The following is a 72,089-nucleotide window of genomic DNA, read 5'->3' as shown; positions in this document are numbered from 1 at the left end:
AGGATTGAAAATTAGGACAACAATGAGCTACCAGCACACACCTATTAGAATGGCTAACATCCAAAACACAACACCAAATGCTAATGAGGGTGTGGAAGAAATAGGGACTCTCATTTATTGCTGGTGGAGCTGCAAAATGGCACAGCCACTTTGGAAGACAGTTTGGCAGTTTCTTATAAAACTAAACATATTCTTACCATACCATCCAGCAATCATACTCCTTGGTGTATTGAAAACTAATGTTCATACAAAACCTGCACACAGGGGTGCCTGGATGGCTCAGTCGGTTTAGCATCTGCCTTCCGCTCAGGTCATGATCTCAGGGTCCTGGGATCGAGCCCCACGTCAGGCTCCCTGCTTCGTGGTGAGCCTGCTTCTCCCTCTCCTCCCTGCTTGTGCTCTCTGTCGCTCTCTCTGTCTCTCACTCTCAAATAAATAAATAAAAAATCTTAAAAAAAAAACCCCATACAGATGTTTTTTAGCAACTTTATTCATAACTGCCACAACTTGGAAGCAGCCAAGATATGGGTAAATAAACTATGGTACATCCAGACAAGGAAATATCATTCAGTTCTAAAAAGAAATGAACTCTCAAGCCACCAAAAGACACATAGGAAACTTAAATTTATATTACTAAGTGAAATAAACCAATTTGAAAAGGTTATATACTGTTTGATTCCAACTAAATGACATTGTGGAAAAGGCAAAGCTATGGAGATGGTATAACGATCAGTTGTTGCCAGGGGTTTGGGGGAGAATAGGAAAGATGAATAGGCAGGGCACAGGAAATTTTTAGGGTAGTGAAACTATTTTGTATGATATTACAACAGTGGATACAAGTCATTATACCTTTATCAAAACTCACAAGACTGTACAACACCAAGAATGAACTCTACTGCAAACTGTGGACTTTGAGTGACATGATGTATCAATATAGGTTCACCAGTTATACCAAATATATCACTATTCTGTGGGATGTCCATAGTGAGGAAGGTTGTGTTTAAGCGGGGAAACAAACTGTAAATGGAAACTCTGTACTTTCTGCTCAGTTTTGCTGTCAATCTAAAACTTCTCTAAAAAATAAAGTTTATTAATGAAAAAAAAAAAAAGGCTTCCAAGAAGGGAAAATGACTTGCATTTGGAAAGAATCAAAGTATACAACAAAGGCTAACAATCCACTAGTTGCTGGTCCTCTTAAATATTTAACAAATAACCAGTAGAGTTTCCAGTTGTCTTTTGTTACCCAATACAAAAACCAAATCCACACCAAAACCACATGTGTGCACGCACACATGCACATACACACATGCACCCTTTTATTATGAATTGATAGACTACCACTCCAGTGGTTTAAAAAATCACTTTTGTCAGAACCCATAACTCTATGGTCAACTAATCTTTGACAAAGTGGGAAAGAATATCCAGTAGGAAAAAGATAGTCTCTTCAACAAATGGTGTTGGGAAAACTGGACAGCAACATGCAAAAGAATGAAACTGGACAACTTTCTTATTCCATACATGCAAAAAAATTCAAAATGGATGAAAGACCTAAATGTGAGACAGGAAACCATCAAAATCTGAGAGGAGAACACAGGCAGTAACCTCTTTGACACTGGCCATAGCAACTTCTTACTAGATATGATTCCTGAGGCAAGAGAAACAAAAGCAAGAATAAACTATTGGGACTTCATCAAGACAAAAAGCTTCTGCACAGCAAAGGCAACCTATGGAATGGGAGAAGATATTTGCAAATGACATATCTGATAAAGTGTTAGTATCCAAAATATATAAAGAACTTATCAAACTCAAGGCCCCAAAACCAAATAATCCAGTTAAGAAATGGGCAGAAGACATGCATAGACATTTTTCCAAAGAAGACATACAGATGGCTAACAGACACATAGAAAGATGCTCAACATCACTCATCATTAGGGAAATGCAAATTAAAACCACAATGAGATACCACCTCACACCTGTCAGAATGGCTAAAATTAACAACACAGGAAACAACAGATGTTGGTGAGGATGCGGAGAAAGGGGAACCCTCTTACACTGTTGGTGGGAATGTGAACTGGTGCAGCCACTCTGAAACACAGAATGGATATTCCGCATAAAGTTAAAAATAGAACTACAATCCAGAAATTGCACTACTAGGTATTTACCCAAAGGATATAAAAATACTGATTCAAAGGGAAACATGCACCCTGATGTTTATAGCAGCATTATCAACAATAGCCAAATTATGGAAAGAGCCCAAATGTCCATCATCTGGTGAATGGATAAAGAAGATGTGGTATACATAAATATATATAATGGAATATTATAAATATATATAAATATATAATGGAATATTACTCAGCCATCAAAAAGAATGAAATCTTGCCATTTGCAATGACATGGATAGAGCTAGAGGGTATTATGCCAAATGAAATAAGTCAGTCAGAGAAAGACAAATACCATATGATTTCACTCATACATGGAATTTAAGAAACAAAACAATGAACATAGGGGAGAAAAAAAGAGAGGCAAACCAGAAAACAGACTCTTAATTATAGAGAACAAACTGAGGGTTGCTGGAGGGGAGGTGGGCTGGGGGGATGGGTTAAATAGGTGATGGGGATTAAGGTGGGCACTTGTTTTGATGAGCACACAGTGTTGTATAGAAGTATTGAATCACTAAGTTGTATACCTGAAACTAATATTACACCTTATGTTAACTAACTGGATTTTTTTAAAGCAGGTTCCACATCCAGCATGGAGCCCAATGCCGAGCTTGAACTCATGACCCTGAGATTGAGACCATAGCTGAATTCAAGAGTTAGACATGTAACCAACTGAGCTACCCAGGCACCCCTAACTAAATGGAATTTAAATAAAAACTTGAAAGAGAAAAAAAAATCACTTTTGCCAGAAATCAAGAGAAACCTTGTACTTCCTCCTTTGGTTTGACACTGGGCTCTAGAGACCATAATTTAATTATAATATAATTTATAAAACAGCCCATTTGACAGATAAGTAGTCTCATGTGTTATGAAGTCAATCAAATCATTGTTGAAAAGGTTAAGATAAAAGATTAAAAATGTCCAAAATACACTAGGATTTAAAAAAATCAGGTTCCTTCTTCAAATTATTTTAATAATACTTTTATAGACCTGTTCCTTCTAATTACAGAGTGATATATTGCACCCACTACCTGTGTTTTCAGGGTCATTCCAGTGCACTTTATAAGTACGTGAAATTATATCAGATGCTAAATGCCTGAAGCATGAGGTTCTTTGGGTTCTTATTCTTAATTATTGTGCTGAATTTCATATTTGGGTCTAGATTTCATATGAATAAGTTATTCTCCAAATACATAATTTAAGACAATTAATATTCAGTCTTACTTTAATACAGACTGGAATCTAAGCCAAATTTATCTATGAATTAGACTGTTAAGTAGAAATGCCATTTTATTTATTTATTTATTTATTTATTTATTTATTTATTTTTTTATTAATAATGATTTTTTATTATATTATGTTAGTCACCATACAGTACATCCCCGGTTTTCGATGCAAGGCTCGATGATTCATTAGTTGTGTATAACACCCAGTGCACCATGCAATACGTGCCCTCCTTACTACCCATCACCGGTCTATCCCATTCCCCCACCCCCCTCCCCTCTGTAGCCCTCAGTTTGTTTCTCATAGTCCATAGTCTCTCATGTTTCATTCCCCCTTCTGATTACCCCCCCTTTCTTTATCCCTTTCTTCCCCTACTGATCATTCTAGTTCTTATGTTCCATAGATGAGAGAAATCATATGATAGTTGTCTTTCTCTGCTTGACTTATTTCACTAAGCATTATCTCCTCCAGTGCCGTCCATGCTGTAGCAAATGTTGAGAACTCATTCTTTCTGATTGCTGAGTAATATTCCATTGTATATATGGACCACAACTTCTTAATCCAGTCATCTGTTGCAGGGCATCTCGGCTCCTTCCACGATTTAGCTATTGTGGACATTGCTGCTATGAACATTGGGGTGCATATGGCCCTTCTCTTCACTACGTCTGTATCTTTGTGGTAAACACCCAGTAGTGCAATGGCTGGATCATAGGGTAGCTCAATTTTTAACTTTTTAAGGGACCTCCACACTGTTTTCCAGAGTGGCTGTACCAACTTGCATTCCCACCAACAATGTAGGAGGGATCCCCTTTCTCCACATCCTCTCCAACAATTGTTGTTTCTTGCCTTGTCTATTTTTGCCATTCTAACTGGTGTAAGGTGGTATCTCAGTGTGGTTTTGATTTGAATTTCCTTGATGGCTAACGATTTTGAACATTTTTTCATTTTAAACCCCTAAAACTGTAGTCAACCAACATCCATGTTATTCTGCCATGAACAGATATTTAGGATCAATCCCCCCAAAGCCAATTACTATGTTCTTTGATGTTCTGGTTCCTGGAATTATAGGCAACCAAATGCCTTCTGATTTTCGTTTGCTCTTGACCCTTTGTATCCTGGAACTGACAAATCACAGAGTAACTTCAGATTCTGAAAAAGTCATATCCTTGAGTCATTTTCCATTGAGGCTATTGCACTATTTACAGAGTGCTATCCTGCCTCTCTGCCCTATCCAATTCTGTTCATGATGTAGCCATGCTCTACCTTCTAGTCTAGGCTTATTTCCATATTTTTTGTTTAGATTAGATTATAATCTTCTTGAGAATAGGGAACATTTTTTACAAAAAATTTCATGGCATTTAGTTAAATAATTTTGCTCCTAGTGGATGCTGAGTTATGAGGTAAGTGATCCATGTTCTGGACAAGAGTCGTGCATCTACTATAAATAGAGAATAAGTGAGTACAGAAAGATCAGGGCTATCTACAGTCACAAAGAAGAGGGTGTTACATATTGACTCAATAGGTAATGCTGGAGTCAAAGTTTGTTGGCTGTTTTTAAAACTCATAAATGACTTGATCAAAGTGGATTCTGGTATAAATTGTAAAATTTATAGAATTTATATTAAAAGACTAATCTAGGGGCGCCTGGGTGGCACAGTGGTTAAGCGTCTGCCTTCGGCTCAGGGCGTGATCCCGGCGTTCTGGGATCGAGCCCCACATCGGGCTCCTCCGCTAGGAGCCTGCTTCTTCCTCTCCCACTCCCCCTGCTTGTGTTCCCTCTCTCGCTGGCTGTCTCTGTCTCTGTCAAATAAATTAATAAAATCTTTAAAAAAAAAAGACTAATCTGGTGTAAGTTGTAAGAAGAAGATATTAGTACTGGAATTACATGTTTTGTCTGCAAGTAATGCAAGTAAGTACAAGAAAGATTCACCCCAAAAGATTTAAAAGAATAGAATTCCAGGGTTAGATAGTTTACTTTCTCATTAATGATAAAGGGGTCACTTCAACAAGACATAACAACCTTAAATGTATATGCATTTAATAATAGAGTCTCAAAATGCATGAAACAAAAAATGACAGAACTGATTATTTAACCTGATAAAGAATTACCTTAAAATAAGATCTGCAATTAACCTACTTAATAGTGAAAGACTGAATACTTCCCCCTAAGATCAGGAAGGAGAGGATGTCTGTTGCCACCATCCATAACCATCACCATACACCACCCATATTCAACATTGTATCTAGCCAGCACAATAAATCAAGAAAAAGGACTTAGAGGCATTTTGGAAAGGTAAATTTGGATTAGAAAGGTCTTTATTCACAGATGACAGGTTTATGTAGAAAATCTCAAAGAATATTCAAAATTCTGTCAGAACTGATGATTGAGTTTAGCAAGGTTGCAAGATATTTATAAATTTATTATATAAAATATTTCGTTTATATATTAACAATGAATAATTGGAAATTGAATTTTAAAAGCAATAATACAACTTACGGTGGTATTGAAAACATACGATTCATAGTATAAGAGTAGAAGTCTTAATTTTGATGAAATCAAATTTATCATTTTTCTTTTTAGGTATTGTGTTTTGTGCAGATCAGTACCTCCTGTGTAGGATCAGCATATTAAAAACTAGAAATCTATATTAGTGACATATGTCCATGGATTGGAAGACTAATTGTTAGAATTTGAAATCTTCCCTGAATTATCTATAGATTAAAGTAAGTCAAGCAGAGAAAGACAATTGTCATATGGTTTCACTCATATGTGGAACATTAGCAATAGCATGGAGGACCATAGGGGAAGGGATGGAAATCTGAAGGGGGAGAAATCAGAGAGAGAGACGAACCGTGAGAGACTATGGACCCCGGGAAACAAACTGAGGATTTCAGAGGGGACGGGGTTGGGGGAGGGTGTAACAGGGTGATGGGTATTAAGGAGGGCATGTGTTGTGATGAGCACTGGGTGTTATACGTAACTAATGAATCATTGAACACTACATCAAAAACTAATGATGTACTATACAGTGGCTAACAACATAATAAAAAAAAAGAATTCAATTACAAAAAAAAACGCAATTCCAATCAAAATCCTGGCGAGATTTTTAAAATAAAAATTGACAAGCTCATTCTAAAATTTATTTAGATAAACAGGAACTTGAATGAAAAAAACAATCTTGAAATGAACAACAAATTTGGAGGGCTCAAGTGATCTGATTTCCAAACTTACTATAAAGCTACACATATCAAAACAGTGTAGTATTCTAAAGTGATACAGATATGTAGAGATAGAGATAGATACATAGATCAATAGAGCAGAGCAGAAAGCCCATAAATAGATTCACACAAATACACTGAACTACTGTTTGACAAGGTTTTAAAGGCAACACAATAGAGAAAGGATTGGCTTTTTAGCAAGTGGTGCTGGGACAACTGGATATACATATGGAAGAAAATGAACCTGTGCCCCATGTATAAAACTAATTCAAATGGGCTTCTAGTTCTAAATATAAACCTAACACAATAAATCTTTAAGAAGAAAACATAGAAGAATATTTTGTGGCCCTTGGTTAAGCAAAGATTTCTTTTTTGTTTTTAAAAAAGATTTTATTTATTTGACAGAGAGAGACACAGTGAGAGAGTGAACACAAGCAGAGGGAAAGGGAGAAGCAGGCTTCCCACTGAGTAAGGAGCCCAACGTGGGGCTCGATCCCAGGACCCTGGGATCATGATCTGAGCTGAAGGCAGATGCTTAACGAATGAGCCACCCAGGTGCCCCCAAAGATTTCTTATATGCCACACCAAAACACAATACCTAAAAAGAAAAATGATAAATTTGATTTCATCAAAATTAAGACTTCTCTTCAAAAAACACTCTTAAGAGAATGAAAAGATAGGCCACAGACAGAAAATATTTGCAAATCACATATATGATAAAGGTTTTGTAGCTAGAATATATTAAGAACTCTCATAACTCAATAATGAGAAAGTAAACAGCTCAAAGAAATTTTAAAATGGGCAAAATATTGGAGTAAACACTTCAACAAAGAAAATATATGAATGGTAATTAAGCACAGGAAAAGATGCTCAACATCATTAGTGATTAGCAAATTAAAACCACAATGAGATACCACCATACCCCTATTAGAACAAATTAAAAAATAAGAAAAAATATGAGACCACCAAGTGCTGGCAAAGATGAGAACTCCAATACATTGCTGGTCAACTGTAAAACGTTATCAGCCACTTAAGTAAAAAAGTTTGTTAATTTTTTTAAAAAGTTAGGCACATACTATATAACTCAGCAAGCGCACTCCAAGGTATTCACCCAAGTAAAATGAAAACCTATATTCACACAAAGCCTTTATGCACAATTTTATAGCAGCTTCCAAGAACTGGAAACAAACCAAATACCTCTCAACTGGTGGTTGGATTGATAAATTTTGGTACATCCATACAATGAAATACCATTCAGCAATAAAAAAGAAGGCACTAAGGATATATTAAACAATAAGGAAGACTCTCAAAATCACTATGGTAAGTTAGGAAAGCTAGAAAACTAAAGCCAACATAATGTATGTTTCTATTTTCTTGGCATACTAGAAAAGGCAAAGTTCAGGAGAAAACATCAGATCAGATCAGTGGTTGCCTGAAGCCAGGGTTAATAATGGGGATTAACTGCAAATCAGCAAAAGGGATCCTTTGGGGTAATGGAAATGCTCTATAACTGAATTTTGGTATTGTTACACAACTCTGTAAACTTATTGGAAAACATTCAACTATATACTTACGATAGGTGAATTTTATGAAGCTGTTTTTAAAAAGGCACCATAAGGGGTACCTGGGTGGCTCAGATGGTTAAGCATCTGCCTTCGACTCAAGTCATGATTTCCAGGTCCTGGGATGGAGCCCCATGGTGGGCTCCCAGCTCAGCGGGGGGTCTGCTTCTCCCTCTCCCTCTGCCCTCTGCCTCTCTCTCTGCTTGTGCTCTCTCTGTCTCTGTCTCTCTCTCTCTCAAATGAATAAATAAAGTCTTTAAAAAAAAGTCACCATAAAAGGAGACATTTGCTGTTTAGCTGTCTTGGTTCTGAATCGTCCACCTTGGTTGAGGTTCAGGCCTTTACACGAGTGTCCTTTGTTGCTAGTTTCTGTCCTTATTCATTTCTGAAGGGAAGATTCCACCTTCACTCATTATGAGTGAAATATTTGGGTTTCAGGCTCTTGGTGAATACTCAGTAATGAGAAATAATTCTTCTCAGGAGACTTCTGATAATCAGCCCCCTGCTAGAACCCCTGCAGGATTTATGTTTAAGGAATATGGCCCTTCTTGCTGGAAATTGTTTTTGTCCTGTTGGACTCACATTACCCAGGATGATTTAAAATTTCATTGGCCAAGATGGGGCCCTTTTGATATCCCAAAATTCATTTACTTGTACGCACAGGGTTATAAAAGCAAACAAAATGAGTGGAAATCTTATTTTAATTTTAATTTAAAGTGGAAACCTGGAGGGCTCAGAAAGAAACACTGAAAAGGTTGCTGCCCTGAGTTGCTAACTCAGACCTTTCTGAGAGACTGTCAAAATTAGAAAAATTGGCTAAAGCCTCTCCTATCCCGTTCGTTGGAGTACTCAAACTGTACAAATGTTTGGGGTTTCTATCAACCTATGACTGTTTTTCAATCTCTCCCCATCTCATTCCAGTTGGGACCCATTCAGGGACACCTTCAGTTCCTTCTCATCCCTTCAGCTCCTATTCATTTATTGGGTCAAGATTTTCTTGAAGCCCATTGGGCACACAATTCCTTTTCCTAAAAAGGGGAAATATTTTTGAATATTGAACCTCCAAACCCACACCTTCAAGAAAATCTTGACATCTTGATATCTATTCCCTTTCTTTCTCTAAAACATGCTAACCCAGAATGCCTCTTTGATTCTATTCCTGAAACTCTTTGGTCAAAAAAATGCCTCTGATATTGGGGGCATTCATTCTGTACCACCCATTAAAATCCAGATTGATGAAAGAAAGCTTTTACCAAATGTCAAACAATATCCTTTAAACATTGAGGCAATCCAAGGATTCAAACCTGCCACTGAAGATTATTTACAAAGAAATTAATTGCCCCCTGTACTAATCCCTGTAATCCCCTCATCCTCCCATCCACAAGGCATGTGGAAGAGGATGGAGATTAGTACAGGACCTTAGAGCAATTAATAAGATTGTATTTTCTAAACAAGATGAAATACTACAACATAAATCACTAAATATAGGTTTATCCACGTTTGGCTTTTAATTATATAGAAGCTAAGGATATTTGGGTCTATTAGTAAACATGTTTTATGCCACACTGAGAAATCATGTATTTCTAAAAATTATAAAATGTATTCATAAATATGCTAGTCCACAATTGCTTATTTCTTAGTTTTCACTGGGAATTAAAGATTCTAATGTTAAGAATTCTAACTAATATATATATATATATATATATATATATATATATATATATATATATAAACTAAAAATAATAAGGATGAAAGAAAATGACTGTGTATGAAAAGTACACAAGAAAATTGAATGTGTGTTTTTGGTAAAAGAAGGCGTGTGGGATGGAAACGCATTTTGTTGAGGGAAAGTGAAAGGGATTTTGTTCTAAAGTAAAGCTGGTTATTTTGGAAAGGGAAAGAACAAGTGATAAAGTAAAATGGACATAAAATTTTAGAAAGTTTGTGGAAAAGGAATTTTATGTTGCATGGTCAAAGCTGGCTAAGATTGAGTGGATTTATTTATAGATTTTTAAAAATGAATTCAGCAGTGTACTGATACAAGACTAGAGTTTGGTTTTCCCTCTGTTAAAACAACAAAATTTTCTTAGATTATCAGTCTGTTCTGAATGAGAAATTATAAAAAAAGTTTCTTTGTCATTAATGTAATCTGGGTGGGAAACAATGAGTCTGTGTTTTGTCTTTATCACATCTTTGATGACTTAAAAAAATTGAGTCTCCTCTATTAAAAAAAAAAAGCTAAGGCTTTTGCAACTATGTAATCTTCTATATTTGTCCTTGAAATCTTTTTGTCATTTTGGTTTTAAGTAGATAATTAAGTCTTATTTCATAATTTTCTGTGATCCTATTTAGCCAAGTGTCCAAACTTTTTGATATTTTTGACAAACATCCCCAAATCAAATTATAAAGGAAGTCTTTTGACCTGGAAGAAACTTTGGGATATTTTTTCAGAGGGTCCCTGGAACATTTCAAAGCATTAATTAAGCTAATTAGGCTTATTTGATATGTTAAATTACACGGGAAGCATTGCCAAATAAGAAGTAATACTAAATCTTCTTTATGTATATTTACACGGGCATATGTTAATGTAAGTGTTCAAAAATTTTCTAAAATTCCTAAAATTCTGATATAAGTTTGACGATGATCTGTTCTCCTTGTAGCAGAAAGCCCAATACACCTAGCTCCTGCTTCCTTTGATCCACAGCTGATAAAAGGGGATATACTTCAATTTTGCAAAAGCCTAATAAAATCCATAGAGAATAATTATACTTTGGTAGAACAGTCTTTCCACGGTGTGCTCCCAGGAGACAAAGACATCAAACATCACAGCCTTCAACCCCAAGACATGGTTTATTAGAAAAGACACAGTCACAAAGACTCCCTTCAGCTTCACTGGAAGGGACCAGACCAGTTATTGCTAACCGATCCCTGCACTACTAAATTAGAAGGCATTGACTCATGGATTCATGTTTCTCATTTTGAAGAAAGGCTCCAACATCCAACTGAACTACTAAACCAACCAGAGCCCTCAAACTGACTACATCCTGGAAAAAGCAGCAGACATCTGAGTTGACTGCCTTCAGGACCAGGCCAGTACAATAACTCTTTCATAACTGACAAAATTTTAATGGAAACTCCTAAACTCACTGAGATCTTTGGACTATGTTTTATCTGTGTAGGAATTCTTAAAATTCTTGCTGTTTTACACTCAGTAGGACTCCTTCACTGGTGGCAACCAAAATCTCAAAGGTTTCTGTATCCCTATTGTTGTTCCCTCCCTGCCTTTGTTTTCCAACATTACAAAGTTTTTAATCCTGTTAGTTTTTCACCGTGCTCCTATCACCTCCAGTACCTGGAAGGATAATGTTACTGTTCAGATGTCTCAATCCCTAGCTTTATCTGGGAATCTATCATCATTCCTCTACTGAAAGTTTTGCAAAAAATAATGACCCAGTAATTATGTCTATCTCTAACTTTTCCAAATATTCCCAACTTTACTGTAACTTTGGATAAGAAGCTTTCTGCTATATCCTACCAAATCGAAGTTTTCAGCCCCCAAACTCCTACTCCATGCTTTCTCTTGGTACCCTATACCCTATCCACCTTTCTTTTTTTTTTCTAGTGCAAGACCATTAGACTCTTGGAAGGTGGATTTCTAGGCTCTTACTTGTATCTGCAATGCAAATGCATGGACCCATCTTTTCCTGGTAAGAATTCACCACTTGGTAAGACTTTCTTATCCAACCCTATTCCCTTGGCCACTCCTCCTCAAGCTTGCTAACTTAATAAAACTTTTTATCCCTGGCTTGAGTTTGGCCTCCTCTTCATTGTCTGTTAATGAATCCAAAAATACTTTCAACATGTCTTGGCAGTTCATGTTTTTTGGGTTATTTAATATCTTCTTTCACTATTCTTTTTTTTCTTAAAGATTTTATTTATTTATTTGAGAGAGAGAGCATGAGAGCACAAGTAAAAGGGGGAGGGGCAGAGGGAGAGGGATAAGCAGACTCCTCGCTGAGCAGGAAGCCTGGCACGGAGCTCCATCCCAGGACCCTGGGATCATGACCTGAGCTGAGGGCAGACACTTAACCGACTGAGCCACCCAGGCACCCCCTTTCACTATTCTTAAAACAGCTACAGCCACTACTCCTAAATCTCACCTGAGAGAAAAAGGGGCTTTATCAAAAATATGTGATTACCCTGATAAGGACCCTCCCAGATATGAGGACAACAGCTGTGGCTACAGCCAAGGTTGTGAACTTCCCGCTGTATATTCTGGAGATCAGTTAAGTCCTTTAGAATCGTAGGTTCTGGCTTGGAGGAGACACAGCCAACTCAGAAGTTATGGTAAGAATTTTGACCAGAACTGTTAACAGAACAGTTCTTTCCATAGCCAGAGCCGTCAGGTCCCAACAAAGTCCTTTAGATTCTTTAACCCAGGTAGTCCTTGACGACAGGATTGCTTTAGATTATTTACTTGCAGCCCAAGGAGGAGTTTATGCCATCGTTAATACCTCTTACTGTACTTGGATAAACACCTCACAGCAAGTAGAAATAGGAACCACTAAGTTATTCAAACTAGCCAAATCCTTAAAGAGACATTCAAGTTTTACCCCAGCATGGTTTAACTTTAAGTTTTCTGATGTTTTTATCTGGCTTATTATTTTAATTTATGCCCTATATGTTATTTTCAAATTGCTTATGTTGCATATTTCCCATTGCTATACTACTACTCAAAATGTCATAGCGATAGTTGCTCACAGACTCAAAACCGTTCACCAGATCTACTCTTTAACTAAAAGAAATGAGAACTTAATTGATATCGAGACCTTATTTTCTCAAACCTCCTTACTGAAATGTAAGACTCTCACCTAACATGCTTGTTGAATCTATCAAATATCAACCAACTATGAAATTCCCCATTCAAAGGATATGATAGACCTGGAGCAGGCTGTCAACCACTCTGTCAACAAAATGGGACTGCATAATCATGAAATTGATCATTGGTGCTTCCCTGCCAGAAAGACCTCCATCAAAAGGGGGAAATGTGGAAGAAGATTCCAAAATGGAGTAAGCATTGCTAAAAAAGTCACTCAAAGTAGAGTCAGAAGGATACTGCAGAAGTAGGGTCTATGTATATCTCCTGTTTCAATTCTCAGAACACCATGAACTTTTGACTTCTGTCAACTGCAGCTCTACCATCTCCTGAAATACATCTTTGTACATTGAACTGAAACAGAGATAATGTAACACTTGTTAGGTGAATAACCAATCATGTATAGACTGTCAGTTTAAATTCTGCCAACACCAATCATAATTGTTTCAAAACAACTTATGTATCCTTGTGGTTTTTGCCTTTCCTGCTCACAACTGGGTGCACACTTTGATTTTGGTCCACTCTGTCTCCCAATCCCTAAAACCCCAAATAAATGCTTTTGGTTGCTCTACAGCCTTGTCATCTTCTTGGTTGACACTTTCTTCCTCTCTCTCAATTGCTCTGTCTCTGTTTCTGTCTCTCTCTCTCTCTCTCTCTCTCTCTCTCTCCACACACACACACACACACACACACACACACATCTTACACATATACACAAATGACAAAGATTCAGCCAGACCTCAGATTGCTCTTATTAAATAAATAAAAAGAGACAATCAAGTAGAAATGGGCTGAAAAGTTGAAAAGGCAGCTCAAAAAAAGGTCAATAAAGCACATAAACAAATAAAAATAGGCACATATAAAAATCCTCAACATGATTAATCATGAGAGAAATAAAAACAAAACCACAATGAGATACCACCATACTACCACCATGTGGATACCAGAATGACTCAAAATAAATCACAACACAAAGTGGTAACAAAGATGTGGAGTAACTAGAACTCTCATGCATGCTAGTATAAATGTGAAGTGGTACAACCACATTGGAAAACTCCGGCAGTATCTGCCAATGTACTCATATCCTATGACTCAGCAATTTCAATTTCACTCCAATATATATATATATATATATATATATATATATATATATATATATACACTCTATATATACGTGTGTGTGTGTGTGTGTGTGTGTTTACTGAAACACATGGTCAAGAATGTTCATATTAGCACTTATTTGTAGTATCTAAAGACTGGAAACAACCCAAATGTTCATAAATAATGAAATAGCTGAATAAATGATGGTATATTATTAAAACAACAAATTACACTGAAATGAAAATTAATGAGCCGCTGTCATAAGTACCAACATAGATGAATCTCGCAAACATACATTTAATGGAAAGAAATCAAACACTAAAGAGAACATACTGCATAACTCTATGTAAAATTCTAAATCAGACAAAACTAATCAAAAAGAAGTTAAGCTAAGAGGTGCTGAGGTGGCCGTGATCCTGGTAGTGGCTAAGTCCTGGAGCGACATTGTGTGGCTGTGGCTATAGGGGAAGTCTTTCCAGTTGGGCATGGAATGTTTAAGAAGTGATTGAAGAAAACACACTGACAAAGTGCATACGACTTGTTATTATTCCAGTTCTACTGAGATATTATCTCAGTTCTAACTTCGCTGAAGGAAGCTTTACTTTGGGATCAGAGCAAACATAAAAACTAAAAATTCAAGACAGAAATCGTCTCCGCCAGTCAAGAAATCCTCAGAAGTAGTTTGCTGTGGATATAGAAGATGAAGAAAACAGAAATGTTAGTAGATGCTGTTGTGCTTGTTCTGGATAAATTCGATGATCTGACTGACAATTTCTCCTCCCCTCACACATGCTGAAGAGTTCTTGCTGGCATTGTCATGACAACAGGCACAGATGTTAGAGATGCCAAGGTGATAAGTGTTTCTACAGGAACAAAATGTATTAGTGGCAAATACATGAGTGATTGTGGCCTTGCATTAAATGACTGCCACGCAGAAAGAATATCTCAAAGATCCTTGCTTAGATTTCTTTATACACAACTTGAGCTTCACTTAAATAACAAAGATGATCAAAAAAGATTCATCTTTCAGAAATTGAGTGAGAAGGGTTTAAACTGAAGGAGAATGTTCAGTTTCATCAGTATATCAGCACCTCTCCCTGTGGAGATGGCAGAATTTTTTCACTACATGAAACAAACCATCAGACTTGCTCAGTGGTAAGTATCTTTGGAGTGTGGTTACTTAGTCTCTTTCAGAGAACTTTATTTTTCAATGTTCAAGTACTTAGGCATAAAAACAACATGTGGAAACTACTCTGTGGCGAGCACAGGGAAAGTCAAAGCCATTCTAAAAGGATGAAAGGCAATGATTTTGGGCCTCTCAGACCTTGCCTCTAAGGTCTTTTAAGTAAATCCCTCTGTAAGATTAACCTTTTCTTTTTTAAATCAATTGGAAACCTTGCTATTCATAGAGGAAATTACAGCCTGGACGTGGCACCTCTGTGTTCTCTTTCACTCATGCATATGTATTCAGGTCCTGTCTCAGCGGCACATACTCATAGATGCCATGAAAATTATGTAAGCATTAGGTTTTTTTGAGATTAGCATTGGGCTGGAACTTGCTGAACATTCATCCTTTCATAAAGCCACCTAGGGTATGTCCTCACAATGATAAACTGCCACCCACAGAGCCAGCGCCTCCGCCAGTGCTGCCAGAGCCTGCCCGGGGCTCCTTGGATGTCATACCCAGGCTCGTTCTTGGGACATCTGACGGATATAATTGAAATGAACCTATGGCAGGTAGATGGCGTTTCAGTGCTGTCTTGCACCTACCCTTAATGCCCTTTATTACTTAAAAAAAAAATTAAAGTAGCTAACAGGAAAGTGGCCAAGAACTTTTGAATTCAAGGGTCCTAACATCTAAGCTCACTCCCTCTTTTTTTTAAAAGGACACAGTTCAGGTATTTTTGTCCTTTTGAAAATATTGTTTTACTGACTGTTTTAAAGCACACAACTAAAGTCATAACCTTAAACTAAAATGTGTGGGGTTTTTTTGGGGTGTTGTGTTGTTTTGTTTTTTGGGGTCTGCTTTGTTTGGTAGTGCTTGGCTACCTGGCGACTAGCACATCTTTAATTTGAGAAAAAGGAGGAGGGGTTTTTTTTATTTGAAAGCATGTGTATGAGAGGACATAAATTAAGCAGGGAGGAGGGAAACAGTTTTCTCAGATCAAATTTTACAGCTCCCTAACCTTAGCCCTTATTTTTAAAGAAAAACAAAATAGACTGATAAAACTTGGTGGGTAAGTTGAAATTCTGGCGTCAATGTCTGTGGAGCTTTCAATGGTAGTTATGATATACAATGTAGGTGTTTTGTTGTAAAAAAAAAAACCTGTTAGTAAGAAGATACCTTTAGGGAGGAAAGGAAGGTAGTAACTGGGAGGAGGTACCAGCAGTACTTGTTCTAGTAGTTTCTGATCTGAGGGGTAGTTACGGGATAATTTTACTACGGGAAAAAATCATCAAGGCACACAATTATGGTATGTGTTCTTTTCTGTATGTATGCCATTTTTTTCAATTAACCAGTTTTATTTAAAATAGAGTAACAGTTCAACAATTAAAACAATTATTTCCACCATTTTCTTTCCCCCAATTAGTCTGAGCTCCTCATAAATATTTATAGTAACTGGCCTCAAATATTCTAAGTATTCTTCCAATGCTTAAGGCAAAAATTTATGTAGACTTTTTTGCAACATCAAAACACAAGACTTTCGTGTATTATTCCATCCCTTTTCACTTTTGAGTAGATTCAGCTTCTTGGTTTAAGAGAGGCTTTATTTCAACAAAGCAAGCTTCAAAGTCATCAAGAGTCTGTCTCTGACCCTTCCATTTGACATCATATAATAGCAACATTAAGTACTGTGACTGATCTTCATCAAGAAATTCTTAGTATTGGCAGCAATACTGGCTTGGGCTGGAGTGTAGTTTACAGTCTTGGAATGCTTTCTCGGATGTCCTCCAACTCCCTTCAGTAACTCTGGCACAAATCTCCTCCGCAAAATGGAACCAAGGAACTCAAACAACACTGTGCTTTGCTTTCAGATAGAAACAAAAGAGTCTGTTGGATAGAGAATCCAACAGACTCAGGAAATCCGCCTCTGGCTAACCTTTGCATGCATAACTCGCTGGCTGCAGTGTAGGCACTGTGTCTTTGCATCTTTACTCTTTATCCACCTGAATCACAAACAGCCCTGAAATTAACCTGTGTCACGTGTACTCAGCAAGCGAGAAGCACATGGGGGGGCTCCTGGGGCATTTCTTTTTGTGCTTCTTGCTGACATCTGCCAGAACAGAAAAAAAAGGTACAGTCTCTTCAAAATAAATACACTCACAGTTTTTTGTCATATCTGCAGAGTGTTTGTTTAATTAGGAATCCCTGTGCTTAGGATTTTAGCATGCTATAGAAGAAAATACTTGATAACTGCACTTTGATTTTTAAAAACTTGTTGAATAAATATATGACTAAAAAAAACAGCTACAGCCATGAAATGTGTCTCAAAGTCTCTCCTAAAACTCCAAGATTGTAAAAAGGAAATCAAGCAATTTGTTGGGGGGGGAGGGAGGTTGCACAGTTAATGGTAAGGACAGTTTGAGGAGCATGGCTGGTAAGTTATAAAATGCTTCCTCCACTGCTACCTCTTTCTGTCTCTGATGTTAGATTAGTCTTCATTTCTTTTTAAAGATTTTATTTATTTATTTGAGAGAGAGAGAGAGAACGCATATGTGCAGGGGGAAAGGCAGAGGGAGAAGCAGGCTCCCTGCCGAGCAGGGAGCCCTACACGGGCTTGATCCCAGGACACTGGGATCATGACCTGACCTGAGGGCAGATGCTTAACTGACTGAGCCACTCGGGTGCCCCAATTCTTCATTTAACAAATGTTCACTGAATGCTTATATACAATTGGGCCTTGTGCTAGGTGTTGAGGCACTGTTCTTTTTTTTTTTTTTTAAGATTTTATTTATTTATTCGACAGAGATAGAGACAGCCAGCGAGAGAGGGAACACAAGCAGGGGGAGTGGGAGAGGAAGAAGCAGGCTCATAGCGGAGGACCTGATGTGGGGCTCGATCCCATAATGCCAGGATCACGCCCTGAGCTGAAGGCAGGTGCTTAACCGCTGTGCCACCCAGGCGCCCCTTGAGGCACTGTTCTATGCACTGGGAATTCAGCACTAAACAATATAGGCAAAAAGCCCTGACGTGTGGAGCTTATCTCCTACTGGGCATATAGACAACCAGACGTAGACAATAATAAAAGAGTAAATATGTAAAATAGATAGGATGTCAGATGGGGAATAAGTACTACGAAGAGTAAAAAAAAATAGGGCAAGAATGTTAAGGAGTGCCAAGGGGCCTATTTTAAATAGTGTGGTCATGGATGGCATCACTGAAAAAGTAACATCTGAGCAGACAGATGAAGGAAGCAAAGGAGAAAGCCACGGAGCTACCTGTCAGCAGGGAGCCATATGGCTGGAGAGCTTCTTAGTCCAAGAGAGCAGTGAGCACAGAAATCCTAATGCAAGGAAGCCAGTGGTGTTGGAAGGAAAGGTGATCATTTGGCAGGACTACTGTAACAAAGTACCACAAGCTAGGTGGCTTAAAAGAAATTTACTCTCTCAGAGCTCTGGAGGCCAGAAGTCCAGAATCAAGGTGCTGGTGGTGCCACTCCCTGTAGAGTCTCCAAAGGGGGATCTATTCCTTGCTCTTCCAGCTCCTTGGGACTCCATTCCTTGCCATGTGGCCACATCGCTCTGACCTCTGCCTTCTACTTTTTGTGACTTCTCTGTATGTCTCTGTGCCTCTCCCCTATAAGGAACCCTGCGATTATACTGGGCCCATTGGGATAATCCAGGATATGCTCCTCTTCTCAAGATCCTTAACTTAATCACAACTTTGGCCATACAAGGTACCATTCACAGGTACCTTCTGGGGATTTGACATGGGTATCTTTAGGGGAGGTTGTTTTTTCCCTTTTTTTTCCCTTAGGGAGGACATTTTCAGCCTACCACTGAAGGGAACGAGGGAAAAAGCAGGCATGAGGTCAGAGACAACAGCCAGCAAACAGGTCATGGAGGGACTGTGGGCCATCACCAACCCTTGGGCTATTTCTCTGAATAAAATGGGAAGTCCATTGACATTATCCAACCTATTCTACATTTTTTACTGCTTAGGAAAACCCTTTCAAAGTAATATCTGTATAGTTGTGATAAGGTTGTGATCCTTTCTTGGTCACCTGATGGATCTCACTGATCCACACTGTGAAGACGGGACTGTCCATACCTCACACTGAAGCCTTAGAGGTGTTTTAAAGTCAGAAAGCAAATTCAGAGACAAAACCTGCCCGTGGCCACTGAACATGCCCAGCTCTTACAAGTTTTCAAAAGAAAATTCAGGGACAGTGCCATTGGCAGCAGGAAGGGCAAGCGAGCCTAAAAAGAGCCCCCTGACAAAAGGAGGAGGAGGAGAAGTGGGCACCACAAAGAACACCCATAATGCAGATAAAAATCTCACCTTGTCCCTCTCACCTCCACTCCATCACCCTCATCTCTGTCCACATTGATACATCTACACTGGGCCTGGATTCCTGTCTGGTCAGAAACATCCTTACCAGCCAGGCTAAGAAGCTTCGGCTTCACCCTAAGGACAATGGGACACCACTGAAGGGTTTATAACTAAGACTCAGTGTGGTTTCATTTCAGAAACATCACAGAGGCCATAGTTTTGGATGGACAGGGGTGGATGGAGAGAATTGGGAGTGCAGAGAAGGACAGCCAGTGCTGCAGGATTCTAGGTGCACACGGTGGCAGATACTGAGGCGGGGCGGGGTGCAGAGGATGAAAGAAATCTTAACACTCATCACTCTCATAACTAACAGTGTTGAAAGAAACAACACTATAGTACCAGCGTCACACTATATGATCTATGTTGTAGAAGACAGACCACGTGGATCAACACATGTTTTCACACGTAAAGTCATTGTTCCTGACAGATGGGAGCACTAATACATTGGGGTCCACGTGTGTCGATGTCTCTAGGAAGACAGCTGCGCTGTATGTACCACACGGACTACTGCCCGAAAAGCTGTGAGTAACGTAGAGGTTTCAGGCTATGCTCACAATCCACCTCTCCTTAAATGACTGCTGCTCTTTTTGCTTTGATAATCAAGTCCAGATTCAAAAGAACATTTTCCAACTAACTACATCATTTTCTCTCCAAGAAAATCTCGAGAGAAAAAATGACCATTGAAGACATTGATAGAGTGGCCATAATCTTAGACTGTCCAGGACAGTCCAGGTTTACAGCTATGGAAATGGCATAATTACTAATAATAATCTTAAAAATGACCTGGCTCAGATGAATACTTACATGATCACTCCCAACGATCAAGATACAGAAAAGAAAAGAACCCTCCTTAAACCTGAAGGAGGCATTTTGCAGTTTCATGGCTATAACAGAAGCATGAACAGTCTTACAGAGATCACATTGTCGCCTGATGGTCCTGTGTCCTAGATTAGAGAAAACTCGCCTGATTTCACAGAGGAAAATGCTGATGAATACAACCAGTGTGCCTATTCTAATGTCTCCAAGTACTACTAATTTTGTTCATATTTAGCAATACAATGATTTCGGTGAAGCTTAGGCTTAGGTCTGGAATGAGCCCGAGTAGGGCAAATAGCAGGAGAAAGTCAGGACTAATGTACAAAGGCCCTCTGTTTTGAGACGGAAGAAAAGGAGTGAACTCGAGGTAGGATCGAGCTGCCAGACAATGGTATACTCTCATCAGAGAGTGAGGCAAGAACAAGTAGTCAAAATTCCATAAATGTTACATCCCCATAAATGGGGCCAGCTACAGAATTTGTGGGGCCAGTCCTAAATGAAAATGCAGGGCACCTTGTTCACAAATTACAAAAATTTCAGCATGGCGACAGCAACACATAATAGCGCGTGGGACCACTCTAAGTGCCATGCCCTGCGCAACTACAGAAGTACCCACAAAGTGGGCCCTGCTCCTCGCATGCTTGGCTGGCCCGGATCTCAGCAGATTTTCCCTCAGAGCCCCTCCCCACTCCACCACTCTTCCACCCCCCATTCCCAAACTCACATGAATCTGTAATAAAACTAACCGGCATCTTTGGGCCACTTCGCTCTTTACATAGCACTCTCCCGTATTCCGTAGTCAGTTTCAGCTGCTTCTAAGGAATACCTGAGACTGGGTGCCAGCATGTCTAGAGTCTGTTGAGAGCCCTCTCCTGGCTTGCAGATGACAGCCTCCTTGCTGTATCCTCACAAGGCAGACACAGAGCTCTGTTCTCTTCATCCCTTTACAAAGGCACAATCCCATTACCGGCGCTCTCCCCCATGACTTTGTCCAAAGCCGATTACTTCCCAAAGGCCAAATACCTCCAAACACCATCTCTTCAGGGATTAGGGCTTCAACTTTTGATTTTGGGGGGTGGGGTGGGGAGACACAAACACTCAGTTCACAGGGATACACGACCCTCAGTGAGTTTCAAACTGGGTTACCTAGAAATGTCTCGGAGGCCACTGAGGGCAATGAGTGAAAGATCGACTGGGTGGGCTCGAGAGCCCCACTTTAATTTGTTTTATTGTGTGAGTTTCCGTGTAAGCTCTCCTCTTCGAAAAGATAAAAGGCTGTACTCCAAAAGAAAGTTTAGAAGCCGCTGTGTTGTTCAGTTGGAGATAAGCAGGGAAAATCGTATTCTTCCTAATTCTTGGGTGAGAAGAATAGATTCACATGTATTAAGTGCCTATTATATTCCATATACCGTGTGAAATGTTTTCACACGTTCCAGCATTTAATTCTTACAACTCCACAAGGTATGTGTAATTATCTGCTTTTAATAAATGAGAACACTGTAGGGCAGATAAGTTAACAGATAAATCCAGTTACTACATGGCAGAGCTGAGATTTGAACCCTGGCCTGTTAACAAAGCACATGTTCTCTCCATAACACCATTCGGCTCCCCTTCAGGTGAGCCAACGATCTGCTCCCTGGCAGACACCTGGCTCTGTCATCTACTGGGTGGTTTCTGGTTAGACTCTTGGCCACCAGCCCATCTCTGTACCTCAGGGAACCAAGCGAAAGCCAGGAAGTGACTGACTGGAGAAGACAGAAGCCAGGAGCCCAGGAGTCTGGACTTGCTGTCTTTGAGGCGGAAATAAGCCTTGGGCAGGGAGGCCTGAGTAATGACCCTGAAGGTGTTGCACTGTTTGTCCTTTGAGAACTGGACACTGCGTCGTCTCGGAGCAGTGCAGTGACTCCCAACAATCGCTTCTGCAAATGCAATTTTCAGCATCAAAGAGTCTTAACACGTTTTAGAGATATAGTGTCAAATTAGTTCTATGTAATGACTGTAATGTCTATCAGATGAATGAATCCTGAGGAGTCTCTCATAATGAATAGTATTTATTCCATGCTGTAATGTTGCTGAACACTCCCGTACCGTAGGCAGAGTGTGGAACGTAAGTATAAAGCTCTGTAGTTGCTTTGGAAAAAAAATAGTATGTAAACAGTAAGACACATAGACAAGATGCAGACATTGTAATAAAGAGCTGTGATCTAGTAAGATCAAAGGGAATATTTTGTGTCAACAAGAATGAAGAAGCTGATTCCCACTGGCAGCAGAGGCTGTGCTAAGGCTGGTGGTTTTCAAATAAATAGTATAATCAGAACTCCCGCTGCGAGTATGCACATTTTTCTCACACAGAATAGAGATAAATTGTTTTTGTGAAGCTTCCTTAGATTAAACAGTCAGGATTAAATTGAAAGTAATGTGATCTTATCTTGAGAGGAAGGTATTGGTATTTTTGACGTAGTCACATGCATTTGTAACAGGATGCAATCACAACTGGTTCAGAGAGCCAGTCGTGGTGTTTCTCGCATCTTCTAATGTCACAGAAATAAAAAAAGACTTGTACCCTTCCCATCCTCTCAGTCCTCTTTTCAAATGAAAAGAATGTGGGGATGAAAGCACAGCTTCCTTCCCATTAGTGCCAACAACTGCACTTCTCTCTTTTCAAATCTGCCTCTTAGGAATTCTAGTTTTAATAAGTGCTTGGGCACCAAGCATTTTCACTGAAAGAAAAGCTGTAATTTTTACCAGAAGTGCAACTTTCAAGCTGAATTTAATCTAGTTGGAAGGCAACAGAGAAGAACTTAATATACTATATTACCCTATGCAAATTATAGTTGTTGGGCAATAATTAGGTGTTATATAGCTTCTGTTCATAGCGCAGCTTTTATATACAGACTACTTGAGAGTTGGAAGTCTATTTCTTATTAGACAGACAGTCTATGGCAAGCTAAATAGGACCAGAAAGTTTAAAGGTCCCTACTTCAAATGACAGTGAGAATTGAGTTTTCTGTTTAATACTAGCAAAGCTACCTGTAGAAGCTGCCAAGCTGTACCCACTTGGCTGGCTCTATGGTGCCGAAAAAGAGGCAACAGTATTGTCCTTAAGGCTCCCATCTCCTCGCCTCTCCCTGAATACAGCCCTATTGTCGGTTCCATGGAAGCAGCCTTAGTTTCCTCATCTGGAAATTGGGTTCAACACCTGACTGACAGGCCTCCTGAAAATTAGGTCAAATCATGATGCAAAGTGCTTAGCACTCTATAAATAGTAGGTCCTGGTGTTGTTGTTGTTGTTGTTGTTGTTGTTAAGAAGAAGAGAGGGGAAATGTCACAGTATAACAAGTAACAGTATTAGCTGCAGGCATGTTTCCATAATAGCAAAACCAGAAAGGACACAATGTCAGAACTACAAAGAAGCCGAAAGATTAAAGACCAATTCTCGACATACTGATTGAGCAGCTGTGGAACTCTGACCTTCTGAAAACAGCATCCTCTGGCATTATTCCACTATGACAACACAGGCTCACGAAGGCTCCTCTAACGTTTGAAAATCACTGTATTATAAGGCTAAGTTGATCGGCATGTTAATATCACCATCCCTTTTATTTTCTGTGGTACACATTAGCAGATCTTTACCTAATTTCTCTTTCTTTAATGGGGAACTTCACCTTCTTTCATGACATTCTTGTTTTGCCACTTGACACGTAAGTGCTTTTACCGAAAGCAAAGTACAATTTACAGCATAGAACATTTCTAAATTATAGGTTGTGTGAAACTCGGGTCGCCATTTTAGAAACGCAAACTTCAGAACCAAAGAGAAATAGCTGAAAACAACAGCAGTCAGTGACACAGATGCCAAACAATTGGAGGTGACATTTAGATCTAATTTTAATTGTCTTTTCTTGAATAAACGATCTTTTCCACTAAATCTCTGTAACTCTGCACTCAGCTGTTATCCTGCAAATCTGCCCCACGTTCCTCAGAACACACTTCTTTAGATCAGAACCGAGAGGGGCGCCTGGGTGGCACAGCGGTTAAGCGTCTGCCTTCGGCTCAGGACGTGATCCCGGCATTCTGGGATCGAGCCCCACATCAGGCTCCTCTGCTGGGAGCCTGCTTCTTCCTCTCCCACTCCCCCTGCTTGTTTCCCTCTCTCGCTGGCTGTCTCTATCTCTGTCGAGTAAATAAAATCAAATCTTTAAAAAAAAAAAAAAAAAAAAAAAGAACCGAGGTAGACCTGCCTTCTCGCAGGAAGCCGTGCTATCATTTTGGAGCAGATACCAGAGACGAAGGGCAGAGTGCTCTGCCGAACACTCTACCCAATGTTCTCTTCTGCTCATTCCCATGGTGTCCAATGACTATCAGCAAAGACCAAGGTGGCCTATTACTTAGAAAAGAAATGGAAAGACTTGGTAACAGAGGGAGTGTTTGCTTTCCTTCCTCCTCCTGCTGTTGGAGAACAAAACTGGGAAGAGAAAGGCAGCTCTGGTTGGTAAAGGGCTTCCAAGGGAATCAACCTTGGTAAAATCTAAATCAGATCATCTGGAGCCCCTACTTAAAACTTTCCAGTACCTTCTCATGAAATACACAGTCCTTCCAAACGACTGCTATGTCCTGCTTATGATCTGTGTACTGCTGACCTCTTGAAACTCATCTCTCATTCTCCCCATTGCTCACTCTGCTCCTGTTTCACTGTCCTTCTTCCTATCTCTCAAGCAAGCTCAAGCTCATTCCCATTTGAGGGCATTTGCACTTGATGGCCACTCTGTGGAAGGCTCTTCTTCCAGAACTTCATGTGACTGGCTCCTTATTATTCAGATCCAGCTCCAATGTCACCTCCTCAGAGATAACTTCCATGACCAGAAATAAAATAGCCGTTAGACTACAATATCATCTCCCTGTTTTACTCTCTGTCTGGCATTAATTACTTCGTGACATTTATTTGCTTGCATGTCGGTTTCTTCCATCTAGAACGTAAGCTTTGTGAGATCAAGGACTTCACAGGTCCTATTTACCACTGTATTCTCAGGGCCCAGAAGAGTACCTGGCAAGCTTAGTGGATAGTCAATTATAGTTGTCTATTAAGGAACTAGAGTATGAATTTCTAAACTGTAGCTTTAGGTATCAGATGAATTGTGTTCTTTGTTCAAGTTAGAAGGCATCTCAAAGCATAGGGATAAATATATTTGCTTACACCGAATATGATGCAAGAGTAGAAAATATGACCTGATAAACTTCTGAAACCAGTTACTAAAGGGAATACAAGGCAATATTTTGAAAAATGAACATGGGGGATATTAGAGATTAATATAAGAAAAAAATCCTGAAGGGATTTAGGGCTTCAGATGTGTATATGCCAACATGGCAAGCAGAGATAATAAACAGGGTAAACGTGAGTTTATAAAAATAATGTGGTGAAGATGGTCTCATAAATAATATGTTTAGGTGGGATGAGAATTAAGATTAGAATCCAGTGATGAAAAGGTCTTCCCTACATGCGTGATGTTTTGTACTACTTGCCAGGAGAGCATTCATGAAAAGGAAAAATGAGAGAAGTGACACGAGTGGGGAAAAATTACTATTAGTCATATGTGAAATTATTTCAGTATTATGTACATATCCTTCTCTACCCAAACAGGTCTGGCAGCACAATCCAGGGGCAGTTGGTTCTTGGCCAGTGCCAGTGCTAGGGTTTCAACCTGGGGCAGGGGCATCCATAGCCCCTGGGGTTGGCAGAGGAAACAGGTAAGCAGAGGGACTAGTGAGTGCGGATGAGTACACTGGTGAGTGGGCACACACCTCTTCCAACATGGACAGTGTTCCTGCTGCCTGTTCCTGTGTTCTCAGGAGCCCTAGCTTCTGGCTCGCTTAATGTAGTCATATATAAAGCCGGCTTGGGAAACAACTAGGGCAAGCTCTTTTATCTATGCTTGATATATTTCTTTTAAAATACATTTTAAAGGGGAGAGATTAGGGGCACCTCGGCGGCTCAGTCGGTTAAGTGTCTGCCTTTGGCTCAGGTCATGGTCCTGGGGTCCTGGGATCAAGCCCCACATTGGGCTCCCTGCTCAGTAGGGAGAGTCTGCTTCTCCCTCTCCCTCTGGAGCTTCCTCTGCTCCTGCTCTTTCTCTCTCTCAAATGGATAGATAAAATCTTTTTAAAAATCCATGAAAGGGGGGGAGATTATAAAGAAAATTACTAAATAAGTATAATATTTATGGATAATGGGAAGATTGTAAATATAGCTGAAGTGGTAATTTAAGAAATGTTATTGGGGGGGGGCACCTGGGTGGCTCAGTCAGTTAAGCATCTTACTCTTGGTTTCAACTCAGGTCATGATCTCAGGGTCCTGGGATCGAGCCCTGCATCACACTCCCTGCTCAATGGAGAGTCTGCTTCCCCTCTCTCTCTCCCTCTGTCCCTCTCCCCACTCGCACACTTTGTCTCTCTCTCTAAACTAAATAAATAAATCTTTAAAAAAATAAAAAAATAAAAAATGTGATTGTGAGGGTTTCCCCCCATTTGACTTTCCGAGTGTAAGAATCAGATCTGCTACCACAGTCTTACAATTTTCCCTCACAGGTGTTTTACCTAATACATTTTTTGCACGTCTAATCCTGCCTTGGCACCTCATTCTTGGAGGACATGAACTAAAGCTCAGACATTAAATATAAAGATATAAATATGTTAAAACTGAAAGAATATATATATATATCATACAAAAAACAAATCAAAAGAAACTATGCAAAGAACTATCTCTTTTTATCTGTAATAGCATTTATTATTCTGAAGTCTATTTCTCTGTTATTAATATAGGCACTTTGGTTTTCTTATGATTTGTTTTTGTATGGTACATATATTTCTATTCTTTCAATTTTAACATATTCATAACTTTATATTTAATGGATGGAGCTAGAGAGTATTATGCTAAGTGAAATAAGTCAGAGAAAGACAAATACCATATGACTCCACTCATATGTGGAATTTAAGAAACAAAACATATAAGCAAAGGGGAAAAAAAAGAAAGAGAGAGAGAGGCGAACCAAGAAACAGATTCTTAACTATAGAGAACAAACTTATGGTTACCAGAGGGGAGGTGGGAGTGGGGATGGGTGAAATAGGTGATGGGGATTAAGTAGTACACTTGTAATAAGCACCAGGTGTGTATGGGAGAGATGAATCACCATACTATACACCAAAACTAATATTACACTGTATGTTAACTAACTGAAATTTGAATAAAAACTTTAAAAAAGGAGATAGCTCTTGATGATACTGATTTATTGAAATGGCATAAAATTCAAAATGTTTATATGCCTCAAAGTAGATTAAGCAAAAACTGACAGAACTTAAAACCGAAACAGACAAATCCACAATGATAGTTGCAGATGTCACCACTCTCACTTCACTAATTGATAGAAGAGAAAGACACAAAATCAGTAAAGATACGGAAGACTGGAAAAACACCATCAACCAACTTGACGTAATGGACATATGTAGAACATTCCACCACCAAGAAAGAACATGGATTTATTTCAAAGGCACATTGCAACATTAAACTAGATAGACCATAAACAAGACTCAATATATTTTAAAGAATAATATCATAGACCGTATGCTGTGTTACCCCACAGGACTGCATAAAAAAATCAATAGGAAAAAGATCTAGAAAATCCCCAAGTATTTGGAAATTAACTCTGACCACAAAGAAAACTGTAGGCTCATATGGCTACACTGGTGAATTCTACCAAACGTTTAAGGAAGAAACCATGCCAATTCAACATTTGCTCTCCAAAAAAAAAAAAAAAAAAAGCACGAACCACTCTCTAATTCTATGAGGGCAACATTACCTGAATATGAAAACCATACAAAGACATTGCAGCCAAAGAAAACTAGACAAATATCCCTCATGAATATAGATACAAAAACCTCAACAAAATTTTAGCAAAGGTAATTCTGCAACATTAAAAAAATCACATCATGATCAAGTGGGATTTATTTCAAGAATTTAAGGTTGTTTTGTATTTGAAAATTAATTGGTTGGTAGGAGAAGGAAGGGAAGAATGAAGGGGGCGTAGACAGAAGGGGGAATGAAGCATGAGAGACTATGGACTCTGGGAAACAAACTGAGGGCTTCAGAGGGGAGGGGAGTGGGGGATTGGGATAGGCTGGTGATGGGTATTAAGGAGGACATGTATTGCATGGAGCACTGGGTGTTATATGCAAATAACGAATCATGGAACTTTACATCAAAAACTAAGGATGTACTGTATGGTGACTAACATAACATAATAAATTATTATTATTAAAAAAAGAAAATTAATTGGTGTAGTTTTCCATGTTAATAGGCAAAAATGCCATTGACAGATGAATGGATAAAGAAGATGTGGTGTGTATATATATACACACATTTTCTACACACACACACACACACACACACACACACAGGAATATTACTCAGCCATAAAAAAAGAGATCTTGTCGGGCACCTGGGTGGCTCATTTGGTTAAGCGTCTGCCTTAGGTTCAGGTCATGATCTCAGGGTCCTGGGATTGAGCCTCACATTGGGCTCCCTGCTGAGTGGGGAATGGGCTTCTTCCTCTCCCTCTACCCCTCCCTACCCCTTGCTCTCTCTCTCTCTTTCAAATAAATAAATAAATAAATAAATATCTTTAAAAAAAGAGAGAGTGATCTTGCCATTTACAATGATGTGGATGGAACTAGAAGGTATTATGCTAAATAAGTCCATCAGAGAAAGACAATTATCATATGATCTCACTCATATGTGGAATTTAAGAAACAAAACAGAGGATCATAAAGGAAGGGAGGGAAAAATAAAGTGAGAATAAATCAGAGAGGAAGACAAGCCATAAGAGACTCTTAACTCCAGGAAACAAACAGGGTTGCTGGAGGGGAGGTGGCCGGAGGGATGGGGTAACTGGGCGATGGACATTAAGGAGGGCAAGTGAAGTAATGAGCACTGGGTGTTATAAGCAACTGATGAATCACTAAACTATGCCTCTGAAACCAATAAACACTATATGTTAATTAACTGAATTTAAATTTAAAAAACAGGCAAAAACGATAATTTCAACAGATACAAAAAAGCATTTGACAAAAGTTAACAGCCATCCATTTCAAAAACTCACAGTACACTGGAAATGGAATGGAAAGGAAAGAAAATGCCATAATCTGACAAAGAACACCTAGTGAATCTTACAGCTAATAGCATACTCAAAACGACTGAATGCTTTCCTCCTAAAACAGACAGTGCATTAAGGCAAAAAAAGTGGCATACAGATTGGTAAGGAGATATAAAACTGTCTTCATTCATAGGTAACATGATCATGTATGTAGAAAATTGTATGGAATCTACCACAAAAAAGCTCCCAGAACAAATAAGCAAGGATAGCAAAGTTGGAAAATGCGAGGTCCATATATATAAAAACAAATTGTATTTCTATATAGTAGCAAGAGAAAATTAGAAATTGAAATGCAAGTATTAGTTAGAAGGGCATCAAAAATATGAACTACTTTTGAATAAATTTAAGAACATACGTTCAAAACCTGTTTACTAAACCCCACAAAACACAGCTAAGAGAAATTAAAGAAGACCTAACTAAAAGAAGCTGTATAACAGGTTCATGGTTTGGAAGACTAAATGTTAGGATGTCCATTCTTTCCTAATTTATCTATAGATTCAATAAATCTCAGTTGAAATTCCAGAAGGCATTTTGAAGAAATTGACAAGCTATTTATGAAATTCATATGAAAAATGAAAGGACCTACAGTAGCTAAAATTTTTTAAAAACAACAAAGTTGGAGCATTTACACTGATTATAGGGCTGGTTATCAGTATAGAGAACATTTATGCAAATACAGATCTAAATTATTTTTTTAAAGATTTTATTTATTTGATAGAGAAAGAGTGAGAGTGAGAGAGAGAGAGAGCATGAGGGGGGTGAGGGGCAGAAGAAGGAGACTCCCCGCTGAGCAGGGAGCCTGATACAGGGCTCTATCCCAGGTCATGACCTTAGCTGAAGGCAGATGCTTAACCGACTGAGCAACCCAGGTGTCCCAAGATCTGAATCATATAGATCAGTGGAACAAAATGAAAGAGACAGTCTTTTCAATAAATGGTGCTAGAAAAATGGACTATATGCAAAAAAAAAAAAAAAAAAGAATTTAGGGCCACTATTAATCATTTCCACTAGTGGAATCTATCAATCATTTGGAATGAATTTTTATATATCATCATCTACGGAAAGCTAACACCTAATGTCGTTAATGATGAAAGATTGAAGACTTTCTCCTTAAGACTGGAAACAAATTAAGTATATCTTCTCTCCCCCCTTGTAACCACAAATTTGCTGGCCATTCTAGCTAATAAATAAGGTAAGAAAAAAAGTCATTCAAATAGGCAAGGAATAAGTAAAACTCTATTTGATGATAACATGATCATATACAAAGAAAATGCCAATAAATCCAAAAGAATACTAGAAGTAATGATGAAATTTAGCAAGGTTGTAGTATCCAAGGACAATATAAAAACTTATTTGATTTGCACATTCTAGCAATGGAAGATTAGAAAAAAATTTAAATTTACTATTTATAACAGCATTACAAATAGGAAATATTTAAAAATAAGTTTACAAACATGGATGTAAGAACTATGCACTGGCAAATATAATACATGCCTGAGAGAAATAAAATAGACTTCAGTAAATGGAGAGGTATGTCATGCTCATAGATGAAAAGATTGAATATTGTTAAGATGTCCATTCTCCCCAAACTGATCTATGGATTCAATGCAGTTCCAAGATGGCAAAAGGCTTATTTTGTAGAAATTGACAAGTTGATTTTTAAATTTTTATTGGAAATGCAAAGGGCTTAGTAGAGTCAAAAAGTTATGAAAGAGAAGAGCAAAGTGTGAGGACTTACAATACTTGATTTCAAGAGACTGTGGTATTCTAGGGAGACATATAAATAATTTGAAAGGAATAGAGAGTCCAAAAATGGACCCACACCTACATGATAATTAATTTTTTAATGAATTTATTTATTTTTATTTAAATTCAGTTAACATATGATGTATTATTGGTTTCAGAGGTAGAGGTCAGTGATTCACCAGTCTTATATAATACCCAGTGCTCTTTGCATCACATGCCCTCCTTAATGTCCATCACCCAGTTACCCCATCCCCTCACTCCTCTCCCCTCCAGCAACCCTCAGTTTGTTTCCTATGCTTCAAAGTCTCTTACAGTTTGTCTCCCTCTCTGATTTCATCTTGTTTTATTTTTTCCTCTCTTCCCCTATGATTCTGTTTTTTCTTAAATTCTACATATGAGTGAGATCATACAATTGTCTTTCTCTGATTGACTTATTTCGCTTAGCATAACACCCTCTAGTTCCATCCACATCATTGAAAATGGCAAGATTTCATTTTTTTGATGCCTGAGTAGTATTCCATTGTATATAGATACCACATCTTCATTATCCATTCTTCTGTCAATGGACATCTGGGCTCCTTCTATAGTTCGGCAATTGTGGACATCGCTGCTATAAACATTAGGGTGCAGGTGCCCGTTTGGATGACTACATTTGTATCTTTGGGGTAAATACCCAATAGTGCAATTGCTGGGTCATGGGGTAGCTCTATTTTCAACCTTTTGAGGAACCTCCATATTGTCTTCCAGAGTGGCTGCACCAGCATGCATTTCTACCAACTGTGTAAGAGGTTTCCCCTTTCTCTGCATCCTCGCCAATATCTATTGTTTCCTGAGTGGTGAATTTTAGCCATTCCGACTGGTGTGAGGTGGTATCTTGTTGTGGTTTTGATTTGCATTTCCCTGACGCCAAGTGATGTGGAACATTTTTTCACGTCTCTGTTGGCCATTTGTATGTCTTCTTTGGAGAAATGTCTGTTCATGTCTTCTGCCCATTTCTTGATTGGATTGTTTGTTCTTTGGGTGTTGAGTTTGAAAAGTTCTTTATAGATTTTGGATACTAGTCCTTTATCTGATATGTCATTTGCAAATATCTTCTCCCATTCTGTCAGTTGTCTTTTGGTTTTGTCAACTGTCTCCTTTGCTGTGCAAAAGCTTTTTAACCTGATGAAGTCCCAGTAGTTCATTTTTGCTTTTGTTTCCCTTGCCTTTAGAGACGTGTCTAGCAAGAAGTTGCTGCAGCCAAGGTCGAAGAGGTTGCTGCCTGTGTTCTCCTCTAGGATTTTGATGAATTCCTGTCTCACATTCAGGTTTTTCATCCATTTTGAGTTTATCTTTGTGTATAGTATAAGAAAGTGGTCCAGTTTCATTCTTCTGCATGTGGCTGCCCAGTTTTCCCAACACCATTTGTTGAAGAGACTGTCTTTATTCCATTGGATATTCTTTCCTGCTTTGTCAAAGATTAGTTGACCACAGAGTTGAGGGTCCATTTCTGGGTTCTCTATTCTCTTCCATTGATCTATGTGTCTATTTTTGTGCCAGTACCATACTGTCTTGATGATTACAGCTTTGTAATAGAGGTTGAAGTCAGGCATTGTGATGCCACCATCTTTGATTTTCTTTTTCAACATTACTTTGGCTATTTGGAGTCTTTTCTGGTTCCATACAAATTTTTGGATTATTTGTTTCAGCTCTGTGAAAAAAGTTGATGGTATTTTGATAGGGATTGTATTGAATGTAGAGATTGTTCTAGGCAGCATAGACATTTTAACACTATTTGTTCTTCCAATCCATGAGCATGGAATGTTTTTCCATTTCTTTGTGTCTTCCTTAATTTCTTTCATGACTGTTCTATAGTTTTCTGAATATAGATCCTTTGCCTCTTTGGTAAGGTTTATTCCCAGGTATCTTATGGTTTTTGATGCAATTGTAAATGGGATTGACTCCTTAATTTCTCTTTCTTCTGTCTCATTGTTAGTGTATAGACATGCAACTGACTTCTGTGCGTTGATTTTTCTATCCTGCCACTTTGCTGAATTGCTGTATGAGTTCTAGAGATTTTGGGGTGGAGTCTCTTGGGTTTTCCACATAGAATACCATGTCATCTACAAAGAGTGAAAGTTTGACTTCTTCTTGGCCAATTTGGATGTCTTTTATTTCTTTTTGTTATCTCATTGCTGAGGCTAGGACTTCTAGTACTATGTTGAACAGCAGTGGTGATAGTGGACATTCCTGCCATGTTCCTTACCTTAGGGGAAAAGCTCTCAGTTTTTCCCCATTGAGAATGATATTTGCTGTGGGCTTTTTGTATATGGCTTTATGATATTGAGGTATGTTTTCACTATCCCTATGCTGTGAAGAGTTTTAATCAAGAAAGGATGCTGTACTTTGTCAAATGTTTTTTCTGTATCTATTGAGAGGATCATATGGTTCTTGTCCTTTCTTTTATTTATGTAGTGTATCACATTGATTGATTGATTTGCAGGTGTTAAACCATGCTTGCAGCCCAGGAATAAATCCCACTTGGTCGTGGTGAATAACCATTTCAATGTACTGCTGGATCCTATTGGCTAGGATTTTGGTGAGAATATTTGCATTCATGTTCATCAGGATATTGGTCTGTAATTCTCCTTTTTGGTGGGGTCTTTGTCTGGTTTTGGGATCAAGGTAATGCTGGCCTCATAGGAAGAGTTTGGAAGTTTTCCTTCCAATTCTATTTTTTGAAACAGCTTCAGAAGAATAGGTGTTAATTCTTCTTTAAATGTTTGGTAGAATTCTCCTGGGAAGCCTGGCCCTGGACTCTTGTTTGTTGGAAGATTTTTGATTAGTGCTTCCATTTCCTTGCTGGTTATGGGTCTGTTCAGGTTTTCTATTTCTTCCTGACTCAGTTTTGGTAGTTTATATGTCTCTAGGAATGCATCCATTTCTTCCAGACTGCCTAATTATTTGGCCTATAGTTGCCCCTACTATGTTCTTATAATTGTTTGTATTTCTTCAGTGTTGGTTGTGGTCTCTCCTCTTTCATTCATGATTTTATTCTTTTGGGTCCTTTCTCTTTTCTTTTTGATAAGTCTGGCTTTGGGTTTATTGATCTTATTAATTCTTTCAAAGAGCAGTTCCTAGTTTCGTTGATCTGTTCTACTCTTCTTTTGATTTCTATTTCATTGATTTCTGCTCTAATCTTTATTATTTCTCTTCTCCTGCTTGAATTAGGCTTTATTTACTGTTCTTTCTCTAGATCCTTTAGGTGTAAGGTTAGCTTGTGTGTTTGAGACTTTTCTAATTTTTTGAGATAGGCTTGCATTGCTATGTACTTACCTCTTAGGACCACCTTTGCTGCATCCCAAAAGTTTTGAACAGTTGTGTTTTCATGAATTTTTAAAATTCTTTAATTTCATGGTTGACCCATTCATTCTTTAGTAGAATGCTTTTTAGCCTCCGTGTATTTGAGTTCTTACCAAATTTTCTCTTATGATTGAACTACAGTTTCAAAGCATTGTGGTGAGAAAATATGCAGGGAATAATCCCAATCTTTTGGTACTGGTTGAGACCCGATTTGTGACCCAGTATGTGATCTATTCTGGAGAATGTTCCATGTGCGCTGGAGAAGAATGTGTATTCTGTTGCTTTAGGGTGGAGTGTTCTGAATATATCTGTTAAGTCCATCTGGTCCAGTGTGTCATTCAAAGCACTTGTTTCCTTGTTGATCTTCTGCTTAGAAAATCTGTCCAGTGCAGTGAGTGGGGTGCTAAAGTCCCCTACTATTATTGTATTTTTATCAATGTGTTTCTTTAATTTTGTTATTAATTGGTTTATATAATTGGCTGCTCCCATGTTAGGGTCATAAATATTTACAATAGTTAGATCTTCTTGTTGGATAGACCCTTTAAGTATGATATATTGCCCTTCTTCATCTCTTATTACAGTCTTTGGTTTAAAATTTAATTTGTCTGATATAGGGATTGCCACCCCAGCTTTCTTTTGATGTCCATTAGCATGATATATGGTTTTCCACCCCCTCACTTTAAATCTGGAGGTTTCTTGGGTCTAAAGTGAGTCTCTTGCAGACAGCATATCGATAGGTCTTGCCTTTTTATCCATTCTGATACCCTGTGCCTTTTGATTGGGGCATTTAGTCCATTTATATTCAGAGTAACTGTTGAAAGATACGAATTTAGTGCCATTGTATTACCTGTAAAGTCACTGTTTCCGGTCTATGTTACTTTTGGGTTTTCTCTCCACTTAAAGGATCCCTTTTAGTATTTCTTTTAAGGCTCGTTTGGTGGTCACAAATTCTTTTAGTTTCTGTTTGTCCTGGAAGCTTTTTATCTCTCCTTCTATTTTGAATGACATCTTTGCTGGATAAAGTATTCTTGGCTGCATATTTTTCTCATTTAGCACTCTGAATATATCATGCCAGTCCCTTCTGGCCTGCCAGGTCTCTGTGAATAGATCTACTGCCTAACGTTTCTACCCTTGTAGGTTACAGACCTCTTGCCCCAAGCTGCTTTAAGGATTTTCTCTTTGTCTCTGACATTTGCAAGTTTCACTATTATATGTCGGTGTGGTGACCTATTTTTATTGATTTTGAGGGGGGTTCTCTGTGCCTTCTGGACTTGGATGCCTGTTTCCTTTCCCAGATTAGGGAAGTTCTCATCTATAATTTGCTCCAATATACTTTCTGCCCCCCTCTCTCTTTCCTCTTCTTCTGGGATCCCAATTATTCTAATATTGTTTCACTTTATGGTATCACTTACCTCTCAAATTCTCCCCTCGTGGTCCAGTAGTTGTTTATCTCTCTCTCTCTTTCTTTTCCAGCTTCTTTATTCTCCATCATTTTGTCTTCTATATCACTAATTCCATCTTCTGCCTCATTTATCCTAGCAATTGGAGCCTCCATTTTTGATTGCATCTCATTAATAGCCTTTTTGATTTTGACTTGATTAGATTTTAGTTCTTTTATTTCTCCAGAAAGGGATTCTCTAGTGTCTTCTACGCTTTTTGCAAGCCTAGCTAGTATCTTCATAATCATTATTCTGAACTCTAGTTCTGACATCTTACTTATGTCCATACTGATTATTTTCTTGGCAGTCAGTACTGCCTCTTGTTCTCCTTTTTGAGGTGAGTTTTTCCATCTTCTCATTCTTGCAGAAAGTGGTTGCTTTTCTATTTGCAGAGTTGCAACTATTCTTTTCTTAGATTGCTGGTTGAGTTTGCAGGTGTTCAGAATGATTTGACAGCTACCTAGCTGAATTCCTGGGACCAGATAAGACTAAGGTCTCCTACTCCTCTGCCATCTTGGACTGGACCCTGGTAATTAATTTTTGACAAAAGTGCCATGGTGAGTCAATGGGAGGAAAGAATACTCCTTTCCACAAACATTGCTGAAATGACTTGATATGGATATGGAAAAAATATAAACTTCAACTCTTACTTCACACTATATATAAAATTTAATGTATCAAATAAAAAATCAAAATGTATCATATACCTGAATATGGAAGCTAAAGACCTGAAACTTCTAGAAGATCTCTAAAATTTTTATTTGAGTTATACAAAGAATGAACCCTACAGAAAATTCTAAACTGGGTTTCACCAAACTAAAAAAATATGCTCTTAAAAGATATACTGCTAAAAAAATGCAAATGCAACCTACAGACAAAAAGAAAATTTCTTAGTAATCTCTGCAAAATAATTTATGTTTAGGGGCACCTGGGTGGCACAGCGGTTAAGCGTCTGCCTTTGGCTCAGGGCGTGATCCCGGCGTTATGGGATCGAGCCCCACATCAGGCTCCTCCGCTATGAGCCTGCTTCTTCCTCTCCCACACCCCCTGCTTGTGTTCCCGCTCTCGCTGGCTGTCTCTCTCTCTCTGTGTCAAATAAATAAATAAAATCTTAAAAAAAAAAAACCAAAATAATTTATGTCTAGAATGTATAAAGAACTCTTACAACACAATAAAAAGACAAACCAATAAAAATGTGCAAACAATTTGAACAGACACTTCACAAAGGCTGATATGTGAATGGCTGGTAAGTACATGAACATATGGTAAAATAATTAGTCATCAGAAAGGACAAAATAAAACCATAATGAGTTACCTTACTGGAATGGATAAAACTAAAAATAGAGACTAATACCAACTGTTGGCTAGGATGTTCAGCAATGGGAACACTCATAGTTACTTGTGGAAATGTAAATGTAACAACTATTTTGGAAAAAAATTTAATAATCTCTCTTAAAGCTAGACTTGAACTTACACTCTGAGCCAGCAAGTTTACTCTTAGTTATTTACCCAATAAGAAATAAAAATATACGCCTTTACAAAGGGCTGGCACACAAACATTAATGGCAGCTGTATGCATTGGAGCCCCAAACTGAAAGCAATGCAAATATTCACCAACTGGTGAATAGATAAACAAATTGAAGTATATCCATACAATGGAGGACTAGCAGCATTAAAAACGAATGAACTCTCGATACATGCAAAAATATGGATGAATCTCAAAAACATTATACTGACCAACAGAAGCCAGAAACAAAAGGACACTTACTGTATGATCCTATTTATATGAAAAATTTTTAAAAGATTTTATTTATTTATTTGACAGAGAGAGAGACAGATAGCGAGAGAGGGAACACAAGCAGGGGGAGTGGGAGAGGAAGAAGCAGACTCCCAGCGGAGCAGGGAGCCTGATGCAGGGCTCAATCCCAGAACCCCAAAGGCAGATGCTTAACAACTGAGCCACCCAGGTGCCCCTGAAATTCTTGAACAAAATCAAAAAAACCCAGTCAGTTTTGTAAGAAAGTATATCAAAGATTGTCTGGAACTACATTGGGGTGCTGGTAGTGACGGACTTCAAAGTGGAGTAGGGGAGCTTTGCTGGGGTGGTGGAACTGTTCTTTAATTGAATTGAAGTGTTAGTTCACAAGCATATATATTTCTCAAAATGCATCAGACTGGTCACTTAAAAATGGGTATATTTGTATCACATGGAAATTATTATTTCTCACTAAAGTAAATTTTTTTATTTGCAAATGTCATATATTTTTAAATTAATTAATTATTTTAATCCCAGTATAATTAATGTATAGCATTATATTAAATAGTATAGTAAAATACAGTGATACATACTTAGTAGTGCAATGGCTAGGTATTTATCCAAACATAGTGATTCAAACATAGTTCTACAAACAGTGAGTCAAAGGGGCACATGCACCCCAATGTTTATAGCAGCAATGTCCATAATAGCCAAAGTATGGAAAGAGCCCAGATGTCCATTTACAGATGAATGGATAAAGAAGAGGTGGTGTGTATATATATTGGAATATTACTCAGCCATCAAAAAGAATGAAATCTTGTCATTTGTAATGACATGGATGGAGGGAGAGGGTATTATGCTAATCGAAGGAAGTCAGTTAGAGAAAGACAAATGCCATATGATTTTAGTCACGTGGAATTTAAGAAACAAAACAGATGAACATATGGGAAGGAAAAAAGAGAGAGGGAAGCAAACCATGAGACTCTTAACTATAGAGAACAAACTGAGGGTTGATGGAGGTGAGGTGGGTGGCGGGATGGGGTAATTGGGTAATGGGCCTTAAGGAGGGCACTTGAAGCAATGAGCACTGGGTGTTATATGCAACTGGTGAGTCACTAAATTCTAGCTGTGACACTAATACACTGTATGTTAACCAACTTGAATTTAAATAAAAAAATTAAAAATATATAGTTATAGAACAATTCACTCAGTATTCATCATGATAAATGTACTCTTAATCCCATTCATCTATTTCACTCATCCCTCCACCCACCTCCCTTCTGGTAACTATCAGTTTGTTCTCTATAGTTATGTCTGTCTTTTTGTTTCTCTGCTTGTTTTTTTTTTAAACTTGTTTTTAAAAAAAGTCCAATTTCTAACCCTGACCTTTATTCTTACTGGTTTGACTTTATTTATTTATTTTTATTACTTTTTTAATTTAAATTTTAATTAACATACAGTGCAATGTTGGTTGCTGGAGTAGAATTCTGTGATTCATCACTTACATACCACACCCAGTGCTCATCACAACAAGTAACCTCTTTAATACTCGTCACCCATCTAGCCCATCCCTCACCCACTTCCCTCCATCAACCTTCAGATTGTTCTCTATCATTAAGTGTCACTTATGGCTTGTTTCCCTCTCTCCTTTTTTCTTTTCCCCCTTCCCATATGTTCATCTGGCTTCTTTTTTAAATTCCACATATGAGTGAGATCATATGGTATTTGTCTTTCTCTGACTTATTTTACTTAGCATAATACACTCTAGCTCCATTCACATCGTTGCAAATCTTTTTGATGGCTGAGTAATATTCCATTGTGTATATACACCACCTCTTCTTTATCCATTCATCAGTTGATGGTCATTTGGGCTCTCTCCGTAATTTGGTTATTGTTGATAATGCTGCTATAAACATCGGGAGGCATGCATCCCCTTGAATCTGTATTTTTGTATCCTTTGGGTAAATACCTAGCAGTGCAATTACTGGATCATAGGGTAGTTCTATTTTTAACTTTTTGAGGAACCTCCAAACTGTTCTCCAGAGTGACTGCACCAGTTTGCATTCCCACCAACCGCGCAAGAGGGTTCCCCTTTCTCTGCATCCTGGCCAATACCTGTTGTTTCAAAACAGGAGGCATCACGATTCCAGACTCCAAGCTATATTACAAAGCTGTAGTCATCAAGACAGTATGGTACTGGCACAAAAACAGACACACAGATCAATAGAACAGAATAGAGAACCCAGAAATGGACCCACAACTGTAAGGTCAACTAATCTTCAACAAAGCAGAAAAGAATATCCAATGGAAAAAAGATAGTCTCTTCACCAAGTGGTGTTAGGAAAACTGGACAGCAACCTGCAGAAGAATGAAACTGGACCACTTTTTTACACCATACACAAAAAGAAATTCAAAATGGATGTAAGACCTAAATGTGAGACAGGAAACCATCGAAATCCTAGAGGAGAATACAGGCAGAAATCTGTTTTTTCCTTTTGTGCATTTGCTTTGTTTCTTTAATTCCACATGAGTGAAATTCTATGGTATTTGTCTTTCTCTGACTGAGTTATTTCACTTAGCATTATACTCTCTAGCTCCATGTTGCAAATGGCAAAATTTCATTCTTTTTTATGGCTGAGTTATATTCTTGTGTGTGTGTGTGTGTGTGTGTATGTGTGTGTGTGTGTGTGTGTGTGTGTGTATATATATATGTATATATCTCACATCTTCTTTAGCCATTCATCTATCTATGGACACTTGGACTGTTTCCATAATTTGGCTATTGTAAAAAATGCTGCAATAAACATATGGGTGCATGTATCTTTTTGAATTAATGTTTTTTCTTCTTTGGGTAAATACCCAGTAGTGGAATTACTGAATCATATTGTAATTCTGTTTTATTATTATTTTTATTTCAGTAGAGCTACCATACAGTGTTATAGTAGTTTCAGGTATAAAATATAATAATTCAACAATTCCATACATTACTTAGTGCTTATAATAATCAGTGTGCTCTTTAATCCCCATCACCTATTTTATCCATCCCCCTACCCACCTCCCCTACTTACTTTGACCATGCAGAAATCAGCTGGTCATATAATAAGGTAGAAAGTTCCTATGTCCCTGAATGACCTTGTGTAGCAGAATTGCTCCACCATCTAGGCTATTCACCCTGTTACATGAGAAAGAAAAACTTCTGTATTATTTAAATGAATGTGTTTGAGGGACTCTTTTTGTTAGCCTTTATGCTAATGCATTCCCCAAATATGAAGAAAGGAGTATTCTGAATAGTCTCTAAGGATCTTACAACTCTATGATTTGATGGATTTCTATGAATTTTCTGTAAGATTTTGGAAAATACAACCATGACCCTTAGTACAAAGCTTATGCTTTTTGAGGTTTCTGCACTTTATTTTACAGCATGGGGCCTTCACTTGAAGCTTCCATTGTTTAGGTATATTCCTTGTGTGCTTTTCTTAGCGTAGCTGTCTGGAGCATAGACTCTGGAATCATCTCAAAGGTTCACATCAAGACGTCAACCATTTCCTAGTTGTTTAACCAGTTAGAAGTCACTTAACTCCTATGGGCATCAGTTCCTTATCTAAAAAAATGGGAATGAATATTGTACCTACCTTGTAGATATATTTTTAGGATCCAAAGGCACTTTCCTCAGAATTTGACAAACAATAAACACGAATGTTAGCAAATTCTGATAACTCATTACTATTGATCTTTTGTTAATGCTGTTTCCTCAGTGTGGGAAATTCTTCCATCTCACATTCCTATCACAATTCTGTTATTCTTTCAGGGCTCCGCCAAAATACTTTCTCTTCTGTTAGGGCTTTCCTGTTAGTACCCCTCTTCCTTCACATGATGCATTGTTTGCAATAAGAAATTTGTCTAAGGATACAAAGCACTGAGTCATTGTGCTTCTTTGTGTGTGTGTGTGCATGTGTGTGTATAAAATTTTTACTTTTCATTACCTAAATCCCACTTTCCTGATTTTCTTTCTATGTCACAGGCCACTCCTTTTCAGTTTCCTTTGCTTGGTTGTCCCTCTTCTAACTCACTTTTAAATGGTAGAGTGCCCAGGTTCAGTCCTTAGGCCTCTTCAATATCCACAGGTGATATCATTTAATCTCATGTCTTTAAGTACCTGATGACTATTTATGTCTCCAACACAGATCTCTCCTCAACTCCAGTCTCATATATCCAATTGCATTCTCAACATCTCCACTTAAGTATCTAATTGACATCTCAAACTTAACAAGACAAAAATATGTCTTTAAATCCGTGCTCTCAGCCTAATTTGCGCCTCCTGTGGTGTTCTCCATTTTAATAAATTAAACTATCATTCATCCAATTGCTTAGGCCAGACACCTAGAACCCATACTTCATTTTCTCTATTTCTCTTATTCTCCACATCCAACCCATCAGCAAATCTAGCCAGCTGTATCTCCAAAACATATCAAATTCAACTATTTCTTAGTGCTTTCTCTGCTACACACCTTATTTTAAATCACCATCATCACTGATAGATCCTGCAACAGCTTCCAGTTACTCTGCTTCCTCACAGAGCTACAAAGAAGATTTTAATATGGAAATAATAACAAATCTTCCTTCTGATCAAACTCTCCCAAGACTTCATATCACATCTGAAGAGAAATCCAAACTCAACCAATGGCCTATAAAGGCCCTAGGTGATCTAGCCCATGTCCCTCTTTTTGATGTCATCTCTAACCCTTGACTATTACCCGACTATACTATCCTTCTTTCTTTCACTCATGCATGCCAAATTCAATTTCATATTAGGTTATTTGCATTTATTTTATCTCTCTGCCTGCAATGCTCTTACTCCTGATTTTTTCATGGCTGGCTCCTTCTTACCATTGTTCAGAGAGGCCTTCCCTAACCACTCATTCTAAAGTAATCATCTACACTTACTCTCAGGTCACCCAATTTAAATTCTCTATGTAGTACTTAATAATAGTTGATGATTTACTTGACTATTTATATTTTGTTGTTTATGTGATTCCTATCTATTCTGCTTACCAGAATGTGTGCTCTGCTAAAAAGATCTTGATTGTTTTGTACTGAGCTCTATACCCAGTATCTATCTAAAACAATTTCTAACACATACTAAGAATTCAAGAAATATTTGTTGAATAGCTTTGCCTTTAGTGTCCCACACAGTACTTATTTATGTTCCTCAATCAAATAAGTATGAAATATAAAGAAAGTATAAAGAAACCATAACCCTGCAAAAAATATCAAAGTCAGAAACATTTGCAAAAAACTGTGTTAGACAAAAAACTTTATCAAGGCCAATTAATAGATGTATATATAGCCACATACATACATACATACATATGTATAGAGGTATAGCCATAAAATCTATTTCCAACTCCAACCAAAATGTAAGAACAGCAGTAGGAAGAAGGATGGTTAGTACTAACCCACACCTGTAGTGGAATAATCTCAGAAATCAAATGTCCTTCCAAGGGAAGTTTGTGCTTCTTGTGCCACTTAAGCCAGCACCTAGCAGATGCTATATTGATAACATGTAATTGCCACAGACTGGTAAGTGCCAATGACCAAGAAAGATAGTTACAATGAATCACTGTCACAGAGACCATCCTGTGGGCAGAATTCCTTTTTGTGAAAAGACAGAAAGTAGCTGTATGACAAATATGACTTATTTGCAGTTGCTTAAGACAGAAATTATTTTGACATCTGAATGATGCTCCCTTATCCATCCTCAGGAAAATACCTGTACAGGCTATGTATATAAAGGACAGAGGTATAGCCATATAGTGATCCACATAATCAAGAGTTGAAATGCTTCTGGGAAATGGATAGAACTTCTGATGCTGGCCAAATGGAGTAACTCACTACATCCTGTCTCTCCCATTAATTGTAGCTAAAAATTCTGAGGAAGTAACTGCCTGAGAACTCTGAAAAGTAAAGTAAATAATACCAGGATGACTGGATGGAGAAGTCAAAACTTGAAGAATGACTAAAATAGTAGTGAAGTTCTTGGTTTTATTTTCTTCCTTTATAAAAAACAAAACAAAACAAAACTGGAAGAATGACTAAAATGGTAGCGAAGTGCTTGGTTTTGTTTTCTTCCTTTATAATAGGTTTTGACCCAAGGGTAGGACATGCTGCAGAGTTACATAGTGAGAGTCAAAAGGAAAAATTCTGAGAGAAACAATTTTTCTCACTTTCTTGCCTTGAGGGAAGGCCCAGTGATATGGAACTGCAAGAAAGCCTGAGGGGGACTACAACTCTAAGAGAAACCCAACATTCTGACCAAAGGAAATAGAAAAAGGGGCCCCTGAGAGCCATAAAGTGTGGGAGGGGGGAAACCTAGAGAGGAGAGTGCTAGAGAAATGGATCCCCTAATTCTGTGTATGAAGTAATACATGTCTTAGACTTGCCCCTGAGCAACCCACACATAAAGCAGAAGCAAAGAGGCATAATTTGAGAATTGAACTATGACATAAACCACTACACGAGTCTCAGACTAACTCCTGAGTGTCACATACATGAGGCAGATCACAGCAAAGGTTTTGAAACCTGAACAGACCTTGTAACCACTGCCCACAAAGGTGAGGCAGAACTTGTGATTTGAGCCTAACCATGTTGATTGCCTCCTAAAGCAAATAAATGGAAGTCTACATTCTACAGAGGTCCCAGAGTCTTACAACATAATATTCACCATGTTCAGGATACAATCCAAAATTACTCAACATATAAAGAACTAGGGAAATCAAACCAATTCTCAAAGAAAATTATAATCAACAGATGCCAACACTGAAAAAAACACAGATGTTGGAATTATCAAATGTTTTAAAGCAATTATTAAAAACATGTTACATAAGATTAAGGCAAACTCTCTTAAAATTAAGGGAAAGGTAGAAGTCCTCAGAAGAGAAGGAAATTATAAAAAAGAAACCCAGTGGAAATTTTAGAACTGAAATATAAAATATCTGAAATTAAAAAAGCCTTATTGGATGTGCTTAATAGAATTAAAATGACAGAGGAAAGATTCAGATTGCTTGAAGAGTGATCACTAAGAATCATCCAATCTGAAGAACAGAGAAAAAAAGGAATGAAAAACTGAAAAGACCCTCAGGGACCTGTGGACAATAACGTAAGTTGTAGCATTCATGTCATTAGCGTCTCAAAAAGATACTGATTGGCCAAGAAAGATATTGATACCCCAAAATTTTGAAGAAATAATGGCTAATAACTTATCAAATTTGTTTGGAGACATAAAATTACATTCAATAAACTCAGCAAAATAAAAATAAAATAAATTCAAAGAAAACCAAAAGCAGATCTAGCATAAAGTGCTGAGTACCAAAGATAAATTTTAAAAAATATTGAAAGCAGCCAGATAAAATGACACATTACTTGAATAAGAACAATTCCAATGACTGAGTGTTCCTCATCAGAAACCATGATGGTCAGAAGACATTAAACATCTTTAAAGTGCTATAAGGAAAAAAAAAGGAAGAAAACGGTTAAACCAGAATTCTATATCCAATGAAAATATGAAAGCAAAATAAAGACATTCTTAGATGAAGAAAAAATAAGAGAACTCATTGCTACGAGACTTTCTCTAAAAGAAATGTTAAATTAAGTTGTTCAGATTAAAGGAAAATGATAAAAGAAGGAAATATGGAACTTCAGGAATGAAGGAAGACCAAAAGAAATGGCCAATGTATGCATAAATATAATAGACTATTTTTCTCCTAAGTTCTTTAAAATGTGTATCACTGTTGAAAGCAAAAAGTATGTTATCTGGTGGCATTTTCAGTGTATGTAGGTGTGATATGTATGACAACTGTAACATAAAGGGGATAACATAAATAGACCGATGTGGCTGTAAGACTTCTACATTTCACTTGAGGGGGTAAAATGTTAACTCTAACTTGACTGTGAATGGTTAGATATGCATGTTGAAACCCCTTGAGCAAATACTAAATAACATGAAGAGATATAATCAAAAAGTCAACAGACGAATTAGAATATATATACACACACATATACATACATATAATTCTATACTTATATACACACGTGTGTGTATGTGTGTGTAAAATAATTCAAGTTTTGTCAAGGATGTGGAACAACTGGAACTCTCGTACAATTCTGATGAGAATGCACAATGATACAGCCATTCTGGGAAAGACTTTGGTAGTTCCTCCAAATGCTAAATGTAGGGTTACCATGTAACCCAGCAATCCTATTCTGAGGTATTTACCCTAGATAAATAAAAATATATGTCCACAAAAAAATCTTGTGTATGAATATTTATGTCAGCACTATTCCTAATAGCCAGAAGGTGGAAACAACCTAAATGTCCATTAACTGATGAAAGAATGTGTGGTACATCAATACTATTTAATACCATTCAGCAATAAAAAGACATCAACTATTGATATATGGGACAATATGAATGAAATCCCAAAGGAGTGTGCTAAGTGAAATAAGCTAAATTCAAAAGGCTACATACTGTATGATCCCATCTATATGACATTCTGGAAAAAGGAAATTATATGGATGGAGAACAGATTAGTGATTACCAGAGTTTAGGAAAGAGGGTTTTATTCCAAAAGGGCAGCACAAGGGAATATTTCGGGATGACAGAACTACTCTGTATCTTAATTATGGTGATTTTCACATGACTCTATGCATTTGCCAAAATTCATAGAATTGTATACCAGAAAGAGTAAATTTTACTGAATACATATCAAAAAAATAAATAAATGAGTATATGGTTGATCTCTGTATCATCTAAGAAAGAAAAAAGTCTTAAAAGTTGTTAAATTTAATATGATCAATAATTTAAAAAGAAAAAAGAGAAATACTTTTAAAACCCCCCCCAATTCATGTTATTTAATATCCCTAAAAGCCGGAAGTAGGCAGAATAACCAGGAGTTGGACAGCAGGTGGTCTCATCAAGAAGTCATCAAATTAACATGACAGTCAAAATGATCACCTCACCCTGAAGAACTGGCTTGCTGGGGAGGTACTTCTTTTGGCATAGAAGTGGCACATTCCAAAGATATGTTCTCCCTTTTAGAAACTTCTGATAATAGTATATTACGTCTTACAGGCCTGTGCATCCTATCACTTAGAAAAAAAACAACAACAACTAATATATTCAAAAGACTAATTAGAATTTAGCTTTTACACTTGGCAACATCAAAATAAAAACATCAAAAACGCAAGAAGACTCAGAAACAGGAATGAGGTGATTATTAAATTAGTTATTTGTCAGTTTTATGTAAATATTTGCAGCAAGGTGTGGTTTAGGGGCATAAAAAGCTGTGTGTTGATAAGAGGACTCATGTATGAAGTGCCGGACGGAACTACATATTGACTATGACTATTTCATTGTTCAGCATACAAATGTGAGGGACGGACCATCTGTTAATTGCTCACTATGAACTAAGCACCTCCCATGCATTTTCTCATTCAATCCTGAACACTTTTGTGAGGTAGGATTTATTGTCCCTTTCCACTGATGAAAAAAAATGGGGACTCAAAGAAATTAGGTATGATGCCCAGTGTTATAAAGATAGGATCCGAACTTAGACTTAATTTCAATTTCACCCTGTCTCTTTAAATATGTACCGTAAGTAGCTCAGTCCTGTAGCTGATAATATAACTGAAAATAGAACCAAGGGGAAACAGGTCAGACATTGTTATTTTCATGATATTTTTATATGCAAATGTTAGGTTCTGGGACTGATGGAGAACAAGAAGAAAAAAAAGTAATAGTAAAAAGTTTTTAAAATTTTAATCAAATACAGTTATTTTTGGTGCTCCTAGTTTCTTGTTTTTTCTCCTGTGTGATTTACAAAAATAAATATGTTTCAGACCTCTTCTTTGTCCAAATGATCACATAACTCAGAGAAAATTTTAATGAAAGCTGAGATTCAGTTTTCAATAAGAAGTAACTGCACTTGCAAGAATATATTCATTATTCCCATTACGGTTTTTTTGCATTTGATACAGCATGGTATATAGTTTCAGTTTTTCTTTAAACTCACACTCTGACTTCTTTTCATTCTACTCTTGCTCTCTCAAGACTGGCCTCACTTCATAAATTCTTGTTACAAGAGTTGTTTGGGTGAAAAAAATGTATGTACCTTCCCGAGATTTTGTGTTCTTTCCATTCCAACCTCAGCTTCACAGTGCAAAGTTCAGCTTTTTTTTTTTTTTTTTGGTGACAATGCTGCCTGAAACCCAGCTGTTACCAGGATCTAAACCTATCAAGCTTATATTTTGCTGACAATCAGTAGAAAAAGGTCTGTGTTTTAGGATACCCACACCAGCCTCAAAAGCTAGAAAAAAGTCTTAAAAGTTTATTTCGCTGTGCACATTTGTATTCATATACATAAACATATATGCTTAAAAAAGCTAGTCTAGTTATAATAGTAATTTTCATCATGGCAAAATTAGCGGGGTAACAGATGGTTTGCCTTAGTATGTGAAATGCATTTGTAAAGGACAAGAGGTGTATAAGTGCTCTGGGAAATTTCCCTTCTTTCAAAAAAAGGGGAAATTATATATAGAATAATCGAATAAACTGATATTACAACTGTTGATTTTTTCTAAATAAAAATCAATAATGTATGACCCATATGCTTATGAGTCAACTTTTATTTCAGATCCTAAATATAGGTCCCCAAAGTTCCTTGGATAAACTCATTTTAAGATATCTGACCGCTTATCACAGTATAATGCTATAGAACCCAATGTCAACTAATGTTGGAGTTTTCTTAAAGGATACTTTAAAAACAATTGATCTTGAGATTTTAAGTTCCTGCTATAATTCTATTGAGGCAATTGTTCAGAGTAAAAGAATTAAGAAAGGTCACTGAATGTATTGATTGTGGTGGTCCCAATTTAGTCACACAAATGGGCTCATTCCTTGCCTAACAGAGCCATCCCAAATGAATGCACTTGATTTAATCAATTCTGATGGCAAAGAAAGAAAGACAGAAAAAAAAAAAGAAAAGAACAAGAGAGATCCTTGGTAAATGGATTTTTGTGAAGCAATCAAATCAGTTTTTGTGACTATCAATTCTAACCCAAGAATATTCAACACGAAGTTTTATAAAATAAAAATTTCCAAAAGTTGTGGAAATATAACTTCCTTATTCTATTTACTTTCTTATCTGATATTATTTTTTCATTTTAATTTAAGAAACCGAGGATCAAACAAAACATCAATTATATTATAGCATTTCTGTTGAATAAAAGCCAATCTAAGTGCTATAATGCAGGGAAACGTTATTATTTTTACCATGTTTTTAATTATAGTACATAATTCTTTTCAAAAGTAATTACAAGATAGAAAACTAAGATTAACATATAATTCAAGAAGCTTCTCTTAAAAAAAAACTAGTAGGGGATTAGTTATGAGCGCGTTAGCAGTTTGGTAGATGCTTTTCTCTCCAAGTCTCACTATGTGCATCTTTTGTGTGGCAGCTGCAATGCCTATGGTTTGATCTCATTAACTATCACATGTCAATGACAGCTCTACCGTCACATGTGATGGGGCTAAGAGTGACAAAAATAGATGACAAGTAGAAAAGGGAACAAGTAGTGCAAAGGTCCTAGATGGCAACAAGCTGGGTATGTTTGAGGAGACAATATCATTGTAGCCAGAGGACGGAAGGCAAGGTGTAGAACACAGAAGAGGTCATCAGAGGCCAGATGCTACAGTCTTGTAGGCCGTGGTAAGAGTCCAAATTTTATTCTAGGGATAATGAAAAGCCATGGGAAGGTATTATTAACTATATGACCTATGCTGTACCTTTCATCCTTGTGACTTATCTATTTTACAATTGGAAGTTTGTACCTCTCAATCCCCTTCCCTTATTTTTTTGGTCTTTGTTTCTGATGGGAATGACACAGAAAGAGAAATGCCTGATACAGAAGAGAGAAGGGACCATCCATGGCTGGAGGGATGGACTCAAGAAGGTGAGGGGATGAGACCAGAGGCACAGTTGTGGGGTTGGGCTCAGATAGCAATGGAGGTGCTGCTTCCACAGTAACAGGAGGAATGTAAAGGAGTGTGGATACAGATGAAGGGAGGTTGGGAGTTTGGGTTTGGAAAGATGTTGAAATTTCTGTTTTAGCTGCACCAAGAAAATGGCTTTAGGTGTATGGAGGATACTTGCAATCAGTTCTACAAATTCAAACATTCCCTGTACTCAGACTTCATGGTTATAATTCAGTGTGAATCCTATCATTATTGCATATACTCCTACATAGTTTATTCCTCATAACTTTCCAAATATGGGTTAATCAAAGTGGGTATTAGGGAAATTAAGTCAGAAAGAGGACTCTTCTAATCTCACAAAAGCAATTCCAAATTTTCTAGATTTTATTTTTAGTCAGGTGGCTAAAAAATTGTTTGCTTCAAAAGCATAGGTCCCTTAATTCTTGGTGAAGTTGAAGGTAGAATCAGTGTTGTCTGATTCTGACCAATCTAAGGCTTAGTGGACTACAGAGCTCTTGGACCATTTAGCTTAGCAACCTGAAAGCTTTATTGACTTCATCACTTCCCTTCTGTAGGAACTCTTTCTAGGGGTTTCCTCTAATGTTGCTTTACCCCCTTTCATCACATCCTAGGCAATCTGCCAATACCATCTTTCAGAAACAAAGAGGGTTTATTCAGAGTTTGTCAGCCCATAATATATTCAGTTATTTTCAGTGAGCAGATGCTATGTGCAGAGCACAGTGGAAAGTTTTCTGGGGAAGCAGGGTCTCCAGTCTGTATTTTCAGGCATTTATTACAGACCCTGAGGCTTGTCGCACGCTGCAACGTGCTAGGAAACAAGAGAGCTATATGATTCCAATGGTGCCATCACCAGCTCCGGTCCTCCCATTCTCTACTGCCAAAACCAAACAGCAATTCTTTCTGTGTTTCACACTGACATAGCATTTTCAGAACCCAGCAGATCAGAACTTTTAGATTTATCTAGTTCAGCAACTTTATTGTATATATTGGGGAAACTGAGACCCACATGAGGCTAGAGATTTGTCAGAGTTGACCCAGACTTACTGACTCCTCATGCAACACTCTGTTCACCATTGTTAACATGCTCCCCTCTCTCAAGGAGTCACTTCACCATAGACATAGTCTTCTCAGAGCAGGTCACGTAGTCATGTTGACTCGTGATATCATCTGCACTGCAAGCTTCTGGAGCAACTTTCCCAGGGACCATTGTGAAATCCAGTCAGGGTTAAGGAGCAAGGACTAGTAAACAATAATACGGCAGAGGAAGCAGGAAAGTGAGGCAAGGAGAGAGACATAAAGATACAAAGTCCTGAGCAAAAAGGTGGGGAAAAAATCTGGCATGGGGAAAAATGAAGAAGAAAAACAGCTGGCATGAGGAAAAATAAGGAAGAATCTACAAACTGCTTGAAATAGAGGGGCAGAGAGGAAGATGAGTTATGTAGCACTCTCTCCCAGACTGATGGAGAGGACCCAACCCAGCTGCCCTGACTCTTTCAAAGGCCACTCTATTTCTTGCTGATGATTCATCTTACCCTTGACAGAGATAGACCTCCTGCCTAGCTGCTCTTTTCCCTGTTCCCTGCTTTTACTATGTTTGGTATCGTAAAATGACATTACTGCTGGTGCAATCTTTTTGTTAGGGAACTCATGGCCTTAAAACTAAAGATTTCATTACAAGAATAAAACACTTCAGAGCTTATAAAGTGCTAACTCATATATTACTTCCTCTGCGTCTCACAATAAACTTGAGGCAAATATTGTCTGGGCCCCTCTAGCAAGGCTTATGGGTGGGTAAAGAGGGGCTAGAGGCCATGAAGTGTCATTAAACCAAACATCTGGGAACACACCAATCAAGGAGGACATTCCAAATGGGACCAGAAGAAAGTCAAGGCCACAAGCCAGGAGAGGCTAAATCCTATGACCACGTGCTGAGGTGACAGAGGAAGATACGGAGGGGGAGACCAAGGAAGTTGAGATCCTGGATTAAGGAGTAAAGGTAAAATGTGGATGGAGCTAATTGATTCAGAAATGTTGGAATCTACAAATATTAACCCCGCTGCAGAATGCTCCAGTCAGACCCACTGACTCTTTCTTACATCTGTATACTACTACCTATGTTCTTTAAGGTCTTTGAAATTTCTATTCCCTTTGGAATGCTATCCTACTCCATTCCCATATCTACATGGCTTACTCCTTCACGTCATTAGGTCTTTATTGAAATACCACCTTACCAGTGAGGTTTCCCCATACCTTCCTTTCCTACCTAGCATGACCTCCCCCTTTTCCATGCTTTATAGTTCTCCAGGGCATCTGTCACTCTCTGAGTGTAGATGTAGATATAGACACAGATATATCTATGTAGATAGAGAGAAAGACATAGCCATGTCTACACACACACACACACACACACACACACACACACACACACACACTCATTTGCCATCAGTCTCTTCCAATTGTAATATGGTCACAGGGACAGACATTTTTGTCTCTTTTCTTCACTCTGTCTCCCCTGCCCCAGGAACAATGTCTGGCCTAAAGAAAGCACTCAATAAATATTCGTTGAGCAAGTGAAAATTACATTTCCCTGTCTGTGTAGCTAGACTACAAATATCTCCAAAGGCAAAAACAATGCCTGTCTTCATCATTACGTCTCCAGTTCTTTGCAGGGGACCTAGGACACTATGGGTGCTCACTAGGGATTGGTAGAGTGAGAAGTGGACACTCTGTTACATTTCTATGGACCAAGCTGCAGTATAGCTTTAAACTCTTTGTCCTGCCAACCTCAGATTTACCTCTCTTCCTTCAATTTCCCACTGAGCAACTGCTGTGTTATTCTGAGGGTATCCATTCTCCTTATATGATTGCTTTCCCAAAACTAACCCAAAATGAATACGGCTTTATTCTTTGAGGAGTCAGTTCTCTCAGGGTCTTCTGTATCTGCCAAGTGTTTTTTTTTTTTTTTTTGATGAGATATTTGTTAATTAACTTACAATTGAGAAGGAATAATTTCATATATGTGAGCACTATCACATTACAGTATCTTAAACTGTTATTTGAAGCAACACAATTTTTAACTGGAAAGATATAAAAATACCCTCTAAGTATAAGGCTAGCTAAATGAGTTCCCCAATCAAGATTTCACAAGTGATTACAGAAATGGATACATTTTGTAGTTGAGTTAATGGACTTCCTTTTTTAGGGTATAAAATCCTTAATATCCAGATCATGGTTTCGATGTGTTCTTTATGCTGCCTAACACATTTTGACTGGTCAATAAATAGCAATCAAATTAAAACCATGGCAACTCTAACATTATTAAGTCCAATATAGTGCTTGGCTCTGCCTTCCTCCTTCACTAGCAAGTACCTATCAAAGGGCTTACATAACAAATGCAGTACAACCTTCGTCATTGGTATTTTGTCCTTTTTCTTGCAAGAAAGGAGATTTAGAAATATTTATAATCTGTAAACAGAAGAAGGAAATACATACACAAAAACAGTAGCAAGTTACTGGAATTCAGCTCAAAATGACAAAGTAATAAATCAGAATTACAAGAGGCCATCGACTTTTAAATATTCTTGAGAACAGATTACAGGGAAAACCTTGATTTGGGAGTGTACGAAAAGGACCATTAAATGGCTCCTTTTCACAGGTGACTTTCTATTCCCCCATCAGCCCAACTGCCACGGCAGCTGCCAGTATGATGGAACGATGAGATTTGGGTAGGGACAAGTGCCACTACATCCATACGCTCTCTTCCCTAATGAGTAGGGATGGCTGACTAACAACAAAAGGGCACCCTTTTGTCTCATGTTTAAAACAGGAGTAATAATGCACAGCGATGCTGTGAAGATTATATTGAACAATGTATGTGAAAGTATACAGGGTCTCATACCGAAACAGATACAATCCTGTTTATAACTAGGGCACCCTAGTTATACTTTTGTGTTCTTGTGATTTTCTATAGACCAATCTATAATTGCACATAACTCTAACATACAGATAAACACATTAATGTTTCATAATCTTTTTCCGAGTATAGGTTTCGAACTTCTCAGCTGAACCTACTGAGGTCCTTGTAAAATGCCAGGAAGATGGTCCACTTTAATAAATATATGTTCCATTATCTATTGGGCATCAGGTGTTAACTTAAATAATAATAATATTATTTTAATCTTCACAATAACTCCTTAGTAAGTAGATAATAATATCTCCATTGAAAATGATGAAAATAAGAATAAGAAAGTTTAAGTCACTTGTACAATGTCATACGATCATGAATTGCTCAAGCCATGATTCAAAATCCAGTAGGTCTGACTCTAAAGCCCATATTCTTTCCTGAATAGCAGTGTGCCTTCAAGTACTGTAAAAGATTATCTGAACTGGAGGTCCAAGCAATGGCTGTAGTCATTGCCCTGGTGCTACATTTGAGTACAACAAAAGGGCTTTATTGATTTGGGTATGAGACCCTGTATACTCTCATATACATTATTCATTATAATCTTGACATCATCACTGTGCATTATTACTCCTATTTTTAAGATGAACCAACTGAACTTGACAAGGTTAAGTAATTTGCTCAGAGTCACACAGCAAGAGGCAGACCCAAATATCAAACTTCAGTCCTCCAACTTCAAGTTCTTTGTTTTGCCACTGGTTATCATGCTTTCTTTTTCTTCTTAACTCCATGTATGTGTATTTACATATATACAAGCACACCTGTTTTATCTCACTAATTAGACCATAAGCTATTAGAAGGTAAGGATTATATTTCGTATTGATTTATATGTTACATTGTACCTTGTACATGATACATAAGCAATGGAACTATAACTTCACTAGCAGTTAGAAAAGGATTTAACAGAAATATCAAATAAAAACTGACTTCTAGTAATATGTGGAGTACTGACACAAGCTACTCACAATACAACAAATGTTTTCCATATATTCTGGTACTTCAAGATAGAAATCAAGAAAAAAAAAACACCACCCAAAATATTTTTATCCCAAATCAGGGACATTGAAAACAATCATTTGCTAAAAGCTGCAGTGTGAATTGAAAGTGTTTTATTAAATTCGAATTGACATTTTAGAATATAAGAGTTCAAAAACCAGGGATGTACTGTATGGTGAATAACATAATATAATACAAACATTATTATGAAAAAGAAGAATATAAGAGTTATTCAAAGGAGAAAGCTGTGACAAGATGAGAGGCTCTCAACCTTTGTAGTAAGTATAAGGTAAGCAAACAGTCTATGATTAAAAGCAAAATGAACAAGTAAAGCAGATTTCTAAAACAGTGGGTGGAATCTGGCTGACAGAATTGGTTTCTGATCCCAAAACCAAAATTGTTTGGTAAAATTGGTAGGATGCAAACATCAAAAAGAAATTTATATAGAACTCAAAATAATGGCATTTATTTTTAACTCCATATAGCTGAAGCACACTGTATATGACAAAAATATGTAGCTAAATAAACTGATGGCTGGGCTATGTTTTGTGTATTAGCTATATAAGGCACCAAAAGAATATGTGAAAACTGAACTTTTTTGTTTTGCTATTTCATGCAAGTGCTCCACAATACAGCAAGGCACAATAATTTTACATGGCTTATCAGTAATTCAGGCCAAAACATTTATACCATGAATTCATTTTTCAAAGATTCATGCAAGCTTCTGTGAAATAAAGCAATGTTGGCTCTAGATAGGAGATAAGGAAATTAATCACAAAAGGATTGTTCAAAAAATGGACAAATAGATGTGTTGGGAAGTTGGCAGAGGTAGACAACATTGAGAGAATATAGGTTCATGAAGAGGACATGTGGAGTAATTCTCTTAATTCTGAGATGGCAGAGGCAGAAGACCTATTACTTTCCTTAGGAAGATCGTCCATTAATCAAGAGAATGAAATAAAATCCTAGTAACTAAATTCTGTTAGAAACTATCAGTCTCTTCTTAGGTTTAATCATCACCATTTTGATGTTCAAATTGTCCCTGTAACAGACACAAGCTTTCAGCTACCAAGCCTTGAAAACACATGGAGCAAACTTGAATGCATATTTCTAAATCAAAGGAGCCAGTCTGTAAAGGGTACATACTGTATGATTCCAACTATATGACATTCTGGAAAAGGCAAAACCATAGAGATGTAATAATAAGATCTGTGGTTACCAGAAATTCGGGCTGAGGGAGGGAGGGATGGATAGATGGAGCATGGGGGATTTTGAAGGGCAGTGAAACTATTTGGTATGATATTGTAACGGTGGATATATGACATTATGGATTTGTCAAAACCCATAAAACAAACAACACGAAGAATAAGCCATAATGTAAGCTATGGTTTTTTAATAAAATGTTTCTATATTGGTTCATCAATTCAAAAAAATTTAGCATAATAATGCAAGATGTTTATAATAGGGGGAAACTGTGTGGGTATGGAGGGATATCTGTGCTTTCTACTCACTTTTTCTACAAATCTAAAATTACTTTAAGAAATAAAATCTATTAATTTTTAAAACAATCTTTTTTATGTATTGTTAGATTTATCCATAAGTATTTCATGTTATTGGGGTGACTGTAATTTTATTTTGTTTTAGATTTCAGTTTCTAATTTTTCATTGCCAGTATATGGAAATATGTTTGCATGCTGCTCTTATACCACACAACTGTGCTAGATTCACTTATTTTTTCCACAAGTTTTTTCTCCAGATTTATTGGGATTTTTCTACACAATCAGTTTGTGAATAGAGACAATTTTATTTGTTCCTTCCCAGTCTGTATGCACACATCCACATACACAGTTCATAGCAGACTTTGTAGGAATGTATATATTTTATTAAATGACAAAAATTAGAATGTTTGGAAGTTATCTGCATAATGTACTTTTGTCACTATGAATTCCTTTCCTAAGTTATTATTAATTAATTAATTTATAAAAGATTCTGTTTGTTTATTTGTCAGAGAGAGAGAGCACAAACAGGGGGAGCTGCAGGCAGAGGTAGAAGCAGGCTCCCTGCTGAGCAAGGATTTGATCCCAGGACCCTGCGATCATGACCTGAACTGAAGGCAGACGCTTAACAAACTGAGCCACCTAGGTACCCCATAAAATAAGGTCATTTTTGATGGATGTGGGCAATGACCCAAATACTTAAGACACATCTATAAAAGGACTTTGGAACTATCTAGATAGAGGTAATTGCTTTGCTCATATTCTACAGATTTCCTGCAAAACACTATTTAAATAATGTAAACACTGTACCTGGTAAATGCATCTGAGAAAGAATATTAATCATTTTGAGATAGAATTAAAACAACACAGTGATTGAGTTGAATTGGAAAAAAAGACATATTCTTTATTTTTTATTTTTTTTTATTTATTATTTTTTTTGATTTTTTATTATATTATGTTAGTCACCATACAGTACATCCCCGGTTTCCGATGTAAGGCTCGATGATTCATTAGTTGCGTATAACACCCAGTGCACCATGCAATACGTGCCCTCCTTACTACCCATCAGCAGTCTATCCCATTCCCCCACCCCCCTCCCCTCTGAGGGCCTCAGTTTGTTTCTCAGAGTCCATAGTCTCTCATGTTTCATTCCCCCTTCTGATTACCCCCCTTTCTTTATCCCTTTCTTCCCCTACCGATCTTCCTAGTTCTTATGTTCCATAGATGAGAGAAATCATATGATAGTTGTCTTTCTCTGCTTGACTTATTTCACTTAGCATTATCCCCTCCAGTGCTGTCCATGTTGTAGCAAATGTTGAGAACTCGTTCTTTCTGATAGCTGAGTAATATTCCATTGTATATATGGACCACAACTTCTTAATCCAGTCATCTGTTGCAGGGCATCTCGGCTCCTTCCACGATTTAGCTATTGTGGACATTGCTGCTATGGACATTGGGGTGTATATGGCCCTTCTCTTTAGTATGTCTGTATCTTTGGGGTAAACACCCAGTAGTGCAATGGCTGGATCATAGGGTAGCTCAATTTTTAACTTTTTAAGGGACCTCCACACTGTTTTCCAGAGTGGCTGTACCAACTTGCCTTCCCACCAACAATGTAGGAGGGATCCCCTTTCTCCACATCCTCTCCAACAACTGTTGTTTCTTGCCTTGTCTATTTTTGCCATTCTAACTGGCGTAAGGTGGTATCTCAGTGTGGTTTTGATTTGAATTTCCTTGATGGCTAATGATTTTGAAAAAAAGACATATTCTAACCTTGTTTTCATCACTTACACAAAAGTAAGCAATAGTCCATTATCTCACAATTCTCAGGATACCAGTTATACTAAAAATTCTGCATCTGATTTGAGTTCCCAACAGACTTCAATAGACAGAACAATCATGAGGAAGAAAATACCCAAGTTAACTGGTATTGTTAAGAGTAAAACCTATACTACTCAGTAACCTGTGATAGATAATCAATATGCAGATTTTTTGTGGTTGTTTTGAAATTATTTTATGGAGGCATATTTTACATATCATAGAATTCTCCCTTTTCATGTATAATTCAATGAATTTTTTTGGGTAAATTTACTAAGTTTGGTAAAACTACCAAAACCATCACCATGAATCAGTTTTGCAACATTTTCATAACCTCAAGAAGAACCTTCATGTACATTTAGTATTAATCCCTGTTACCCACCACTACCAAACCAGGCAACCACTAACCTTTCTATCTTTATAACTTTGCTTATTTTGGATATTTCATATAAATGTAATAATAAAATACATGGTCTCTTGCGCCTGGCTTCTTTCACTAAGCAAAACGTTTTTGAGATGTCGCAGCATATCTTCATTTCTTTTTATCACTGAATAATATTCCATTGAATGGATATACCACATTTAGTTTATTCATCCATAAGGGAATAAACATTTGAGTTGTTTGTAACTTTTGATTATTATGAATAATTCTACTATTAAAATTTGTGTATAAGTGTTTTTGAGTGTGGACATATATTTTCAATTTTATTGGGTCTATACCTAGGAGTGGATTTTCTGGTTCATATGGTAATACTGTGTTTAACTTTTTGAGAAACTGCCAAATATTTTTTCTAAAGTAGCTGTGCATGAATGAGTGAAACCATATGATAATTGTCTTTCTCTGCTTGACTTATTTCACTTAGCATAATCTCATTTATGGAACATAAGAAATAGAAAGATCGGTAGGAGAAGGAAGGGAAGAATGAAGGGGGGGTAAACAGAAGGGGGAATGAAGCATGAGAGACTGTGGACTCCGAGAAACAAACTGAGGGCTTCAGAGGGGAGGGGGGTGGGGGATTGGGATAGGCCGGTGATGGGTATTAAGGAGGGCACATATTGCATGGTGCACTGGGTGTTATACGCAAGTAATGAATCATGGAACATTGCATCAAAAACTGGGGATGTACTGTATGGTGACTAATATAACAAAATAAAAATTATAAAAAAAAATAAAGTAGCTGTGTAATTTTACATTCCATGCGGGTTCCAATTTCTCTAATACTTGTTTTTGATTACAGTCATCCTAGTGGGTATATAGGAGTGTTTTATGGGATTTTTATTTGTATTCTTCTAATGACTAGTGCTGTTTGGTGTCTTTTCATATGCTTATTAGTCATTCGTATATCTTCTTTGGTGAAATGTCTATTCAAGTGTTTTGTCCATCTTTTGATAGAATTATTTGTTATTAAGGTATAAAAGTTTTTTGTGCATTCTGGATATAAGTCCTCTATCAAATACTTGTTTTGCAAATGTATTCTCCCTTTCTGTTGCTTGTCTTTTTTTTTTTTTTTTTTTTTCAAATAGGCTCCATGCCCAGCATGGAGCCCAATGCAGGGCTTGAACTCATAACCCTGAGATCAAGACCTGAGCTGAAATCAAGAGTTGGACACTTAACCGACTGAGCCACACGGGTGCCCTCACTTGTCCTTTTTTAAATTAAACTTTTTACTTCATGATAATTGTCGATGCACATACAATTTTAAGAAATAATACAGAAAGATCCCATATGCTCCTTACCCAGTTTCCCCAATGATAAAACCTTGCAATGTATAGTATGATATCACAAACAAGGATACTGACATTGATATAATCATATAACAAAACATTTCTATTACCACAAAGATCTCTTATGCTGTCTTTTTATAGCCACATTGATTTTTATCCAACTGTACACCTTCCTTAACTCCTGGCAACCAGTAATCTGTTAATTTTTTGAATATTTTTTCTTTTGTGGTATGTGCTTAAAAAACACTTTCAAGTTAAAATCATTTCCAAGAAGTTTGAAGTAACCCTTTCAATATTACTGTTGTAGCCAAGGATTTTGGAAATCCTCCCAATTTATTTAAAAATATTTTAAATGAAATAAGGTTTTTGTTTTGGTTTTTGTTCTTCATAGACCAGATGCCATCATATGGCTTCAGTGTGTTCAACTTTAGTACCAGAGACAAAATGAAGTGGCTGTGAGATTTCTCTAGAATTCTCATATAATAGAAGAAATGGTTTGTGAAGCCAGAAGACTTAGCATTATGACAGAACTTCCAAGATGGTTTAGATCAGTAATTCAGGGTGGCCAACTGAAACAGAAAGAATATTAGATGGTACCTGCACTACAGAGTAGCCATCCCACCCAAATGCCTTAAAAGATTGCAGGTTGATGGTCTTAAAAGCTATTTTTCTTCAGTGGTCTAATCCAGTCTCAATTCAGTTTTAGAATGTCTCTTTTTCATGAGTTGCTATAGGTATACCCTTCCATTAGTCAAAGAAGTTTCAGTTGTAAATCTGACACCATGTATTTATATGAGAATCAATGCTAAAATGGTTGAATTACATCACTATAATTAACAAGTATAAAGACAATTATTTAGGCAGTTGCAGCCTTAAATTCATTTTCCTTCACCTATGCTCTCTTTCTTTTATTCCCTTAAGAAAATGGAAGCGATGATACTTATCAGTCAGTATATGCTAAGTTATGCTGTGATAATATACAACTTCAAGATTTCAGGCTTAAAACAAGAAAGGATAATTTTTTCACTCATGTAAAGTCTACTGTTAAACATAATACTGAATGAAAAAAGGTAAAGTCAAACAAATACATACAAGACTTCAAGATCACACAAAATATAATTGCATAATGTTTAACAAAACATATATAAAGAGTGAGGAAATGGATATGTTAATTAGCTTGACTATAGCAATCATTTCACTAAGTATATGTATATCAAAACATCATGTTGTATACTTTAATATATACAATTTTTATTAAAAATATAATACGGTTTCACTCATATGTGGAACGTAAGGAATAGCATGGAGGACCACAGGGGAAGGGAGGGAAAACTGAATGGGAAGAAATCAGAGAGGGAGACAAACCATGAGTGACTCTGGACTCCAGTAACCAAACTGAGGTTTATAGAAGAGAGGGGGCAGGAGGGTGGGGTAACAGGGTGATGGGTATTAAGGAGGGCACATGTGATGATGAGCACTGGATGTTATATGCAACTAATGAATTGTTGAACACTACAACAAAAACTGATGATGTACTATATGCTGGCTAACTGAACATAATAAAAATATATATATAATTTAGGATAGGGGTTTCCTTTAAGATGGGTAGTGAGTAAATGCGCAGCCATTATCTTTTTATTCTTTATATCTTATATATACAGTATCTATTTTCTACATGTGTGAGATAGTTCACAAAAACTGTTGTCCAAACGGTACATTATCAATGATAAACTTGAATTTTAAAAACATTTTTAGAGGTCCTGTTTAAGAGTAATAAGTAATGCCAGTTACAGCTAGTTTACAGTAACAGAGGTAATAGTCTAACCCTAGATCCCCCTCATATAAATGTTTTCATAAATTCTATAGACAAAATTTACACTGAACAATGACATAAATGCAGCAGTGCGTGGTCGTAGTTAACACAGACTAGAAGCAAAATGCCCCAGATTTGATTCAAGTTACATCAAGCATACCAATAAAATAAATGAAACTGTGAGGATACCTTAAAACTTGTAGGTGTGAGGCCTTTGTCCATTTTTTAAAATTTTTATTTACTTATTTAGAGAGAGAGAGTGAGAGAGAGCGAGCAGGGAGAGGGGCAGAGAGAGAGGAAGGGAGAAAATCCCAAGCAGACTCTGCACTGAGCGTGAAGCCTGATGCAGAGCTCGATCTCACAACCCTGAGATTATGACTGGAGCCGAAACCACGAGTTGGATACTTAACTGACTGAGCCACCCAGGTGCCCCAACGCCTTTGTCCATTTAAAATTTTAGCTGATCCATGATCAGCTGGTCCATGATCATAACTGAAAGGAAAGAGTGGGGTCCTCTGAGATGTGGTTCTATGTGAAACTGCTTGACCACCGATAATCGTATTAGATTCCAGAGAGTGGCATCAACTCATTTTTTCCCCACAAGAGTTAAGCATAAATGCAAAGTCAGATATATATCCAGGAGAATATAGATTTATTGGGCAAGTTTTCAAACCCAATAGTTTTCCCTTTAAAATCAATCTCCACAAGAATGATAAGATGAAAGACTTTATAATACCTTCTAGACTGGGATCTCCCTGAGGTCAAAAGCAATCTTTTACCTCAGACTAACAGGGTAATGAACACGGTAAATACTCAGAAAATGTGAAATGGTATTAAATTGATCCAAATTGAGACCAATGTTTTTCAAGTTTCCCCATATGTGAGTCACCTTACTATTTATATCTATCTCTATCTCTACATCTATCTTTATATCTATATCTATCTGTATCTATCATCTATATAAAAAATTCTCTAGGCATGGAAGCTGGAACAGCAGGAGCATATAAGCGGCCAGAAATGGTTGACTCAGAGGGAAATGACTAAGTTACCAAAATGTTATAATGTAGGCACTTAAACTGTCTAACATGAGGATACTCACTCTCAGGGGCTATAAAACCCCCATAAGTAGTTTATGAATGGGACTTAGGGAGCTGGCAAAAACAGCTACATCAGAAATACTTTGGGGACTACAAAAAGTTGTTCTTTTAAATCATCACTATATGACAGCCATCTAGAATTATTAAATTCAGGCTTTTGCTGAAAAAAAAAATGTAAAGGCCAAAGTGTATACATCTATAATGGACTGGTATGTGGAGCAATTAGAAAAGGATACAATAGCTAAAAAAAAAAAGTCTTAGAAATAATGAAACTAAGCTGGAAGGAGTAAAGTGGAATTCTTTGAAGCTTAGTGTAAAGTTGAAACTAGATATCCTTTCCACTATGACATATGTAGAAATACAACACCCTTTCCAAAATTCCCAAGCAGAAGCATAACTTCAAAGTCGTCCTCAAAAACAATCAAAAAGACTGTATGGTTTAAACAATTAATCTGGACAAGAGTAATTGAAAAGGGAACATAATTCATCAGTTTGCTAGATGTTTTGTCCTTCAATGGATACTGGACCAAATTCTAGCCATCTAAAATGTAAAATATAGAATGTTGGAGCTTTGAGAGCATCAGCTCAAATTACCATAATTTACCTGAGGAAGCAGACTTTTCTCATAGGAGTTCACTGACTTGTCCTTGGGCACATAGTGGGTGAACATAGCTGGGACTAGGACCCTGGACTCCAAGTCCAGTGATCCTCCTCTTATGAGCTTTAAATTTCTTTGGATTCTATAGTAGAGGATCAGAAAAATCTGTTCCTTAGCAAAATTTTGAAGAAGGAATAATTTGGCCTTGGCCTCCTTGTCCATTTTTTCATTATCTTCCTCCAGGCGCTCAGCATTCCTATTCTGCTCACAAGTCAGCACTGCTGCACTCATGGGAAATGCTTTGTATTCCAGATCTTTGTCATCTCACTCCCCAGGGATGCCACACTTTTGAATGCAAGAAAAAAATCTCTAGTAGTGGATTTTTAGGCCATAGAAATGCTTGGAAAGGAAGGGGACATTTGTATATGCTCAAATCACAAGCAGTTTCATATATAACTCTTTTACTTCTGTGACATACACAACTCTACTTTTTTTTTTATAATTCCAAAGGCAAAATTCAACTGAATATTTTCCACAGATGCTAATGCAAGCCCTGAGTACAGAGTCCCAGATTGGATCACTAATGAACATTTGCAACAAGGTTATTTCAGGCAACTTAATGACCCAATGGCTCAGCAATCAAATCAATTGTTCAGCACCTGACCTTTAACTAGACAAAAATCTATATCCCTGACAAATCAGGCCTCTTGACAAAAAAAGGGGGGGGGATGACTAGAGTGTTAGCAAGTCTGAGATAAGAGAACAAACTACCTTATAATTTTATAAAATATATAATCACTTTTTCTTTCCCACAAATGCATTAGTACACCTACAGATTCAGCTCAAACATAACAATCAAGTGACTACAACTGTGCAAGGAAGGCTCAGATTTCTTTCCTTCTTATACTAAATATAGCTTACTTAGGAACTGTTGTAGAACAGCAGTTTTCTCCATTCCAAAAATCTAAATAGAGAAACATGCGTGTGTCAATAAAACATATTGCCATGAAGTATTTTCTACCACATAGGTGAATAGAGCTCTTTCTGGTTATAACAGTGTTGCCATTTAAAGGTGTGTTTTTTAAAAATAAGCTGTAGCCTTGAAGATGGTGAGGTTAAATATATTTTTATAGTGTGCGTGCTAATGGCCTTCTCTTAAAGTTCTTTGATATGACTGGTCAGTACAGGCTCTGAAACCTCTAGCAGTGGTTCACAGCCAGCATCCTAATTAGCAATTGGGTCCATGTGGCCCCTAAAGTATCCACATTTCTCTGGGCATGGCCTATAAAATCGTTCATGCATTTGCCTACAGTGACAGCCAAATACCATGTCTTTTCAAAAGTTCTTTCTCTCTCTTTCTCTGAAAGGAAACCTATGCTTTGAGAATTGTTTTTCCGACTCTGCGAACTGAACACACAACTGGCTTAGGGAAGGAAGAACCCTGGTTCAGTTTCCATTCAAGTTTTGTATTTGGAGAGAGAAAAAAGAGATAATTCAGTTTGTCTTAATTATTCATGAGGCCTGAGTCCCTTATTTATTAATTAGCATTTAAGATGTCAACAGATGTGCTCCATATATGAATAGATGGCTGTCATAGAGTTTATCTTCCTGATGCTCTCCAATTGCCAGCCACAGCAGTCTCTAGAATATTGAACAAGCTAATGGAGGTGCCACAGTGATGCACTGTTGCAGTTAGGAGCAGAACATTAAGCACAGAGTTCTTTAAGTATTTGGTTGTAGACACATATCCTCATTTCTAGTAAAGAAAGAACAAAACTTCTCAATATCTCATTGCAGCAGTTAACAGCATTAAATATCTCAAACTAACATTATAAAATTGAGGGAACTTTACAAGAGAATGTGGTGATATTTTATTGTTTGTGGCCCAACCAATATGCCTCTTCCTACAATGACTAAATTTTCTGGTTCAGATATGATTTTGGCTTTCTAAATAGTTTAGTACATTTGTGGTGCCTATTAATACATGAGAATACAATTATTTTGTAATGCATTTAATGTTCAGTCAATTGGATTATCTTCTAGTTTAAACCCCTGATTATAATATCTATTAGAGAAAGAGAGGGAGAGGAGGGGCAGCCAGGCCAGGTCGGGGTGGGGTGGTGGTGGGGGGAGTGAGAGAAAGTGGGGTAGAGAGAGTTGCTATTCAGGACCATAATCGAAAGCTAACAGGATGTTTCATTACCACCCAGATATGAGCCAATTCCATTTATAATTTCACTATGAAAAAAAGAGTGCTTTATGTTCTATTAATTCCAAAGAATTTTTTATTGTTTATAATATTTTTATAATACACTCTGTAAAGGTAATAAATTGTGTCATTTTCCATTTGGTCTCAACACTCTATCTAATCAGCTTGCAAATAACGAGGAACATTATGAAGTAGCAATGCAATCTTGAATACACATGGAAACAGACAGCACCACAAATCTGCCTGCCTATTACTTTCAGTGAAGGTAATAATCAAAAGTGCCTCTTATAAAAAGTACTGCATATTATAGCTTCAGAGAATTCAGATGGCATCTCAGAGAACTGCTATGCATAACTGTTCATGAAGGTCAAAATAACTAATATAGCATGGGATGTGCTGCCTAAGGGAAGGGAGATTTTTTTTAATCTTGCAGAGGCCCACGAGTCCCTAACCCAGCAGTATTACACGGTAACAGGACAAAAACCCAAGGGAAGTTAGCTCAAGAAAGGGAGGAACTGACCTAAGCAATTACAAGAAGTCACTAATACTGATCAGCTCTTTTAGATACATTATTCCAGTGGTTTCCAACTGCATTGATCAGAATATTGTTCAGCTGTTTCAATGGAAAAATATAAAATAATAATTGGTTTCTTTCACATAAAGGCCCAGTGTGGTGGATCAGGCTAGTATGGGCACTCCACAGCAATCAGTGGGTCTGGATCTCAGTATCAGTGCTCTACCTTTCTCAACATAGTTTTCCAAGCCATGACCTAGAATGGCTGCTCCAGCTTCAGATATCACTTCTGCATTCCAGATAGCAGGAAAGGGATGATAAATGAGGAGGTCGTGCTTTTTCTTTATCAGCATTTCCAGATGTTTCACATTTCACTTCTGCTTACATCTCATTGGGTCATAACTTGGTGACAAGGCCACTCATAGTTGCGTGAGAGGCCAACAAATGAAATCGTTATTCAGGCAGCTATGTGGCCACCTAAAGGTGATTTGATCATATTAGAATATGAGAATAGATATTGGAAGCCAATTAGCAGTACCTGTCACAGCAACAAGTGGTCTGTGGAGCTCAAGTGATCCTAGAATTATGGCAAAGGAACCACAAAATCAGGACGATACCAAGTATTAACTGCAAATGGAATAAACAACATACCTCATAGATATATGCACTGTTAGATAATAAAATGTAAATGTATTTAAAAATGTTCTTTAATTTGCGACAGTAGTTTTATCATTGCATATTCTGACAGTCAGTAGATGTTAACATATACCTACTTTATGTTAGGAAAAGGAAACTGAAGATTATAGAGGTCAAATGACCTGCCCCCAAATTAGACAGCTAACCAGTGGAGGTTCTAGAACTCCTACCTGGCTTTGTGAACCCAAAGCCAATATTTGTCCACTATGCCACACAATTTCTAGGCAAGCAATGCTGATAATTTCTTATGAGGTTCAACAAAGACGGAGAAAAACAAACCTAATGAACACTGAGCAATCTCCTTTGTACACCGTCCTCTCTACCAGGCTAACTAAAAGAATTTTGGGCAACATTTGTCATGCTTGGCCTAAGGAAGTGGGCAGGGCAGGGCAAGAGAGACCAAGATGAGGACTATGGTTAGAGCAAGGGTTCCAATTTTGACTATCAAGAGCTCTCAGCCACAGCCTAAGTAAGACCGTGGGATTCACAGAGGTTTGCAAGCACCACCAGACTCAAACAAGAAGAGCTAATGTCCCTTAATCTAAGGTCTTAGCTCTTTATTTGAACACCCAATTTTATGTTCCCTGCCCACCCGAACGGTCAGAAAGTCAGCACATTATAATCATGCTTTGGATTCAGACACACCCAGATTTAAATCATTGAGAAGGAATTTAAATTTAAATCCACTGTACTTCAAAGCATTAATCTGTGCTGCTCATCACCGAGGATAGTTGATGAGGGATGTAACAGGTTCTAAGCCATGTTTTAAGAAAAGCATATTTTTGGCAGCATGAAAAATGAAGAAGAGCAAGTCTAGAGACTGGGAATCAAATTATAAGGCTGTTGCAATAGAGCTGTGGCAGTGGCTGTAGAGGAGAAGGGGAGAAATGTATAGCAGTTGTTGCTGATAATGCTGCAACAAAGCCAGGTAACTGATTTGACTCAGGAGGGCAAGTAAAAGAAAGTGGTTTCTAGATTGGAAGATTAGGGAGATAGTGACAAATGAAGTAAACCTAAAAAAGAGGATGATGACCTTTGGTCTACATCAGGTAGATGGTCAGCAGGATATGGAAAGGGTGGTGAGACAATGAGTTCGGTTTTAGACATGCTGAATTTCAGGTATTGGTACTGGACATAGACATTGATAACATGTGCAGTTATGCTGCAGTTGATGGAATAGGAAATTAACAGATTATTCAAAAAACTCACCTGTCTATAAAAGTAAAATACCTTCTAAAATTAACTTTATAAAAGTGGATGTGATTGAAGAGGGTTGATAATCGTAGTCCAGCTTCTCTCAGAGGGTCACTGTGAAGATTTGAGGAGATAGATGTGAAAGTCCTTTGTAAACTACAACGTGGTATACAAATAGGAGTAATCGACATGGTTTAGGCATATCTAATAGGTGTGTGGATACTGGGGACCAGCTGCTAAAGGATAAAATCCGCTCAAATAATAAAGAGTTGAGAGTGTCAACATAGAGGGACTGTGAGTAATGGAGCACATTTTATTTTATAACCACCTATTGGTATAACTTGGAAACAAATCAAATCAGGGCCAAGAAATATGAATTGAACTATCACTGGATTGCAAAACTGATTTTGCCCTTAACCTTCAAAATGTAGCACACCTTCTGGAGTCACACAGGACAGAAAGTATTCCATTTTCTGTGTCTATTAGGAAGAGATTTATCTTTTGTCCCTCATTGCCTAGTGCCTCACACCACAGGAGTTACCCCATTATGGTGCTCTTTCTTTTGAAACCCTGGGTAATGAGAATGAACTAGATATATCCCACAAAATGGCTATTGAAGATTTTAAAATAAGGATTGCATTTGGCTCATTAAAAAAATCTTTGTGGAAGAGTTTCCACTGAAAGAAGCATATTTAAAACAGTTACGTGAGCAAAGTAATATGTGGAAATTTTATTATTCCATAACTACACATAATATAGTTCAGCAATGTACAGAGAAAATTATTGGATGAGAAGAAAGAGTTAACATGCAATTGAAAGTACTTCTCCTGGCTACATAATGAAACAGTAGAAAGTAATCATTATTTAAAAGTGCATGGCATAGACAAAATGAATAGGGTCATTTTCATAATGTCTTTGTGGGTTATGAGCCAAATCTTCCCTCAGAATATGAAAAAATGAAAATGAAAAAGTCACTCCGTTTCCTGAAGCTTCTCTCATATGTAACTGCACAATTAGCCAGGGATAATATCCAATTGTTTCTAAACTACCTGTGTCTTTGCACACTAAAATAAAGCATTTCACCAAAACATCAGCTGTTACAAGAAATCATCTGTTCCCAACCTTATGTTATAGATGAGAAAACTAAGGCTCAGAGAGTGGAAGCAACTTACCCAAGGTCACACATCAGGAGTAGAGCTGGGGCTAACGCCCAGTGCTATTTTCAATCCACCACATGTAGTCATATCTATATTTTTGGTCTTACATATTGTTTTTTCCTACCAAATCCTCTGAAATCTGAAGTTTCCTTAAATGTATTCTTCAACATAAGCAGACATAACTCAAATTTGTATATCTGTCTAGTAGATCCTCCACCTATCCAGTAAGAAAAATGGGCAGAATTGAATTGAAATAATCAAAAGTTACAGATTGTACCTGCCAGCTGAGACAGCTGTGTCGTCATTTGGTGTTTTGTTATTGGTACGATGGTGTGGAAGAAACAGAATGTCACTGCAAGCCACCACCCAGTGAATTTACAAACGGAATGTATGAATTTTTTTAGAGAATATGATGCTGAATTTTCCATTGGTTCCATATATTTCAGGATTATTTCTCCTTTTGAAAATCTGCCTGACTGAGGATATTGTTTAAAATCACAGGTCATGGTTCTGATTTGTAAAATATCTAAAAAAAAAAAAAAAACAAAGACAGGAAAAGTAAAATAACTCCCCAATATTTCTAATACTTGAGGGTGATTGGATTATAATGGTCTACATATGTTAAGAAAATAACTTTTAAAATTAAATAGGATAATAACAATCTCTTAAAAAATTCTAAAAAAAGCATTCTGTAATACATACTTGAGAAAATTACATATGAAGCTCCATAGTTGTATTAATTTTAAAAGAGAAATAAATATTTGATTTTCTAGGGATCAGCTCTGCCTAACACCTTGAGAACTGACTGAAAGACTCAAAACACAATCTACCAATCTAGGATTTTTGTCTAATAATTTCATAAATGCACACAACAGCCTAGGAAAGATATTCCTATTAGGCTCCGAGCTGTAATATTTGTCTAATTACCAAAAGTGTAGGGATGCCTTCGCCTCCATGGCATGCTGCAGTACTGCTGTTGAACTCACTTCTTGGTGTAGCTTCTGGACTTAGAATGATTTCCCAAATACACATGGCTATGTGCTCAATACTGGTGATGCATCAATCACCTTGCTCACCACATAACCTTAGTTGAGTGTTCTAGGGTTTAGTAACTGACCCAGATCAGACCACAGTCCTTCCCTAGAATATTTCCAACCTGAATAGTGAGGTAGTCCTTTTTTGGTAATGGGCACTATAAGATGCAAAACTTGAGCATAACCAGATACGTGGAAAGAAAAACAAATGAAAAACAGAAAGAAACTTCTGCTTCCACTTGTTCTGAAGCCTTGTCCCTACTATGTTTTAATACATATACCCTTTCAATAGCTTTGTGTTAAAAAAAAATAATAAAAAAGACAAGAAAAACCCACCAGATTTTCTTCCAATACATTACTTTTTTTAGCCTAAGTTAATTTGAGTTTCTGTCATCTATAAACCAGAGTCTTAATTAGTATATTTGTCTTTTAAGTGGAATTTTCAATATAGATCTCAATGAAACCTGTTCACTAGAGCAAACTGGACATTTATAGTAGTTTCAAATAAAAAAGCCACATGAGTAAATTTCACATGCTTATAGGAAGTAAATCAGAATGAGATGACCTCATTTAATATTTCTTTTATGTATTTTTAATTCTTCTTAAAAATTTATCTAAAGCATAAATTTTAATGTATCCATTTTTTTTCCCTCAGAGCTCTTTGGAGGAGAGGATAAAGTTCCATTTATTTGAGGGTATAAAATATGGGAAAATTTGAGGAGAAACATTTAACAGCAGCCCATTTCTCACTTTTTGTTCAAAACGTTATCTGATTATAAATCTCCTTAAAGTGTCTCTGCCAAATTCTTGCTAAAATACTAAGGAAGGCATAGAAAGAAGGAAAATTAAAAATAAACAATTCTTAAAAATTCAATGTAATTCATAATAACTATAAGGTCAGTGCACCTGGATGAAGAAACCTAATTAGGGGTGTATCCGTGCTTCCCCCTCACCCTTCCCTGTAAGACAGCTTAAATTGTTTGATAGCAAAGAGGAAGTAGCGTCTGGCCTGTGTTTGGTAAACACTAATTCTGGAGGGATCACTTCTTACTTGAAGATAGATAAGGGAAAAAATTGAGGCCCATGAAAAACCATTGAAGAGCAACAAAAAGGAAATTTAATAATAAAGACTCAAAAGAACATGCTTTTATAATTTTCATGGTACTGAAAATTATCTAGTACAGGATCCTAAGAAATTTTTAGGAAACAATTTGGCAACTTTTATAGGTGACAAGGAAACATGGCTCCTCCTTCTCTCTCATATATATGTCAGCACAAATGAGTTTGAAAAATAACAAAAAATATATTTGATTCACAATCCTAATAAAACTGTAAAGTACCTAAAAATGAAAAAGACTGTGCAGGATATATATGAAGTAAACTACAAAACCTTTCTAAGGAAAACAAGAGACATCTTGAAAAATTAGACCATGCTCCCGAATGGCAAGACTTGATATTGTAAATCTATCTAATCCTTTTCAAATTAATTTGTAAGTTTAGGGAAATGGACGTTTTGAAGTTGATTTAGCATAACAAATGGCCAAGATTTACATATAATTTTCAAAGCAAAGTAACAACAGTTGAGGAATTCAACTAGATATTAAAATTTATTTCAATAGACAATATTTAAACAGTGTGATACTAGCACAAATTGAAGAGACATGTCAACAACAGTAAACAGAACATATATTTTTGCCTTTCAAATTCATGAAGATTTTCTAAAGGAAAATATTTA

The sequence above is a fragment of the Ursus arctos genome, chromosome X, assembly GCF_023065955.2.
Source record: "Ursus arctos isolate Adak ecotype North America chromosome X, UrsArc2.0, whole genome shotgun sequence".
In the NCBI taxonomy this organism is placed as follows: Eukaryota; Metazoa; Chordata; class Mammalia; order Carnivora; family Ursidae; genus Ursus; species Ursus arctos.
Note: the sequence above shows the minus strand (reverse complement) of the source record.